Here is a 72,089-nt window from a genome sequence, read left to right on the forward strand (position 1 = left end):
TTTAAACGTTCTCTTCTGAAAATGCCTTTTTTTTCCCTTTTGTTCATAAATGCCTATTTCCGTCTAATTTAAAATTTTTCTGCAAAGCTTTTTGTACTTTTGACCGAGCATAAATTTTGAAGTACAGAAATGGTTGACTGTCATCTGACGTATTGTAATGCATTTATAGAGATTAGGACTTCATTCCTTTTGGGACAACTCCCTCCCTCTGAGGCAGTGGTCACCCCTCGCATTGTACAATGGCTATTCATCTGAGCTGATAGGGTACTATTGCTTGAGTGAGCAAGGTAGGTGAAAGACATTTTTCTGTCCATGGGATTGACAGTGTTGTTTGAATAGAGAATAGAATACAGAATACACTTAAAGCTGGAAAATGCCTTAAAAGTTCTATTTCCTAAAATGATCCACCTAACGTGCCTTGCTCATGCATTGCACAGGATAGCAGAGGAAGTAAGAGATCTCTATCCTGAGGTAGACCCGCTTATTTCTAGTGTGAAATAAGTATTTGTGAGAGCCCCTTCAAGAGTTCAAGTGTTCAAAGAAATTGCACCAGACATTCAATTACCTCCTAAACCGATCCTTACGAGATGGGGAACATGGATTTCAGCAGTCTCATACTACTGCACAAATTTTGAGGAAGTTACTCGAGTCCTTACCAGCTTTTCGGATGAAGAGGCAATATCCATAAGAAAAAGTAAAAATCTGCTTAGCAGTTCTAAAATAAAAAATGAACTGACTTTTATTTCAACTTATTTTGGGAAGCTCCCTGGAGCTATTGAACACATGGAAAAAAGAAATATGTCTTTGTCCGAGTCACTAAAGATTTTCGACAATACTATTGAAGAACTAATGTCTGTGCCTGGACCATCTGGTGACATAATAAGGAAGAAATGTGAAAACGTCATCTCTGCAAATACAGACTTTGAATGCATCAAGGACATTGCAAAAGTACTTTCTGGTGATACTACAGTTGAACTTACCATATCTCCTACCATGGCAAGTTGTTTTAGGTACGCGCCCATAACTTCTGTCGAAGTAGAAAGATCCTTCTCTTTGTTTAAAACTATATTGACTGACAGGAGACAAAATTTCTCTTTCGAAAATTTGAAAAAGCATCTAGTTGTGATGTGCAACAACAACCAATCATCAGAATAAATTTGCATACAATATCATTGTAAGTATGAGTTTTCAATTTTTATTTCACACTTACGCAGTTGAGGTTTTTTTTGTGCAATTATGTCCACTTCTTTTGTACTATTGCTACGACAATCGAGTAAAATGAATATGTAGGTATACCGGATACTTCTAGCAAATTTTTTTATACCTTGGATACCTATGTGGGCTTTTAGGCATTACCAACTAAAATTTTGTTCCAATTTTAAGTGCCATTTTTAGGTGCCTATTTCAAGCTATTTAAATGCCTTTTTGCCTGCCTATTTTTGCATTTTTTATTGCCTGAAATTCCGGGCTTTAGTGATACTGTTCCAAGAAGCACTAAACATATCTTTTTTCTTCTTGTTCTATTGTTTTTATATGCTTATCTTTTGTTGTATGCACTGAAATTTGTTTAATTTTAAATGGAGTACATAAAGTATTATTATCGGTAAGGTAAGTTGATGCTCAGATTCCTAGTATAATAACGTAATATATTTAAAAATAGTAAACTTATTTTTTTTGTTTATTTTTTTAATTTATAGTAACCAAGAACCACTTTGGGTGATTTCTTTAAGATTATTGTGCTGATGGATGATGATGAAAATATTCAGAGCTGTGAAGACAAAAATATTGTAGTTAAAAATTGTTATGGTGCAACATTGTGAAGGAAACAGGTTAAGAAAAAAATATAGTAATTAAACAGCCAATTAAGTAATTAAACAATTGAAACGATAATGAAGCATCCTGAGCTATAATAATGTGAGGCAGCATAATGCATAATGTGAGCTTGTGGATTGTAATAATGATGCATAATGTGAGGCATGTTGTATCTCAGCAAACTGTACCCAAATAGGATGCATTCAAATATTGATGAGGGTAGAAAGATGTCAGTTCCTACTAAGTTTAAATATGGGTACAATATTACATAGGGTAATAATAATAGAATTTACAATAATATACAGTTCATTGTTACTGTCAAAAACAGAATACCATTCATTTTCCTTTTCACAGAAAACGAACCAATAGATGGCGCCACGAGACTTAGAACTATCTAAGAACAATAATTTTTAGTTAGTTTGATTTTGTTACTGTCGTTGGAGACATCATGTTGTTTTTGTAGTGTTTACTGCTGTTAATATACATATGTTAACCATTCGAAGGAGTCTCTTATTGAGTTTGTGGTCACTCATTTGATTTTATACAGGTACTTACCGACCCGGGTAGAAGAACAAGGTAAGAATCTTATTATTTGATACCTGTTCTATTGAAGTAGATAAAGAAAATTGTTATCTTTTTTAACAGTTACAATGTTTTTTTTTTGGTTTTTTTTCTTCATCTTTTTGTCTGCAAGAAAACATTGTGAAAACATTAATATGCTTTAAATTTAAACTGTTTGAAATAAAATCTTGTTTGCATATTCGTTAACAAGAAATTTAATTATGCGCTAAAATAAAGTGTTTTAATAAATTTTAAGGGGGCAAATTGAATGACACAAAGCCACTTTACCTAATGTTGTGACTTAGAGCAACAGAAAATATTTTTTTTTGATTTTCTACAATATTTTAAATGAATTTTGTCTTGCCACGTAAGCTAAGAGTTGTGCAGGTGAAATTTGCTATATGACCATATGCTACGAAACCATATACGTACTATGTACTTTTAAAAAAAAACGTGTTGGCAGAAATTCCCTGTAACAAAATACAACAGAAAGTATTTGCAGGCACCAGTTTTCGTAGGTCGGGATGTATAAAAATTCGACATGAAGATAGCTGTATACCCTCTGGCTTGTATAATAAAACAGATTTTAAAATTTTTAAAATTTTTTTTGTTGACTTTTGTGTGATTTTTACGATTTTTGAGATATGGAAAACATTCAGCTTGAAAGGAACATCGCAGAATTTTTATTTTCTTCCATCGTTACGTTCTGAAATCCCGAAGCGAGATTCGAATCCGTGAACTTCCTGGTATGAGGGCAACTCCTAGAACACCATAGAGATGTATCATTTTATTTGTTGTCGCTTTGGTTAACTAAGTGCATCATATTCGAAACTGAAAAATAATGCACCCAACAGATAGAATCGGCATCAATGGTTACAGATTTAATTTGTTAAGAGGAAAAATGCCTCTTCTGACGGATTACGATGTAGCATAATTGTAAATTTCTGTAATTTTGGAGAATATGAATTTTCTGTAAAAGAATTACAGAATCATTATATTTTTTAATATGAAGTTTCAACAGTGTAGTCTTAAGGAGAAAAAACAGAAGACCGTTTATTACAAACGCACGGTTGGAACTAAACTTCACATATTTCATTCCCTCTGAAGCACTCTGGTAACATATTGAGGCAATTACTTTTAACACCATGTTATTTCACACTTAAATTACGTAATGCGTCTATAATGTTTGCTTTTAAAATTGTAACATTTTTATTTGGTATTATGATTCAATTTAAAGAGTACTAATATATTTAATAGCACACATTCATGCAATTCTTAGTTCTGCCTAATACTAAATTACAGATTATAACTTTATAATCTATAAGAAAACTGTAACGTGGTGAATCTAATCAAGAAAGAACATAATATTAAGAAAAATATTTAACAAACTAATCAATTAAATAAACCTAAGGCTCAACTGGGAAATCGGAAAATCAGGTGCAATCTGAAGAATATAATCTCATGAGGATTAAGACCAATTTCTTTATTCGTTCGTTTTCAGTATCGTACAAAGGTTAAAAAAATAATTTTTGAGCTGTCCATTTCCAACTTTCATACTCATTTAGTTTATGAAAATTTAGTCCCAATCTAGCTGATTACATTCAAAAAATTCATTTTTTTTAAAAGAAAAAACGTTACACTAATCTATTTCACTAAAGATGGAATTTATTTCTACGTTTTCAATTCAATAAACACATTTTGAGATCTATCTTTCAATGAAAATTATGCTTTCATTAAAATTATCTTCATTATTTAGCTTATTAAAACAAACATAAAAATTTAGTCCAAATCTAGCTGATTACATTCACAAAACTCATTCTTTTTAAAAGAAAAAAATGCTACACTAATCTATTTTACAAAAGATGGAATTTATTTCTATGTTTTCAATTCAATAAACACATTTTGAGATCTATCTTTCAATGAAAAATATGCTTTCATTAAAATTATCTTCATTATTTAGCTAATTAAAACAATAAGATCAAACTAGCTCATAGCATTAAAAAGTACTCTTAAATTGAAACATCAACTCATAAATAAATATTAAATCGTAAAAAAATTTTATGCTGTGATTTTAAAACCTGTATTATTAATGTTCGTAAATTTTGCGCACATACATATAGATTTGTTATGGTATTTTATCTTTTACAAGCATTATTTTAATTTGAAAGTAAATTATTATTATTATAATTATGTAAAATTCTCTGGTTCTATTTCGAACTCGTAATATTTTAAGCAATAATTCTTCATTTTATGTTAGTGTAGTATCCTTTCAAAAACTGGAAACTGAACATGTTTTTCGTCCTTATTGGTTTAAAACAATTTTTAAAGCACTATATTTTAGTATGTGTAAAAGTTGATCGATATCCTGCGCGTGCAACTTTGTCTGTCCTAACTGGTGTAATTAAATTTTATATCACTACAAAAACAAATCGAATTATAAGGCTTCCTACATTCTAATTCTTCATAAATCTATCAATTCTTATTTCCCTCTCTCTTTACCATAGGCGGTCTTCATATCGTTCGAGCTCTCCTGTAGCGTCCACTATCAACCAAAAATGATTTCTTACTAATTTTGTGATGTTACATTTCATTGATCGAATAGGTCTTCAAGCCTTTGTAAGATCAATATGTTTATTTAAAAAAAAAAAAAAAAAAAAACGATGGCAAGAGGATTTTTCTAACAATGAAATAGAGAGTTTTCCAAACAATATTTTCGATTTTTTTTAAAAGAAAATATTGATTACGACTTGTTTTATTCCGAACAATCTGACACCAAGTATAAGGTAATACTAAAAAACTACAGGCATTCACTCACTGAAAACATAGTATGACGCGCCCATTTTCTAAATTGGAATTCTCTGCAAACTGGAGTTTTTTTTTTTTTTTTAAATTCTTTTTGTCTTAGAATTTGTTCTTATTTCAATTTTTTTCAGCTGGCGCAAGATTACTCGACTTTTAAAAAACCATTAAAGTTAAAACTTGGTAATTGCTATGAGCATAACACGATGCGTAAATCCATGCTAGCACTTGAATATTGGTAAATATTTCATATATATTTTTTTGGAAAAAAATTTTAAATATCAACCCCCAATTTTTTTTCTTTTTTTAGTCTTATAAAAGCTTTTTATTTTTTCAAAAATTTTCTTGAGTCAATATGTCATTATTTAAAAAAAGACTTATTTGACTGCCTTTTAAAAGTTGCTTCAAGTCATACCTGATTTTTATGCCTTTTATTGCATTTCTGCCCAACCTTTTTATCTCCCTGAAGCAGTAAATGTTAAATAATTTTTCCGCGGCCCTGGGAGGGAGGGGTGGACGTTGATTGTTCAGATTTAAAATGATTTTGATTTAAAAATTTTAATGCAAATGTATTTAAACCTGCCTTCAAAACAAAATACAGTTACATTCCCGTTATTTTTACTGCTTTAGGTGACGTTTCTCAGCTCCCAGTTTTCCTCTCGTCCTTAGAAGATTGTACTAACTCGAAATAAATACATAACAATAAATAAAATAAAAATAATTTAATGTTTCTTGGGTGGCTCGGTACCATTTGATTTGTAGACCGGTACCGGTCCACTCCTCGGGTTCGTTTTATCGTACTCGCAAAAAATCATAGTATCTCGTTTTTTCCCCTCAAATTTTAGCTTTGAAGAAAATTAAATTATGAAAGTTCTTTTCAATATTTCACAAAAAAAAAAAAAAAAAAAAAAAAAAAAAAAAAAAAAAAAAAAAAAAAGAAAACGAAATCTAAAAGGAAAAGATTTTACATTTAAATAATGTCTGTATTCTTGTGCTAAACTCTTGTAAAAAATTTGGAAACCTAAGTTTAATTTTAGAATAAATTATAGAAAGTCAAAGACGTTGTAAAGTAATGAATTCATGATGAAATCAAAACCACACCGTTCCCTCAAATAATTATTTGTTATTGGTTGATGGACTTTATTAAAGTAATAAATACTATAGAATCAAGTTTGCGATTCATATAGATGGAAGCAAATTAGGATAATCTCTCCCGTGTGCGAGTTTTCAATCCAGCGGTTTTTAACAACTCGCAGCCTTGTTAAGCATTTTTAAATAAATAAAAAAAACTTGATTTTCGAAATTTCTTTTAGTTTAGGTAAAAATTTTTGAAAGGAATAAAGGCTTCTATTACAATTGGAGCCAACTTCAGTTAAGAAGAAAATGTCGAAATAAGAGGACGAGTCGTTAAACGCTGCTGAATCGTAAATTAGCCTCCCGATCAAGAGAAGCAAAATTTCTTTAATATCGCAGTTTCAAATTTATACGGAAAGTTTCTTGTTAAAAAATACGAGTATGATTTAAGAATAAGCTTTCTTATGCATGACTTCAATGGCTTCATATCTTTCCATTTAGCCGTCAGACTTAATCGTATTTGCTACATTAACTATGAAGCTTTGGACTTCAGATAACTTCCGCTGCTTCTGTGTCCTATTGCTCCCCTTTTCCAGAAATAATCATTGATTATAAGTTTAATATTTAATCTTCTGATGGTATGATCTAAAGGATTCTAAATCAGAGTCGAGAATTCAAATAGCATTATTTCAAATGGTTTCATTAAATATTGAAATTTAATGTGCCCTGTTACATTTGCTTAATTATAGATTCGAGTCCTCTCAAGAGTCCATAAGCTTCAGTTAAATGCATTATACAAAAGCACAGCAGTGAATTCGGTTATTATCAGAGTTTTAGTTGGATGTCGAACAATAACCAGCGTGATTCGCCAGTCTCGAATTAATTAGAGACACGTGTCTCTGAAAAGGGAAATCTCTGGAAAATGTTATCTTCAGATTATATCAATATTTGTGAAGAGTTTGTGAGAATTGTTTAGGAAGATTTGATTTGATCTTTCTTAAAAGATATTTCAATAATATTGAGTAAAAAATTTCAATTTGGAAATTAGGTGATTCAATAAAGCAAAGTAAAAAGTGTCCTCTACAAATTATTTTAAAGCTTTATACATCTAATTAAATTAGTTATTTATTTTATTTACTTATTTATGTATTGATTTATTTTTTTCATTGAAAACTAATGACATGTAACAAAATTTCTAGTATCTCCAATGATTGTATACTAAACAAAAATATTGATCATTGAACTATCACTGAACATTTAAGGCGAAATTTCTCCCTCTGTTAGACGCATGTGGTATAATTATAATAAAGTGGGTTCTTCATGAATCTATTGAGTTAAGCGTATCTCAAATGATCAGAAGATGAAACTTGATAATATTAAAAAAGTTTCTCCATATTAAAAATAAATTCACCGCTTCTTCTGTTTCGGATTTTTTTTTTTAGAGAGAGCGTTTCTCACTTTTGTACTTCTAAATCTAAAAATGAAACAATATCATATTTTGCACAGTTTTGAGAAACGTTGAAGGCATATTGTGATACCGAAATGTCATTAATGCGGGCGTCAACTTTCGAGTTATTATTTGTCAAAGTTGAAAATTTCTTCTTCTACTGTACGAAATTCATTTAAACGAAATTTTTTTGCAAAAGAATTGTAATTTTTTTGCTGCAACGTAAAATGTTTGAAAATGAGCATGTCTCACTTTGTTTAAATTTTAAATTTGTTAAATAGTTGGGAATAATAAAAAGTGTATATTGACAGGTTTTCGGTATATTTTAGAATTTTTCAAAGTAAAGGAAAAACTTGTCGCTGTAAAATTATAATATTTTGCATCCACGCATTATAGTTAAAAATAAAAAATAGGATTTTTTTTTAAACAAAATTTTGACTTATTTTTGGAGTAATTAAATTTCTATTATTCTTTCACTGCCCCAACGAGCAACTATAACTTAAATTCATTGTTGCTAACAACATTATGTTAGGTATGGAGATAATGTCTTTCCTTTCAAATTAATTGTCTTTTCTGTCTTTTCTTCTTTTCAGAAAAAAAAAGAAAAAAAAAGAAGAAGAAGAAGAAAAAAAAAGAAGAAAAAGAAAAGAAAAGAAAACTTCGAATGAGTATCTGAATTTTGCATTTTGTGATAAGATGAGATTTAGATGTATGTTTCATACGTTAGTTTCCATAGCATCATTACATTGCAGGTTTCTTTCTTTTTCTTTATTAAATTAAAGTAAACCGGTAAAAATTGAAGGTTAAAGATTGAGCAAGTAAATTTAAATTTTCATATTTTTTTAATTTGAATTTTAGTTTTTATGTGTTATTTTATTTTCTGAGACAACTGAAATAATGCCACTTTTTAAAGGAAGCTAATTACACTGGGGGAAAATGCAAATTAGCAGAGAAGAAAGTTAAGGTTAAAGTTAAAATTTCTAAAAACTATTTGTAGTAGTTAAAAGTATTATTTTTGTAGTGTGTAAAGCTCTGGGGAAAAATGCAATGTGTTGAAGAAGCTAGTATATATCACGTAACAACTTGAAAAGAATTGTAAAATGCAAAGAAAAATGATCCATTAATAATATTTTCTTATTAAATGATATTTTCTTAACTTCATAATGTACTTAAAGAAGACATTTTGGGGTGACAAGCAAAATCTTTGATTTAGACCTAACTGTTTTTATTAAAATAAATAAATAAGTTAAAAACGCATGGTTTCAAACATTTTAAAAATCATTCATCTGAGTGCAACTTATTGATTAATTCATTGCTTGTTTACTAAAAAAGGGATAATAAATTTTCCAACAACTTTATTAAATTTATATATTTCATATTAATTAAATCCTTATCATCAACTCCTTTATCATCAACGTTTCGAAGTATCGACGCACAAAATAATCCTTGTAATACACTTTGACTCTTAGTATGATCTTTTATACATTTTATAAAATTTCATGTAATATTTTAATAGTTTAGATATTTACAGAGGAAAATTCTTCTTTCTTCTTACTTAGTTCAATGGTAAGAACAATTTACTTCCCATATCAAAATGCTTAGAAGCATCATTATTTAGGGATATAGGCGCATAAGCTTGAAAACGTTTGAATTTTTTCGACATTAATTATTCCTTAGAAATGAAATTAATTTTCATCTCCTTTTATTTATTTTAGCTTCTTAAGAATTAATATAGTAGTTCAAATATAAAGCTAACTTTATCTCGCATATTTTATTAAAAATAATTTTATGAGTAAAATAATAAAAGTGCCTCTTTTTTCCCATAGACGGCAGCACTCTATATTTAAAAAAAAAAAGAAAGAAAAAGGAAAAAAGAAAAAAGAAGACATTTTTGCGCACTAATATGTTTACAAAAATACAAAAATTCAACAGATTATTGATTAAAAATAATTTCGATCTTCAGTTCTTAGCTTGGAAGCTTTCTGTACTCATTTTTAAATTTGTCTAAGTGGTTTTTAATAAACACGACCTTCTATTTTCCCAAAGGAAAGATATAAAATGAAATATAAAAATATAAAAAAATAAATTAATAAAAATCATCTTATGTTTTGATGTTTTCTATATAATATTATTTTTTACTATTTATGCAGGATCAAATTGATGCTTTGTTGTTTATGGCATGCATTCGAATAAACAGTGTTGGATCTGGGCACGTTTAAAGTGTATTATTTTGGAAATAACTAATAATGTATCTAAGAGATGGCAGCACCAATTCTTAAAAATTTAATGCGTGTCATTAATAGCAATATTTATTTTTTAAAGTCATAGGAATTTCTTCAAGAGTTCGGCCAATAAAAGTCTATATTCTATTTAATGCTCTCATATTTGTTGATTTTCTTTTAATTAACTTTTCTCTTTTTTGTATGAAGTAGTATGAAAATATTAACAGAATTCTATTTATTTTTAATGAATTTTATACCATTAAAACAAGCAAATAAAATAAAATTATGAAGCTTTTTTTTCACTTCTTTTTATCTCTAAGTTTTGAATAAAATAAATACATCATTTTGAAACAAATAAAGGTATGCAGTGGTTATCTTCTACGGCATCCTGTGCACGAAAAAAGAAGCATAGGCTTCCAACAACCAGATCATGGAGTGCCTCAATAGACTATTAAAGACAAACTAAATGTATTATTATTACATAACTTATGAAATCACATTTTAAGCAATAAGATAACTTGCCCAAGGAAATATTTTACAGATAACAAAATGTGTTTTAGAACAATTGTAGCAATTAAGTCTATGGTCATTGAAATCTAAATATTTCTTACATTTAATTAAAAAATTTTGAAAATATTGTGGAACTAATACATTTTATACGACAGAATTATTTTCAAATAATTTATACGAAAAATTGAATTCAAAATGTGAGTTTAATCTATTTTGATCAAATTTTTGTTATTAACTTTCTTGTCATTTTTTCAAGCCCCGGGCATATACACACCTTTGTTCGTCACACGAGCATAGACATAGACAAAAAAATCATGTTTTAACGAAAACTACTTTACTATTTATTTATTTTCACTATTTAATTACTATAATTAGTTCTTTCTTTATTATTATTACTTATTTATATCCATAACACACTGTTAATACATTATTAAAAAAGCAAATATTTCTTACTAGTACTTGCTTTCTTCTATTCAAATCCATCCAGCAGCACACAAGCGTTACTCTAACTCATTTCTTCCTCAGCAACACACTATGTAATTTGCTCAAAAATTATGTATGTTGTTTGTATTTTAAATACTGGGGTTTTCAATTTCAACTATATTTGTTCCATTTTTTTTTGGCACATTTTCACTTAATTTTGAGAAATATTTTTTTTACAGTGTGGCTGCAGTATTGCGATGTATGTAGTGATTGTCGATTTTAGTTCAGTTAACTGTTATTCTTTAGAAATAAATAATGACTACATATAACAGCAGCAATAAATTCCGTTATTGTATAAAACACAGGTAAAGTAATAAAATAAAAAATATCGCTTTACTTTTATTCAGCATTGAAAAACGAACGTTGCGTGCCTGATTCTCATGCAAATTTTCGAAAGGTCTGAGAATTTAAATAAATATTTTTATATTTAATTATACTTTTAGTTAATTTTATTATACTTAATTGTTATAAATAAAACTAATCAAGCTAAAATAGTTTCAAATAAAGCAGTCTAAGAAATATTTTTAGGACTATATTTTTAACCTTTTTGGACAAGTTTCGATGAAAAGCATCTTTTTTTATGACACCCTGAACGTTATCTATACATAAATAACTTGAAAATTCAGTTTTGTTGCACTTTTATTATTGCAGGGTACATTTAAAAGGTGTTGTTCATTTCTACAACGGAATAAATCCTAACGTAAAATTATGCTCTGATAAGGCATACTAAAGGAATATAAAGGTTGCATTTTTAATTACCTTAACCACATATGACTGAGACCTGTTTCAAAAAACGTGAGCAAGTTGCTCATTCACATTTCGCAGGTGACAACACAACTTAGATGTATTATACGAAGTCAATTCAAACCGATCTTTCATGTGATATCACCACTGACATATCAAGACAAAATTATTGTCTCAATTTTTTAAAGGAAACTTTTCTCAAGGTTTCAACAAAAACAAATCATTTTTTTAAAGCTACGTTTAAGAAGAAATGTCAAAATTTTCCTGAAAGTTAATTTTCGGTGAATATTTTGTGTGAGTTAGTTGGCCGTTCGTTAGCAAAAGGTGGCGGAGAAATTATGTATTTAAGGAACGCATTATGTTTACTTTTAGTAGCTGTGATATCTATCGGTAACTGTTCTTTATCAGATAATGTAACGGTTATTGTTAATTCTGAGAATATTACTTTAGGTTATGATGAAGGGATTGTTGAAGAGACAACAGAAATTCCAGAACAGACTTTCCAAGAAGCTGAGAAGGAAATTTTGGATTTTGTTAATAGCCTTCTCAAACAGTTATTGCCAAAAGTAGTCGGTGGATCTGGAGCAGCTGAACTCTCACCAAAATGCATTGCAGGAATGATGAAAATATTCGGAAATGTTCGTCGTTTGAAAGGATGGACTATAAAAAGTAAGTATTAGTTTCAAAATTTCTTTTTGATACTTATAGTAAATTTGTAATGAAGTAAATTTAATTTATATTTGTGCTTAATTTAATTTAAATTTGTGATTAATTTAATTTAATTTATATTTGCTTTTAATTTAATTTATACTATATTTAGTTTATATTTATGCATAATGTTAATTTCTTAGCTCCCTTTATGAGGATACACCTTGGCAGTAATAATCTAGATTTTTTTTTCTAGATTTTTCTTTATTTGCTTCAAGTTATAGTATTAATGCGTTTTCCTTGTTTAATTTGATTATATAAAATTAGGTGCTTCGATATTTTCATGCAAGTACCTTTTGGGTGTGATAAATAAAAAATTATTATTACTATTATTATAATTTGAAAAAAATATATTCTAAACTGTGACGTATTTTAGTTTACTGAGTAAATGAATTTGGATGCAATCTTAATTAGTAAAATATCTTTCAATATTCTTTTGTGTTATTCATATGTACTATTATATTTTAAGAAAAAAAGTTCGAAAAAATAATTTATGTAAATTAAGTAGCAAACAGACAAATTACTGAAATCTCGATGTATTTTCTTTAGCATAAAAATAATGCAATGAAAAGATCATTAATACATAGCAAACGAAAGAAAGACAACAAGTTAACCGTAAATATTACTAAAAATATGAACGAAAATTAAGAAAGTAAAATTTATTGTTTATATAAATGCTTCCATCATTATAATGTAATTAAATCTTACATTAAGAAACAAAATAGAAAATAAGAATAAGACTTTAGCAAAATTATTGCAAAAGAACTTCACGACCTGTGACAGAAATAGCCATAGGTTCGAAATACGAGCCCACTGAATTTTGATGCTTTTTTAAAAGTAAGCGAAGTAATCTCTTTTTTGTAGAACCAAAAATGACAGTCTAAAATAAATAAAACAACAATAAAACTTTTTACCATTATAACAGTTAACTAATATAGTTAAAAAATGTGTAATAAAAGAAAAGGAAGTAAAAAGAAAATAATAATCTAACTTTAAAGTGATTAAAAATGCCTACAAAGACATTATATACAAAATATTCTTCTCATTTTAAGCAATACAATCATATTTTTCATATTTTTTAAGAATATTACAGGCCGGGATAGCCTGGTTAGTTGGCGTTGAGACCATGTTCAAGAGGTTTGTGAGTTCGATCTCTGCCCGCCGAAGACACCCAATGTAGTAAATGATTACTGGTGCGCGTTAAATGTGTCGTGTCACAATGTCTTCCCTGTTCCCATAACAAATCATACCGCTGGGGGGACTAGATTGGAGATTGATTGTTCTCTGGTTCAAGCCAAAATCATGATGTGTGGATGTAGGAATGGATCCACCCTATAAACAGGTTGTGAAGTGTCTGGCTGAAGTCGTATTCTTCGTCAAAGATGGCGCCACTGAAGAACAAGAAACGCACCCTCTGCCTTAAATTCACTTGGTTTCACCAAACAGGCTTGCTTGAATTGGCAACTTGCATTAAAAGCACAAAGAAGAATAACGACGGCATTAAAAGTGAAATTCGAACGAAATAATAGAGAAAAGGACTGAACATAATTCAAAATTCAGTCTAAAATTTATCATCAAGATAAAATATTTTAAAGAGTACAACTCATAAAAGTCTCGATTATCGGCGAGTTCCGAGAAGAGATTAGAATTTATATCGCACTTGATCGATAATTGTATATTTTTATTAAAGTTTAGTGAACACTTTTATGTATGAACTTTTATGAACTTTTTATGTAGTATGCATAGATTTTTTTAAACTATTCGTTGTTTTAGTGATTAAGACGTAGAACGAAGATTTCAATTGCATGTGCATTCCGAAATTCTTTTTAGTATTTACACCTTACTTCATTTTATTTGACCATCAATGAAACGTTAATTTTTGTTATCTGCTGTGCCCTTTCTAGCTAATTCCATGTATAATCAAGGTTCAACTAAATATAAAAGAATTATAGACTCCCAGACAGCAGAAGAGAAAAACTGAGATTCGCGCAGTTCGTATTCTAAAGTCGATAAATAACATAGGTTCACTTACGAATACCAAAGCCATCGCTTTCTATAGTAAAACCAGAATATAAAAGAAATTGAATTGTAATTGAATTTTAACTCAAAGCTTTACACTAAAAATTTATAAGTTACGTCTTATTTCTATGTCTTACGAAACGTAATAAAAATTAACGATGAAGTCTTCGAATAACAAATTTAAATAGTTATTTTATATGCATTAATGTAATTGCATATTCTGACCGGTAACATATTTATCATATAACATGCATTTCTTAATGTAACTGTAATAATTGCAAAACGCTAATTAAAAATAAAATGTTAACTGCACATTAATTACAAAAGGTTGCGTTATAGGATAATATCGTAGGGTTATTTCATACTGTAATAATGCAGCACTACCTTTAATTTTTATTGAGCAAATAAAAAACGCAATTAATTGATCAAAAGTTAAAATGCTCTATCAAAAATCGATGATAAGTAAATATTACAGGAAAATACCATCCAGAACGTGAGAAATAAAATAATTATACTTCAATAGGATTAAATAAAAAAACAAATGAATAATTTGCTAGTAAATACTCATTATCTAAGAAATAAATGAATAATTTAGATGCATATACATTTATAACTTTTATTGATTTTTTGCTGATTGCAAAGATATTAATATCTTCTTTCTTTATAAATGGCCATATTATGCGATTTTCGAATCAGTTGAGAATACAAGAAATGGTAAGGCAGCAATTATCGTTTTATATTTTGTAGAGCTATAATTTTTTTTAAATGTAATATTTCAATGTTGGCATCAAATTTTATAATTTTATTGTTTTCTTTTAGCTAAAATGACTGAAAATCATATTGAAAAATATATTTTATTCAAAAAAATATATCAGTATTCTCTTTTATCTATTACAATTAGTCAAAATATAGTTATTTTTCTATTGGTACATGACAGTTTTTCTTTTTTTCAGTACATTTCATTACGTTTAAAAATTTAAAAAAATAAATTAAAAACTGAGTTGGAGTTATCAACTGTGAAACACACGAATTCAATGAATTAAAAGTGGGCTTATACCGGGTAGCGCAAATAAAAGTGGCTCAGAGGAAAGGATATATAATTGAACGCCAACGTATACCTGTTACCACGCCATGTGTATTTAGACTACGCAATCGATTCAGGTCTTAGTACTGGCTGTGTCAGTGTGACTTGATCAGTACACAGGCGAAGATCATACTCACAGAGTGCAGCAGAGGGTGTTCGTTCTGAAAAGTTACGTTAAAACAAATTCGTGGAAAGTGCGTGGTTAGTTGTTTGCTCATGAATTTAATGGTGTCAAAGTGTCGGTAAAAAGTACCATGCAATAATTAGTCACAAAATGGCGCCAGACAGAATCTGTTTTGAACAAGATAGAAAACTTTCCCGAACGTGTTTGAATTCCAGAAATTGTGGATGCACTTAACCAGATGCTCCAGAGTTCTTACAAATCAACCAGACCAGACACTTGTCGCAAGAGACCGGCATATCACATTGATTCTGCCAATGAACTCTCAAATCTAAAGTATATCGCCAACAATCCTCATTCAAGGACTGCAGCAGAGCAGTTTTGATCGGATTGAAGTTATTCCCGAACCACAGCTTCCTCCGCAACTGGCTGACAAGGATCCAAAAGTGTCAAGAGATGAATAATGGTCATTTTAAGCATCTGCTGTAAGCAGATTAGCGAAATATTTCCTTTGTTACTTTGTATCTGAAACTCTGTTCTCCCGGCCACTTTTATTTGCTCCACCCAGTATTTTCATAATTTATTTTCTAACAGATATTTATTGAAAAATTTGCATAAATGTTCTTTTTTCCATTTTTTATGAGGGAAACAATCATGATCTTTGGTTAGAGCGATAATTCTCATTATGATTGTCATTGTTATAGTAACACAATTCCTCAACTAAGATCCACAAACAAAGAAAATTCTGCATAATTAATATTATTTGAATATTCATCCTTGAATTTTGAAAACAATTAATGAAAACATTCTCCTCATAACGTTTCCTTCTCTATTTGTTTTTAACCTAAACTAGTGATCGACAGTTTGGGGAAAACTACTCCTGGAATATTGATGGGGACATCGTATACGATGGGGAATTATGACGAATGCTTGGACCTGTCAATCTCGAGTAAAGGGGAAGAAACTTCGGACCCATCACAAGAAATGTTTCGAGGAAAATATTGCCGAATAAAAATTCAACTACGGAAAACTGTGGTTGAGACAGCAGAGGAATATCAACACGGATTAAAAAACGCCTCTGACCTTCGAAAACTAAAGGAAGTAAATAATTGTTTTTATTATACAATAACATTTCTTTGATAATAACTGCATTTACAATCGAGAGAAAGTTGGAGATTTCTTTTTTATATTTAAGGTATTTGATTTAGATATTTTCAATTCATACAATTGGGTCTTTGTTTTAAAACAATAAGATTCTTAGTTTTAAAAAAATCGGACTTTTTAAAGCATTACGGCAAGCTTTATTTTGAAGCTTAAGAATAGAGTTTAAAATAAGATGAATTTTTTTTTTGTAAAAAAAACACCCAGAAAAAAAGGAAGAGTATTTTTTGTTAAAAAGTATATAACTGATTTCTCAAAATGATTGCAAATTGAATGTCTTGGAACTCTGACCATAAAATGTTTATAACTTCATTATAATAACTTCATTCGTTCTTCGGCATATATACCTTCGAAAAGGATCAGGGTACGGCAATTTCAAAAAATTAGGAATTTCTTTTTTCATTTGATAAAATTTCGTTATTTTTTTTTAGCAATAGTAAAAAAATGACTGCTTTTCAATTAGAATGCACATGAAAATGTTAAGTTTATTTTTTTCCATTGAACTTTATTTTAATTTAAGTTCAAGAAATGGAAAAATTTGAAAAAAAAGGTATGAAAAATAAATAGAAGTATAGATATTTGATGCAAATTGAAAATTAATTAATTAATTGAATAATAATAAATCCAATATTAAAGTCTAGGGCGTAGGAAAAAATTACAGCATAACGTTTTAGTTGTTTTTTTTTTAAATTGTAGAATACTTTTAAAATGATCCTCAGAAGATTTGTAAGTAAATTATGTATTTTTTTAATAAAACTTCAAATTCAATTCAAAAGAATGCACGCAAATTTAAAACGGGTTCGAAATGAGTCAATCTATAGTTAGAAAACTACTTTCTGCTAAAAGAATGTAATGATCACTTTTAATGCACAGTTATAATATTTTCATTGATACTAAAATAAGTAGGTTTCTACAATGCTATAATGTAGGGTTAAATTGCATTATCTAATCCAATTTTCAGTTAAAAGTCAGTATTTTGAAATATAAAAATATGCATGTTTATGTAAAAAAAAGTCTTCTTAATATATAAGAAATTGGGATTAAAATTATTAGTTAGATAAAGTGAAAATGGGCAAAGTGTTTTGCATCCTGATTATAAAGTGATAATATTTTTAGTTTCACACAGCGAGTAATTAAGTTTTAATTCTCATAGTCCTGTTTTAGCGGTATAACATTTGTTAAATTTTGATTTTAATTTATTTATTTTTTGAAAATTTAATCTAATGATTAAAGGCGTAATTTTATAGGTTTTTGTAAATTCTACGAGATTGAGTATCCAATTATTTAAAACAGCAAAGTTTAAAACATATGTTTCAGAATATATTCTTTCAATTTCCAAAAAGGTTAAAATTAGACTGATATATATTCTTACAAACAAAATTGCATAAAATGAATAACAGATGCATAAAATGAAGTTTTAATATATTTTTGTAATTATTAGAATTAATCAATTGAGACTAAGATTTATTTTTTTTTTTTAAAATAAGTTTTCCTATTTCCTCTTTTATTCATAAAATGAAGTAGTAATTGAATTAATTATAAAAATACTTATTTCTAGTTACTTCGCGAATAAAAGGGTATCTTATTCTTTCTTCATTTAATCTATCTAGTTCTTTCAAATATGTACTTTTAAATTTTTATTATGCTTGTGTACTGAGAAAAAAAAATTATGATCAAAATTACCAATTAAAAAATGTTATAATTCTTGTCTAGGTAATACAATTTGTTCCTTACATTCGCATAGACCTACCTTATTTGACACATTTTACTGGCTTATGTTTTCCTTCTACATGTTCGAACCACGATATCAATTTCTTAGCTGGACTTGGTAAGTAATGTTTCATGAAAACTATTAGTCAACTTTTACTAGAAAAGACAATGCCTCAAAAGAAGGGGATTCCATTTTCTCTTCTCTTTGATAGTTGTACCAAATAAATAGTTCTCTTACAATACCGCAAGCATAATCAAAAGCAACATTCTTTATAAAAAATACATATTTAAAAAGAAAATTCTACAAATCCCTCTCTCCTATACACAAGTTATTAAATAATGCAATACGTACAGAAACACAAGCAATTTTTTAAAATGTAAGACTACAATACTAGATGATAATTAAAGAAATTTTAAATTAAGTAAAAATTGTAAGTTTAAAAAAAATTTAGCTAAACAAAAGTGAAGCGTAATAAATTGCTTTTCGCAATTTCATCTGTGTATTACAATATAGTTGTTATAGTCTTTAATTCAAACAATACACACAAATTAGCTAACAAACAAGTACCAGCAAGTTTTAACAAAGTACTTTTTCGATGTATTTTAGGCACTTTTGTCAGTTTAACGGACGTTTAGAATACAATTAACGATTACCGATACTATAAACCTTTGTTTTCCTTTTCCTCATCATTTTAAGAATGTAGCTGATACGAAAATACTTCAAATAATTAAATATATATGTTTCTGTTTTTTGAGAAACCGCAATCAGCAAAATGTACTTCTTTTAGGATAAAAAGATTAATTAACTTCTATTTATTTTTTTCCAAACTAAACGTATTTCGTTAACTTTATTAGGAGGGGAAGATTCTTAGCAAATTTTTTAAAAAGGAAAATACTCATTTTTTAAAATTTTTTTAAAACTTGTTTATGAACAGGAGATTCTTTGTTAACGTCTGAGCTAAACGATGGGAAAAAAGCAAAATTTCTACGATTCTTACAAATATGATGGTTTTTTGATGCGTAAAAAGTTGCAAAAAATCTCACAAAAATGGATAAATTAAACATTTAATCCAAATTTTATATTTTTTTATTTCTATAATATTTTATTTCTATATAAGCTACTATGCAGCTACCCTGATGCCAAATTTCTCAGTCATACCAGACCTATAGAAAATATTCGGTGCGTAGTGATGTTTTTTTATAGTCTTTTGTTACAGGAAATTTCTGTCAACGTGTTTTTTTCCGTACCATACGGAAAATTTCTCGCAACTTTCATACCAAAAATTTTCTGCAATACAACAATTTTTTTTTTACAGTGTAATCATTAAATTTGAGGAAGTATTTTATATTATCAAATATATCTCGCCATCATATTATTTTTCATGTTATTCATATACCATAGACATTCATTTTATTTTTTAATTTGTAAAAGCAAATGTTGTTACTGTATTGAAATCTTGGGGGTAAATTATCTTTGATGAATATTTTGCAAGGCATGCTAGTGTCAAACGTGCAAGTGACAATATGCTAATGTCAACATGCTTATGACAACAAGCTAGTGTCGAATAAATTTCTCTTTTAATTTTCTTAGTTAAAACAATGTTATGTGTACCAGTGAAAAAAATTAAATTTAATTATAAATTTAACTTGTGATATGTGCCGATAATTTAAAGTAAGTCTTAATTTAAAAAATATACCGTAGTAAATTAAATGATTAAGATATATTACATACAGAGAATGGGTTGTAAAATTTGATAGATGTATCCAGTCGATAAAGTTTAAGATAATTAAAGAAAAATGAAAGATTAATTAAATAACAAATTTTGATGATAAATTTGGAGCATNGAGTGAAATCGCAATACCTTTCTTTTTAAAATGGGTTTCTATAATTTTGTGGCTCCATCGAAGTTCTAAAAATGCTTGTACTTGACCAATTAGCTTTTTGTCAAATTTCTTCAAAGGCATTTTTGTGATTTTATGAAATAGTATTGCAATTGAAAGTCTAATAGCAGAGCTTTAGATCAGTAAGCTATATATGAAAAAAGGTTTTAAAACTTTAGTGGTAGATAGCCACAAAAGTGATCCCTACACTTTTTTGTTACCATGTATCTGTGTATTACAATATAGTTGCTATAGTCTTTAATTTAAACAATACACACAAATTAGCTAACAAACAAGTAGCAGCAAGTTTTTACAAAGTGCTTTTTCCATGTATTTTAGACACTCTTGTAAGTTTAACGGACGTTTAGAATCCAATTAAAGATTAGCGATACTATAAACCTTTATTTTTATTTTTCTCATCATTTTAAGAATGTAGCTGATACGAAACTACTTCAAATAATTAAATATATATGTTTCCGTTTTTGAGAAACCATAATTAGCAAAATGCACATCTTTTAGGATAAAAAGATTAATTAACTTCTGTCTAATTTTTTTCCAAACGAAACGTATTTCGTTAACTTCATTAGGAGTGGAAGATTCTTTGCAAATTTTTTAAAAAGGAAAATACTCATTTTTTTAAAACTTGTTTAGGAACAGGAGATTCTTTGTTAACGTCTGAACTAAACGATGGGAAAAAAATAAAATTTCTACGATTCTTACAAATATGATGGTTTTTGATGCTTAAAAAGTTGCATAAAATCTCGCAAAAATGGATAAATTAAACATTTAATCAAAATTTTCGAAATATGCTTTACTATACAAACTACAATACAGCTACCTTGATGCCAAATTTCTCAGGCATACCCAGACCTATATAAAATATCCGGTGCGTAGTGACATTTTTTTATAGTCTTTTGTTACAGGAAATTTCTGCCAACGTGTTTTTTCCGTAGCATACGGTTAATTTCTCGCAACCTTCATACCAAAAATTTTCTGCAATACAAATTTTTTTTTACAGTGAAATTATTGAATTTGAGGAAGTATTTTATATTATCAAATATATCTCGCCATCATAATATTATTCATATTATTCATATACCATAGATATTTATTCATTTTATATTTCAATTTGTAAAAGCAAATGTTGTTACTGTATTGAAATCTTGGGGGTAAATTATCTTTGCTGAATATTTTGCAAGGCATGCTAGTGTCAAACGTGAAAGTGACAATATGCTAATGACAACATGCTAGAGACAACAAGCTAGTGTCGAATAATTTTCTCTTTTAATATTCATGGTTAAAACAATCTTATACGTACAATAAAACCTTACAACATGAAGGCAAATAGAAGAGAAGAAAAATATTCGCTTTGCAATAACATTTTAATGGAAGTGAATTTTAATTAATTATGAAGTATGTGTATAATTATTAATTTTTTTTCTTTCTCATAATAGCGTAATGTATTTTTATTAAAAAAAACCGTTTCTTTATTTAACGTTATGTAACTGTAGCTTTCAATACTTCAAAATACCGGGAATTTACCACTATAAGACTTGTCTTAAATTCCAAAAGAATTTAAGACCGAACGTTTTTGTCATGAACTTCATATTAATTTATTATGTGGTTTGGAAATCGTTTCATATTATTGCTAATGGTTATTTAATTGAACTAGTATTCATTTAATTTTGCATCAATGTACTTATCTTTTTAAAAACGAGAAGCGAAAATTTTTAATGCCTAATTTTAAAAATTCTTGATTGAACTTAATGATTGAAACATTTTGTTTTAGTTCCTTTTCCTGGATCAGCCTCTTTGGACAGATGCGATGTCAAAACCGAAGTGGAAGTCGAAAACTATCAACTACTAATCATGTAATAATTTCTGATTTTATAATTATCTTAATGTATTCAGGTATATTATAATCTTACATCCAAGTCATAAACAATTATCGTTATTAAATTATTTATTTAAAAAAAGAGCAGTGTTCCTTGTTTTAGAGAATTCTATAACAGCTTATAATAAATGAATAACAGATTTTCAATTAAATAAATATTAATATTTGTTGCCAAGTTTTTAAAAGAAAATGTATGACTCTTTCTATAAAAATACAGTTGTAATCGTTCATTGATTTTTTTTCTTCCCCTTTGCACTTAAATAGGATACTTTTTGATTTCATGAAATTTAATACGACATTCGCAATGTGACAACTGTTTTATAAGAAAAAGTTTCTAATTAGGGAAAGTAGATAGTTAGCATAAGCAGTAGTAGATAGCAGAAAGTAGATAGTTGCAGATAGAAGTGGCTTGATACGATGGTATTTATTGTATTCCAATCAGTTTGTGTATTTTCATCAACAAGTATTTAAAATGCGTTTAAATTCCACACATTAAATAATTGAACTGTCATCATTTATATTATTCTTGTACAAAAATTCATCTTTATATTATCATGTATCAAAAATTAAAAAAAAAAAAATTATTTCAATTTTGGCTATTATTGCACAATAACTATGATTCATTAAAGCTGTATATAACTTTAGGAAATGCTACATTTTTTGTTAACCTTTTCAGCTGTATCTTTTTGTTTCTGGTTCTTCTAGCATCTTTAAGCACATCTTTAGATTGGTGGTCACATTCAGGAAACAATAAACCAACAGATGAAGACCATGATAGTAAGTTTACAGTAAATTATTTCCCTGAATTCTAAATTTCCTATCAATAAGGTCTCGATTAAAATTTTAATTTGTTAAAAATTTCGCCCTTGTATTTAATAGCCAGTATGCATATCTTATAGCCGGTATTGCCTGTTGATTTAAATGTAACTGGAGTTCAAAATCTGTCAATTTTGATTCTAAATAATTCAAATTCTAATGAAATTAGATTCAAATGTAACTGGATTCAAATATGTTGCGAGAATGATACATGTGAGAGTAATGTTTGCAAGAGTGATACATGCGTTGCGAGAGTGATACACGCGAGAGTAATGTCTACAAGAGTAAAGCATGTGTTGCAAGAATGATACACGCGAGAATAATGTTCGCGAGAGTGGTGAATGTGTTGCGAGAGTGATACAGGCGAGAGTAATGTTTGCAAGTGTGATACATGCGAGAATACTGTTTGCAAGATTGATGCAGTTGTTGCGAGAGTGATAGATGTTTACAAACATATTACTTGTGCAAAACGTCGCAAAACATTTTTAATCAAAGAATTAACAGAGCCAAAAGGAACAAAAGTTAATTTAACTTTATGCATGATGATAAGCAAATAAATAATTAAACTGATGATATTTCTTAAATGATAATAATTGTTGTTGTTGTTACTAATTCTTCATGACCTAGCAACAGCTATATCTGGTCCATGAGTCCATGTATTCTAGCAAAGTCAATGACAAGAAGTGGAGATGTTTTTAGGTCTTCCAAACCCAGACCCAGGCAGTCCAGGATATGCTCCAGAGAGGCTGGCTCTGAATGACACTTATTGCAGGTTGGAAAAATTTTGCAACCGCAGCTAAAAGTCATTCTTTTAAGATGGCCACTATTTAGTCTTGAAACCGCTGTCATATCTGGCCGATCCCCCTCGAGCCCAAGAATGCAGCCGGGGCGCTTTCTACAAGAATATAATAGTAATTTTGAGTATATATAAAAATAAATAAGAATGATAATATAGTAATAAATATGAATGACAATAATAATTTTGTGCTATGGTATTTATTTCGATGCAAATTGGTTTTTATCGCATTTCAAGGATTAGTTTGCTATGCAAATTTATTTAATTTTTACTTTAATCGATTGGTCAGCTTGGTAATAATCACTCATTGCTATAATACCTCATTGCTTATTAAAATGTTTTTTTTCAACATTCTAAAATAAAACTATTCTTTATTTCAAGTGAGATAAATTAATTCATTTTACAGAAAGGTGTGTCTCTGTGTCATTGTGTTTTTCAATTTGCAATAATAGTAAACGGCTGATGAAAAATATTGAAGAAGATACTGATGGATTACTTTCTGGAAAGTGCGTAAGAGGTATTTGTGTTGTAGCTGTTGTTTGGGTCATTGTCGGCACCACCTATTTCTTCCCTTCTAAAGCATTCTACATGCAAACAGGTAAGAATGTTATTTAATATAATGATGGAAGATAGATGTAGTATTTATCTCTGAAGAACGTTTCTTTATGGAGTTGTAATATTGTCTTGTCGGAATATTTTAATATATTTATGTTGTTTACTAGTGCGTTAATTCAATTTATATGTCACCATTTGCATTTCAAATTCAAATGTTTTAATCAGGAATGCACTTAAAATCAGCCACTAATCAGGGAAGTCTTAATGCAGTCTACAACCTTTTAACCAAAAAAGGTAGTTTTTATTTTAATTTAAAGAGCACTTAATATCTTTAATTCATCATATCTATATCGAATTTTACAGATGTAATTAGATAAATTTACAAGGCTTTGCAATAAAAATGTTTATTAATTAAGTTAAGTCAAGAAACTAACACAATAGAACCTCGATAGATCGTTTCTCTATTGACCATTGATCACAAACTATAGATACCGGAAAACGACAAATGCAGGTCCACATAAAATATCAAATAATAATTAGAAAATGTACGAAAATTAATAAATTTACAATGAGAGTAAAATAATTTTAATTGAAAAAAATTTAAAAAAAAGTAATTTCTGCAAAAAATTTACGATGCAAAATAAGGATAAGTAAATATATTTATTTATTTAAATCATTTAAAAATCTTGGTTCCCTTTTTTTTCTCAGCCAAGCAATAAAATGTCGACATTTGTTACAGATTGTTGCTCATTTTCTGAAAGTGCGAATATAAGAAGTACTCAATATTTTACAGGCTTTGAGACCTTTCACAAATGTTTGTTCTAATTGGTATATTTAAGTTCGGTCTATATCGGTATCACTTTGCACTTCGTCAGTTTCTGCAACCATTTTTTGGACAGATAACAACACAAGTTGCAATATTTCGATCATCTAATGCATAAACATCAAACCTCTTGTTTATGGGCTTTGTGATGTAACAAGCAAAGTTAAGCAAAACAGTACAGATCAATTTAAAAATTGTCTCGAGTATTAGTTCGAGATTGTTCGTTTTTCAATTGAGAAAGAAGTTGTGTGCTAGTTTTGAAATAAATTTGTGAAATTCACGTCTTATTTTCTATGTGACACTACAACGTTTTACCCAAACAGTAACAAATCCACGTTTTCTTCATTATTAGCATCAGAATTTACTGCTTTTCTACTTAAAACAAATAAATTTCATTTTTTTCTTCAAATGTCGGTAGAATTTCTGAACGATAGCAACGGGGATCTGCCAGTTTCAAAAATGATCTGAACGGGCATTATTACCATTATATGAATAGTATTAGAGACTGGATCGTTAAAACAAGACGATACATACGGAAAAACGAAAGATGCGGCTACGATGGATTGAAATTCTACCGTATTAAACTAAGCATTTCATTATCCTATCTATATTTAGTGTTATATTAAGACATGACGTTTGAAATTGGTGGAAAAAAAGGGCAATGTAGTTAAAAACAAACGAAGTTATAAGGAATTATTTCATTCATCAAAATATGACAGCCATTCTGAATGAAAAAATATTTTTATCTAAATTAAAATAGATTTAATTGTAAATTTGACCACACAGTCGTAAATTAAAGCTTCATATATGCGGTAAATGTGTACCAATTTCGATGCTTCTATCATTAAAGACGTGACTGTTTCACCTATCTGTAATATTAATAGTCTTATCAATTTCAATTCGATCTCATTCGATTCAGAGTAAAGAAAAGAAAAGAAATATAAAACACTTATCAGCATAATACGTAACTTCTCAGATAAGAGTTTCGAGCGCGCAAATAGGTAGAGGCATAATAAGTGGGTATAGAAAGATATAAGCACAAAATTGTATTTTTTGCGCATTATACTTAGTTAATCTTTTATTATTTCTGAACTATTGTCCTATCAAACCGGATTTTTGTTCATTCCATTTAGGTTGAAAAACTTAGATGGTGCTTAAGATTTTTTTTGGAACCCTTTTTATAGTCACAAAAACAAAATGGAAGCTGAAACTCACCTTGAGAGAAAGACTCTCAATTTCAGCGTTTCTGAATCACAAAAATGGAGCAACTCTTTAACACCGAGTAGTGTGAAAGAGCATTCGTGATGTTTCACTACACCAGGAACTATCCTTATTTCTTGGTGTAGTGAAACAACTAGATTGAACAGTTACATATAGTGTTACACTTCACCACTTTGATGAAAAGTATTTAGTTGCAAAAATTTTTGGCGTAGAAATACACAAATTTTTTTTTCAATGCAACACATACGTAAAATATGCATTTTTTCTTAATACAGCAATTTCTACCAAAATAGATATAGCACAAGTATTTCTAACACTACTGCGTGATAAAATTTATGATTAAATCTGTTTTCATTTAGATAAAAATATATTTTCATTTCCTGGTTTACATTTTTAATCTAAAAGACTATACTTAAATGGGAAAAAAAAATTAAACATTGAATTAAGACTAAGTCATTTTTAATGACAAAAATGAAGCGTAACGTTTTCTAATTTTGTATGATAATTGGATAATTTAAAAGAATTTATAAGATGCAGCTTAGTTTCAAACATATTCTGTAACTCAAATTAATTTTAAAGTGAACGAGCTTTCTTTTTTCTCGACATTAGTAAACATTGCAACATTTCCTGGGGCATATTGTCGAAATAAGCATCAGATTCCAGGAAGTCGTTGCATATAAAAAAATAAATGCCAAAGTTAGTGGTATTACGTTCATTAAATAAGTTGGAAAATCGTTACTTCTTTCTTAATGGACCTTTATTTCTTAGATTATTGGGAGAATTTTTGATTTAAATATTTGCCAGACTTATGAAAGTAGCTTAGGGCTTATTTTCATAGAAAGAACTTAATTCCGGATAGTTATTTAAATTACAATTTTTTGAATAATTCGGAAGTGTCAGAATTTTTGATGACATAATTTTCTTAAAGTAAATTATTAAAATGTTATACATTTATTACAAATAGTTAAGCAGATGAATCACATATTTTTCTTCAAATTCATCATAACACTTTCAACGTGTTCCGATGCAATCTCCATATTCTTTGCATCATGTCTAAGTGGTTAAAAAGAAACTTAGATATTGCTATGAGAATTAAACTGGGGATTTTTTGGGTTGTTCAGAACGACAATATTTTAATAGTGAATAAATATTTTATGAAATTATATGTTGTACATATTGATCCAATATATTTTGCCATCTTTCTGGATCCACGCTCATGGAATTTTTATTCTTTTCTGGCAACAAACAAATCCAGATGAATTTCTCCTCCTTGTTTGACGTAAGTGTTTTACTACTTAAACTTTTTATAGAGACCAAAGCATTGTCGGTCGTATACAACCCAGTTTTTGCCCCCAGTGATGAGTCATCAAAAATGGATCATTTTATTACGCTTTAACAGAAAATCATAGACGTTATTGCGGATGCACAAAATTCCATTTAAAAAAACAGGAGGAAGCTATATGTCTAGTTTTAAGATTCAAATTGAAATTTGAGATGTCATATTATTATGAAAGGAGGAATTCGATAAATGTATGTTTTAGTGATCTCACGAATTATTATTCACCGCTTGCGTCAATTAATACGTTCATTATGTCTTCATTAGCCAAAATGGTCTTTCTAGATCATGGTGCATCTTCCACATCAAAATTACTGGATCGAAATTTCGCAAACCATTTTTGGCATTGACATACTGTCAGTGGCACTGTCTATACACTGAGTGTGACATTAAAACCATCTTTTCATGCATATAGCATAACTTTGTTCCTTGCTCGGACAACATATTTACATTTTGATTCCAAAAGTAAATGTAACATGACGAAAATCTGCTTTCTACTTTCATGTTTGAAAAGACATCAACCAAAAACTACAGCGCAGAAACAATTGAACTTTTTTAGAAGCAAGCATTGCTATAAAAGCTGTAAAAATGTCTAATGATTATGTGACTATACGGTATTAAATTTCCTTTGTAAATTAAAGAATCATCTCTTCTGCAGTGTATTTAAGTATTATAAGCTTGACTCAGCCTCTTTACAAATAAATAATTGTAGCCTCATAAAATTTATGTATGTAATACTTTATGTATGTTACTCGGATTCCCTTTTTTAGATAATGGATGTGTATAATTTTAAAATATGTTCCTCATATACAGATATATCTCTGTTTAGACCAGTTATGTTTNTCAAGGTTCGAAATTCGTTTATAATTATACTTATTTTGCCTCATGTTGAATGTCGCATTTTCCTAAGGTGTACAAACACAATTCAGTGCGCAGACATCCACACATACACAGATCATTTGTTTTATTATATATATATATATATATATATATAATAAAACAAATGATCTGTGTATGTGTGGATGTCTGCGCACTGAATTGTGTTTGTACACCTTAGGAAAATGCGACATTCAACATGAGGCAAAATAAGTATAATTATAAACGAATTTCGAACCTTGATTTTCGTTTTTAATTTAAGTTTTAACTATGAATTTTTAGGTACATTTCTGGTGCATTATTTTGTGATGTTTACGTTATTTCTACACTTTGAAGCCCATCGTATTGATATAAAACGTCCTAGAATTTTGATTTTTTTTATCGTCAAGTTCAGATCTTTTCTTTCAAAATGAACTATCTTATTTTTTCCTAGGGCGATTGTTTTTATTTAAAAAAAATAATTTGAGAAGCCCATTTTCGTCAGCTTATTTTTTCTCAAATTTTTAATTGTAATATCCGTTCTTTATTTGATTAACACAAGGATTAAAAATTTTTAATTGTGTAATCCTTGTGTTAATCAAATAAAGAAATTAGATAAACATATTCAGGGATCTTTCTTCTCGTTTAAATTTAAAACCTGAAAGAAAAAAGCAAAAAAAAAAAGAAAAAAAAAATCATGCAATTTTTAAATAATCTGATTCCCTGGGAAACCATTAAAACAATATTATTTTATCTATTTTGGACGACGCATGCGCATTGGATGAAGTAAGGGAGAGATCACTAATTCTCGGTGATATCGTAAATATTATACTATCGCAATATTTGTTGGAAAACGATATTTTCTGAAGTCATGACGTCTGACGATATTTTGTGACATCAGAAGGTATAATGCTATATTTGTCATAGTAACTAATATTATTTATTTTTCATATTTTATAATTTTTTCATTTCCCAAATGAAGAAAAAATTATTAATCGTAATTTTATAAATAACTGAGTATTTATGAAAAATTTACTTTTTATTAACTAAGAAACAGAAAAGACTATATAATTTTTTGTGTGTACTTAAATAATGAAAGTTTTTTCGAGTTAATTTTTGTTGCTGATCTAAATAAAATAAAAGAGAAAAACGAATGCTACATATTTGAAAAAATGTATAATGTTAAATAATGATATTTTAGTGACATGAGGTTTTATTTTTTATCTGCTGGTAATCCAAAATATTGCCAAATGTTACTTTTAACGCAAGAAACTGTTACTAACTGGTGGCATAGTGGACTGTTTTCGATACCTCATTTTAAAATATTTATACGAAAACGACAATTGTTTTTGTTGTGGTCGATATATTTTGGAATAGATATATCCGCTAATACAATTTTAGGAGGAAATAACTAATATAAAATTTGAAAAAAAAAAGATATTTGAAAGACAATTTTTCGCAACTTTTAATAAAAATGAACAAATCTGTCTTCAATAACTTTTTTTCGACTTTCTCCTTGTCAATTTTAGTATCAATTAAAATCTTAAGAAAGTTGCCTAAAATGAGAAGTATACAAAGGAAAAACTCAAAAAAAAAAGAAAAAAATTAAGCAATTATGATAAATGGAAACAAGAATTTGACATTTTACCTAGAGCGTTGAATACAAAAACTGGGGCATTTTTACTTATGGTTTGATTTGAGATTATTCTCTGAATTTGTCTCGATATTGCATACATAAAGAGAATTAAATATATATGTCTAATACTAAATTTAAAAAATTGTTAGTTATTGAGTATGTTTCCCTTGATTAGTTTCAAATGAATATGTCTGCATTTGTTTGATTATTTTGTTACATTAAAGGAATAATTTTTTTTACAACTCCTGATTTTATTTTTCAGCAAACCTTCGAAATCTACACACTTACTGGAATGAAGCATATTTTACAATCATTCAAGCTTATCCCTTAGCTTTCGATGTATTACTTGTCTGCTAGTAAGTTTTCTCTAAATAATTTTATTAATTTAACAAGAAAAATCTAGACACTTTTTTTTTAATAATTTAAATTAATTTTGCAAAACACTTGACATAATACATGTTTTTTACACGTATGTCTCTCAGTGTTTCAATATCCTTTCAAAAGAATTTAGAAGCAATGGTTAGTTAAAGCATAAAATTACATTTTCACTTAAATGGGGGAGCAATTTATATAGTCAGGACTTTTAAGAACCATTTATCAATTATCAGGAAATAGCTATTCGTTTTAGTTCCTAGCTAACTGAATTACTAATGCGTTAATTAAAAATGTGATTTATTGCATTTGTAAATCAGAATGAAATTCCATTCTACAAAACCAAAAAACCAGTCTCGTTCTTTTTAAAAATAAATGGAATAAATAAACAAAATTTACACACACCGTGTTTGATTTTTTGGTGTAGGTTATCCTGTTTTCTTCATTATTTATCTTTCTTTTGCCCGCCACTCCAAATCTTATTCTTAAAAGTCCAGATAAACATAATAGGATACCTGCAAGAGACGTAGTGAGTGTATCTCAATCGTGATTGGTTCTTGAAACGTGGTACTTGATTACGTTAGCAACTGTTCTTCCCATTCTATTTCAAATAAGCCAAACCCGTCAAGCATCAATTCTCTTAATTGACACATTTTGTATTCTTTCAAGATTCTTTTGCAAAGATTTCAATGTGTTTTCTATATATTTCTTACTTAACACATAGACAGGCAGGAAACCATGTAGAACATAAACAAACTCCACTAAGTTGCCAGATAACCAAAACAAAAATATATCACAGTTACAATAAAATATATAAACAAATAATAAATTTAACATAACTAAAAGTCGTAGACGAGAAAATATCATATTTCAGCAAATTCGATGATCGATACAACGCTGTATTTAACTAATTTCACGTTAAATAACATTCTAATTTAGAAACTTAGCCATTTTGTTTACCGTGATCAGCTGACGCTGACGTTATATGTCACATGTGCGGGTATCTGTGATCTTCTTCTTCTTCTTGTAAGTACCCAATTATTTTAACTCAATTGTTTAAGCAAGTAAGAACAGTATTTATTATTATATAGCTTGAATAAGAAATTGAAGTGATAACTTGTTATGAACCGCAGAAAGAAATCGAGATTATAGTTATTAATTAAAATATTTGGAAAAGTTGAAATAATAATTGTTTTTTCATTATTATAGTTTTTAATTATTATTTAATTAAATTACATATTATATTGTTTTCCGCTTTTAGAATTATTGTCAAATCAGTTAAAAATTAAAAATAACAATTAAAAAAAAATATACTAAATTGAATTTAAGTTTATATTAATCAGGAAATCAGGACACTAAGCGAAGCGTTTCGATTAAGTTTTATTCGTAAAAATATATGATCCAATTTCAAATAATGTGCTGAATCACACACATTAGTAAAATAATGATAAATTCATGTATATATTTTATTGAAATAAATAAATTAAAATTAAGTATAAAAAAGCGAGTTAGAATGAAAAGTTCGTATTGAAATTACTTATTATATTAACTAAAAATGTAGTAAAATATTAAGAATTACTCATAAAAGAGAATATTTTATAACACAGAGAAAAATTCTAGCAAAAGTCCCGTATTGTATAGTATTAACATTTCTCGCGAAACAAAAAACACAATTCTGGTTATTAAAACTGAAAGATACAGTGCATAAGTCATTCATTTGGTAATTTTTCCATTCATATGGTAGCGCTTTACCAGGAATTCTGGTTTTATTACCACACAAATAGTAAAACCTACAAAGTAAATTTTACCGAATAGACAGTTTTTATGCCATTATCTAAGGCAGTGATTCTCAACCTTTTTTTTGTGGCGGCACACTTTTAACGATTTCGAAATTTGACGGCACACAATGAAAAAAATACGATTAAAAGTTGTTTAATTACCTATTTTACACTGTGTTAAATAGTTTGTGATAATAATTTTGAATGTGAAATAAAATAATATGTACTACAAAAGCACATTCATTAAGGGATTATTTTCTTTCGTCCAATTTTTTATTAGTTACAGTTAGTAACAGTTATTTATTTTTTTACTAGTTATTAATTGTTAGCTTGTTTTCTATAGTTATTAACTGTTATTTTTTTGTGCTTTCTTGTTAACTAGTTTTTTGCTAATTATTAATTGTTCGCTTAATTTTTGTTAGTTATCCTTTGTTAATTTGTTTTTTATATATTTGTTTTTTTAGTTATCCTTTATTAATTTGTTTATTAATTGCATAGCTTACTTTAATGATTAGCTCTTACAACATTTTTTAAAATTGTGCGTCATATACAATTTAAACACTTCCATCTTATTCTCAATATTCCATCTTATTCTCAATATCTATGTGCGTTATTGGTCCTCGTTAAACTGTGCTACCGTAAAGTGCTCGACTTCGCGCGCAGGTCGTCGGGCTACCGAAGAGGGGGTGCCATCCCCTCCGCGGAGGATCAAAATTGTGATGGCATGTCTTCGGATCATCCTCCGGGATGTTTCCCAGACAGTCGCCAATAGCCCATTGTGCAGCTCTAGTGCGACGTAAATTAACAACAACAACAACATATTTTATTTTATTAAGTGATAGACAAAATTTATACTTTTTCGCTTTTATTTTTAAATCTATAAATTTAATTTTAAAGGTTTTTGACCGCCACTACAAAGAAATAGATTAAAGATTTTCAGATAATCCTGAAAATAATCCAGGAAAATCTCTCAAATTCTGATTGTTCTTTCTTAATTAGCAGCTGACATAATATCTTGTTCAAAACCAGAGCTTCAACTTTATTATGAAGATTATCCTGTACTATTATTGTTGCAAGGTTATATGTTGTTGTTTTTTTCCCTCTCTGTCACTTTTTANCTGAAAAAAAAAAAAAAAAACATAAAACAAAATGTATCAATTTTTTGACTTACAATATAAAAATGTCAAATATATAAAAAATCTCATTTTTAAATTTTTTCTCACTTCGTTGATTTTTCAATTGCATTACAGAATTAACATGTCTTTAAACATTAACACTCTTCGACTGCTTTTTTTGTGGGGGGGGAGGATTTTAAAGTACCCAAATACCTTCAAAGGCAAAATTTTAAATTTAGAATGAAGGGGAGAACAATGGGTATAAAAAGACTAAAAGTCACCTTTTTGCAAAATCACGTTTTATTGTTGATAATTATTACTTTTTAATTATCCTTGTGTGATAATACTTATGAAACGATATTTCAAACCATATTCTTATATTGCGATATTGATAACGATATACTTATTTTACGAAATTCCAGTAAAAACGTGTCATAAGAGATTACTTTATTTACGTTTCTGTCTTCATATTTTGTAATCTGGAAATCGTATTTCAAAAATACTTTAAATCATTCTTGAATGGCACGCGTAAGTTAATTTGAATTCGCTCCTCGCCCTATAGATTCCATTTCGCGTTATGTTATTTATTTCCTTTACTCATTATGTTCTTCTTTTTGCTTGATTTGTTCTATTTCATATATTGTTTTTAATTAATGTGTTCTATTTTCGTTTCATAAAAAAAAAGATTTGAGTGCTCCTCACTCTATTCTATTGATATATGTTGCTTCGGCTATATTAATACAATATTAGAAAGCACTCCTTTATGTTGAAATAACCGTGTGAGCTGATGAAGAGGTTATATCTTTTCTTCTCTATTTTGTTTTCTGGAATTTTAATACTTTTTCTCTCTTTTTTTGTCTTAAGATGCATAAAAAAATTTTAAATATTTTTTCAAAAATATTTTTATTTTTGTAATTTTTCTTCTTATTTTTCAATTAATCTTCATTATTTTCCAAGTTTTCTCAATATTTAAACTTATTTTATGAGTTCTATATTCTTGCAATTTATGTGCTCAGTAAATATAATTTATTAATTCTTTTCGTTTTTCTCGCATTTTTTATCCTTTTCGTGTAAATATATATATATACTCAAAAGTTTTCTTTCATTTTAAAATAATTTAACTATGATGATCACTTATACCCATTTGTAATAATAAGTTAACTATAAAACATAATCACACTTGTATTTCTCAGTTTCATTATTTTATTATTTTTCAGTGTCTTCCTCATTTATGGTTTGTCTCATGCTTGTCTCAACTAACAATAATGGGGATTGTTTTAAGCTGGATTCTTTCAAAGTTTGTTTTATTTCTCTTATTTTAATCATTTTAGCATCAATTTTTTTATTCATTTCGCCACTCAAATACTTTTTTTTTTGTTTTCTGTTATTAGATCAATCAGTCTTTTATCCCCAATTTTCACGTTTCTATTTTAAAGTTATAAAAGTACAATTGAACAGTATTATAGTTCAAAACTTTATGATACATAACGCAGCTAATTTTTAAAACACCATGAAAGCATAACGTAAGGATGCTTAGGTAATATTTTATTCAGTTTCTTTAAATCCAGGGTTTACTCCCACTAATCAAAACTAATAGACCACTGACAACCACCACTATCGCTCGTAAAAACCTGGAAAAGCTTTTGAATCACTTCGTTACACGTGATCGCTTTATTTCTCACTAGATAGAAAATCATACACAGTAAAAAATTCTGGCTCCAATAAGAGTTAAAAGTGTTTTTACCGTAAAGTATTACTGAGCAAAATCTCGGATATACCTTAATTTTTACAGTAATATTTATTGTAAAATCACTGAATTATTGTAATTAAATTAATTTTATTGTAAACAAAATCACAATACATTATGCTACGGTAAAAATGAATATTACGATAAAATGGATTTTACGGAACATACAAGGTCCATGACGCATGCTTTTTGCCGTAATTTCATCCAAACTTTTTTGCAGCGCAGCAGTTGTAGTATTTTTGTCCAAGTTATATACTTGTACATAGGCCTAGACTGCCAGGTATTTTGACAGGATTCAGATTTCAAGCGTACATGTCCTAAATTGTTAAAAGAACTAAACACAAAATTTCAAATAAAAATGTATACTCATTAAATATCTGCCTAACTAATGATGTTAAAATGATCCTAATTGTGTATGATAAAAAAAATTTGAATATATATATTTGAATATCAAATTACAAATTATCTCACTTACAAACATAATCATGTTAATATTTGGCAGTGGCTCAAGATAAATATCAAAGTTTAAAATTATCAGATACTTGCATACTTGTTGGCCAATAAATGAATACAAATTTTTAACAATGCCTATTATATCTTTCGTGTTAATTCCGGCCTTTAATGTGCCCTGGTGAAAAAAAAACTAAATTCAAAGTTCGTAATAAAAATATTTGAAAAAAGTGCTATCTGGGTTCAAAAAAAATATGAATCAACGTAATTGGATAAAAAAAAAATTCGGCTTCGGTTCCTTTTGATTCTAGAAATTTTAGCAGTTTTTATTAGCACACCAACGGCGTGTATTAATACACCAAAGGCGTAATAATCCAAAGGGCTATTTTTGATTCTTGCTATAATGACAAAAGAAAAAGTGCGGACAAAACTGCCGAAATATGGTAAGATTTGCAGTGTTTTCGGCTCAATGGGAAAACCAAAAGGCTAGGTAATTTTTTGAACTTTTATGAAAGCAACAATAAAATGTAGATTTGTAGTATTTGATAAAAATTTGTAAATGTGATAAAATTTTGTAACTTTATCACAATACCTTAGAACCTTGCCTAAAAATCATTTATTCGGTTTAATTTACTTTTCACCTTTGTAATATTTACTAAATGTAGGTTAATAAGAACTATAGTCTTGAAAACCAAAATTTCCGGTTAACTGTCACCATATGAACGAAAAAAAAACCAAATATATGTCTTAAACACCGCATAGTTTTGTTTTATTAATCAAAATTATTATTATTAATTATTTTTACTCGAAATTTCATTATCATACAATACTGTAATTTTACCTGAATTGTTGTTTTTCTCTGTGTATTAGGCATCGTTTTAGCTCAAAATGTACATTGTACGGAAATTTGAATTATGCTTTAAAACGTATGAAAATTTTTATTAAATAGTGAATCTCTCAGAAAAATGAATATTTTTCAAACAAATTTCATGGAAAAGGCAAACCGAGTTTTAAACCTTCCTTGCAATAATTCCTTCCCTCGGCAAATAATTTTATAAACACAAATACCACTCTTTTTTAAAAGGATCTTTAAAATGTGTTGACATGTGAAATTTTACATGGGACATATATTTTTGTCACATGAAATTTTTAATGTCATGCTACTTAAAATTACTCTGCCTCTGCAGAATTTTAATAATAAGTTAATATTTTTATTTTTACTTTAACTTAATTTTTCTTAGATATAAATTTTATTATTTACAAGCTGACTATTATTTCCAACTCAATGAATAAAGCTAAAATAATTCTAATATTTTTTTTATTAATATTTTTTGCCTTAGCTGATATCCTTATTTTTATTAGAATAAGCAAAGCACGTTTTTAGTTGCTCATCCCATCAAAATGAACATTAAATGTAATCAATATCATTTTGCATCATGCTGTTGCTTGTGGCTAACTATTGATACATAAAATTTACCCCAATAAGGCGATTTTCTCTAACACACATCTTATTCGAAGGCACGTAAAAGACCTTTTTCCGCAGATTCTCTATAAAAATTAGTATTAAAACTGCACAAATACCACAATACCAGTAGTACCTATTATTTAAATTAATTTAGCAATATTGTCGTCAATAATAGTAGGTTGATTTTCAAATTTTCTCTTAAAAGAATTGAAACCATAATGCTATTGGTCGAAGTCATCTCCTGATAGACAAAAACTGTCATAATCATCAACTTTCTCCAACACATATAGTTTTTAGTGGATCATAAAATCTTAGTTCTACCTAAGTATTTTGGCACCAATTTTTTTTCTATATTTAGTACTTATTAAAAAACACACCCATTGATCAGTTGTGTATACTAAAAGAGTTTAAACATCATTGGCTTTAATAATAGTATGGTGTTTTTTTAATTTTTCTCTTAAACGAATTGGAGTCATTATCAAGATAATTTTGCTTTTCAGTATATAACTTATAGTTTTGTTTCAATAATTGTCTTATACCAGAATTGATAATGCATCATTGGTATCAAAAAGAGTAAAACAAAACTTTTCCTTCCTCCAAAACGAAACGAATTGGTATCATCTTTCAGCTATTTTGCTTTTTAGTACCTAGCTTATTCTTTTTTTTACACTTAGAAAATATTACCAAAAATAATTAGCCATCTTTGATGTTAATAAAGCTATAGAGATTTTATATGCTTCACCTAAATGAATTAGTATCGATTCTCCATGAATTTTGCTTTTTAGTTCATAGCTTTTTTTTTTCCTTTTTCAATTAGTGCATATTACTCAAATTAAATATGCATCATTAGCGTCAATACGATAGCAAGTTGTTTACCTTTCTTATAAACGAACTATTTTTACTTAATTAATCTTGCTTATTAGTATTTTTTCATTCAATTAGCAATGTTATTTAGCTTTAAAGAAATCCGTTTAAAAAGCACAATTATCTATAACTAAATTTCTTATAGAGTTAGTATGTGTATCCGGTCCTACCCCAAGAGTGGGGAAAGACCGAGTGATTTGACTTCTACTACTTACCAATGAATAACAATGAACAACAATGAATATTAAATCTGACAGTTACTAGTTCAAACAGTTCAGTTTTTACAGGGCCTTTGAATCTCAGCTACCCAGTTTTGTCCAACTTTCCCCTTAGTTTCTAAGAACAGAAAGAACTATATTTTTGTATGTGTGTCTTGAAAAAGTCAACTTTTAATATTTTTGTCTGATGAGTTGAATAAACATACGCCTTGTCAAAATCACTGGTATTGAATGGTTAAAATGATGTATAATGGTACTTTTTTGAAACATAGAAATAATGTATAATAATTACGTTATGCTGATTACTTAAGTTTGTTTTACATTACTAATAAAAAATATTAAAATATGAAAAAAATGAAATAAACTACTTCTTTTCATTAATTAGAGCTATAAGCTCACGAACATCACTGATATTAGACTTAAAATATTTGATAAAACAGAATCATCTGCAGTTTAATTTGTATTGATTTCGAGTCCTCAACTAATGAGAAAATTCTCTTTTTTCTAACGTCTCTCTCAAACGATCTAATTGAAATTTTTGAACGATATTCGTCGATGAGGCAGTGGGGGGGGGGNGGCAGTGGGGGGGGGGGGAGCTAAAATTTTTCATTCACCCCTTGTCCAAATTTTAAGACGCCAGTACAAATGATTCTGACACAGAAAGTCACACAAGCACACTCTTCATTTTATTTTATTATACATATCTAAAATTTCCTGTAATTTAAATATTTCTCTTTGTATAACAACCTTGTTTAACCATGCATTAAGATGTATTGATTTTCTTACGTCTTATGGAAAAACACACATAACAATTATCTATTTTTGATGAAAATATGAATTATTTTTAAACATGAAACGCTTTCTGTAATTTTATTGCAAACTGAAAGACGAGATATCACTACAATTATAGATGTTTCTAAACACCTGAAACTTTTCTTACGAGTAGCAACGGAAATTAAGGTCCCCTAGCTATCCGTATCATGAACTGAGATTAAATAATATTAATATTTATACTTAATATTAATATTTATACTTAATATTAATACTTATACATTATTAATACTTATTTATTTTGTAAGCAATAATAAAAGTATACCTTTTGTACGTTATTTAGTGCAACTAAATTGGCGTAATTAACAACAGTTTTATTTAACGACCCTCGTGATATTATAGATTCATATAGCTCATGATTTTATATTTTTTTCTGACAAATGTGCTATAAACTAAAGCTACTGTATTAATTTTATTTCATAAATCAAAACAACTGAATCTTGTTACTCGCTGATGCTTATTGATTAAATACCATTTTTTTTACAGGAGAATGAAACTTGGGATATTAATTATTTTTCTTTTATGCGTTGGTTGTAATGCAACTGTTGGAGTTTTAACTTACACTCATGATCTGCCTCCTTCGTTTGTGCCATATTTTGCTAACGGGTAAGAATAAAGATCAATCATTTTTTTAATAATAAACAAATTAAAATTATGTAAAATATACTTAAGAGTGTATTTAAATGCATTTGATAAAGGTGTTTAACCTGGAAAACTTACGAATTCAAATTTCATTAGTAAATAATTTCCTCCCTTCTCATGTGTTTAGTTACAATATCTCATCCCTTCAATATCAATATCCCTTCTCATGTATTTAGTTACAATAAGAGCGTTTTCTTAAACATTTTCATTCCAATGTAATGAACTTTCTCAGTATGATATTAAATAGTGGTAATATTTATACGAATTTGTCTATTTATGATCAAAACTTACCAATTTGCTAGATAAATATTTCAAAACCTTTGAAAAGCAACAAATTAAATATTTTGGAAGTATAGTTGCTTAAATTGAAATATTCATTCGAATTTAAAAGTGAGAATAATGGGAATTACCAAATTTCTTTTTTTTTTATTTCATTTTATTACCGTCATTGAACAGCCGACCCAATATTGAACTTACGACTATACTAATGTTCAACTCCATACCCTTGTAATTTTCAACTCAATCCAGAAACAAATGAACTCCTAGAAGATTTGGGAGAAATTTGCCATGGTGTAGGACTTCTTAATGAAACTAACCCAAATTTGTGTTACATGGAGGGGAAAACTACGAAATCTTTCCACGGTCAGCCTGAAGGCAAGGATACTGAAATCCATGATCCGTTGACCAATAAGGATATTTCACGTCGACACTTCGGTCAATGGGAGTCGGGTCTGGAATTCGTACCGACCCCCTATCGCTGGGATTAGAACCAGGATCATCTCATTGGGAGGGGAGAATGCTCTCCATGAGCCATGAAAATCAAGGAGCCTCTATTTTATTACAATCAGTCAAATTAATTTGAAAATAAAAGAGGAAAAAAAGTGTGTAGCCCATTTACAGCAAAAGAAAATTTAAATATGGAGCTAAGAGATAAAATATTTATGTTTATTATCAATTTAAAAACGTTGTTAGATCCATATTGTAAAATTTAATACCTTAACCCATTGACGCAGAATTTTAATTAAACATATTTTTCAGATTTTCGTAATTTTGTGTTACTTTAGGTTTAAAAGAGTAAGAAATATTATATTTAGCATTTTAATAATTTATGGCTATGAAATATAACATGAATCATTTTCCCGTATTAAAAAGGTAAAAATCTTCCAAACACGGCATACTTCCAAATAATATTAATAATTTGTGCTCAATTGCAGTTATTTAGATCTAAGAGAAAGAGTTATTTTTCATTAAAATTTACAAAGCAATTTCTCATAAATAAAATCAGCATAAAAACCTGCTTAGAATCAATTGTGCATCAAATAAAATTTTGTCCGGGGGGAAACTTACATTAAATATTAATTCACATTAAAATAAGGTGTCGCAAGAGAGTAATGCAAAATTAGTTTCATTGTAATATGGTGTAAATGCAAACAATACATTCTTGTTTTTTTTTGGAGAGTGCTATTAGAACAATTAGAGTTTCTTTTGTTATATTCGCCTTGCAATTATCGTGTACAAATTTGTAAATGACTAAGAATTTTTTTTTTATTAAAGATTTTCCCTCGAATAAGGACATATTTCATGCATATTAGTATATTTAATATTTACTCATTATCCTGTAATTTATCTTTAATTATTCATGAATTTTTTTTCAGGTCCCCAAGTTTCTTTTTTACAATAAATATTGCTTGGCCTTTAAGTCATTTTGGACCATTTGCTTTGGGAATGCTAAGTGGAATACTAATAGCTAGGCGTGAACAGCATAGAAGCAGAATGGTAATAAAAAATTAAAATTCATAATTTAGAAAGAAAAAAAATGAAAACGAATGAAATGAAAATGAATGAAGTAAGTTATAAAAGTAAAGAAATTTTTTCATTCTTTAATGAAAAAAATTCCTTTCTTTTATAACTTACTTCACTGAATTTTAATTCTGTATAAATATATATTTCAATTTATTACTTTTATTTTATATAGATGTTTAATTTATAAAAATTATTGCGCTAATCTTCTAATAATCGGGCTTTTTAAATAAGTTTCATATTCTATGAGAAATAAATTTGTTTCGAGTCTTTTGTTAATTTATGAAAAATACTTCTGCTGTTAACTGTGGACAACGCAATATAAAAATTAGATGATGATGCTATAGATGATAATTATTTGTATGATAAACATTGCAAACGTTTTGAATGTAATTTTACTAAAATATCTAATTAGAGTCATAATTTTATCTTTCAAACTAATAAAATACCCGTTATTTTACGAAGTCAATAATTATTAATAACTTTTACTTTGTTTAAAGTATTTTTGAAAAAAAAAGTCTTAAAAACTCATCTAATAAAAATAAAATTTAGGTCTAAATCAAAAATTAATCAGAAATATTAATATAAAAAAAAAATAGTTTTTCTTGAGGCACTTTCTTGATCGCATTAAATCTCTAGTAACATCAGTTTTATTATTTCTAGCTTTTAAAGCCTCTTAAAATTTTTTCTGTAAAATCATTAACTGTAATACATTGAAATTTTTTAAAAAAAATATGTTATTATGGTTTTTTATTATAAATTGGTAATTTTTAACATAACTATTCGCATTGACCTAATAAAATGGAATCAATGAAAAAGGTGAAAATTTAATTTACTACAAACTTTAAAAGATTAAATAACTACTAATTTACTTAAGGACGTTGAATATTACGAAAACTTACGTGGAAAAAAAATTGCTCTTAGCAATATATGTCACAAAAATGGTCCTTACTTGGTTGTGACTCCATCTATCGACTCGCTGGGAAACAATATTGTCAAACTACATTCGTTTTTATAATAAATAGAATATCGTAAAACGGCAGAATATTTTTTTAATGCAGCTGTTCTTTTAAAATAGTAGCGATTATTGAGTAGTCTTTTAACTTTCTTTAGCAAGATTCTAAGAAATTTAGCAAAAGAATTTTTAAAAGAGAGTTTGAGGAAAAAATATTATATGTTTTTAATCGTGTAAGTTCGTGTTTATAATATTATGAAAGTTGAATCAGAATTTAACTCGAATTTTTTTAATTAAAAAAATTAAATGTTTATTAATTAAAATTTGTAAACTGAAAATATCTTAACTAAAAATATTAAATATCTTAAAAATATTATTTATCTGCATATTTTAAATGTCTGAATTAAAGATATTATATTTCGGTAAATTAATAGTATCAGCGATATTAAGAATAAAATAAAAAAAAGTGATTTTTTTAAAAAATGTTATTGCTATTCATTTACTAAGAGAAAAAAAACTACGAACTCTTTAAATCAATATTATGTGATTTGAATAATATATTAATAATAATTTCTTTAATTAATAAAATTAAATACTTCTTAAATAAAATTTTTAAATTGAAAAGGTCTTGCTGTGATTAGGCTATTTTCAATGCATTTTAAATTTGGTACTAAAATCAAAATATTTTCACACATAAAAATTTGTAGATTCATTGGCCCAAGAATAATGGCTGGGCAGAAATGTCTTATTTCTGTGTTTTAAAAATTTGCAATATATTAAGTAACGTAATTGGAATTGATTGAACGGTTTCTGAGACTTTGGAAGTCCAAATTATGAATTTTTGAACCTTTTTTAATTTTCAAAATAAATATTTCAAACATTTTAAATTTTAAACACAAAACATAATTAAGCTAAACGATTTGAAAAAAAAAAAGCAAGAAGAATGCCAAAAATAGACATACTGCTGCTTCAGTTCTAATAGAAAAAATATTCTTCTGCGTCCAAACTAAGAATGAAAGATACAGAAAAAAATATTACAAGCCACCATATAAAAGCATGGGTTTACGAAAGTGGAAAGTGGAAACAAGCTTGAACAAGATAGCCAAACAAAAGAAGAAGTAAGAAGCAAGTGTGGATGGGGTAGAAGAATAAAACCCTAGGTTTTGCAAGATATATAAATTAAGAGGAAATGGATTTAGTGAAATTCGAAAAGTATGAAACAAGAAATGATACCCGTAAATCTAAGTCAGTAGCGGATAACCATAAACCATCCGAAATGCCAGCCAACCATTGAAGTATTCGTCAGTTTTCCCGTCATGGATTTCTTGCATACATTGGGCAAAGAAATGTATTCTAAAACATTGCCTTACGGAACCAGCGTATGTTTACTCAACTCACCAGATAAAAAACAATTAAAATAAAATTTTTCAAGACGCACAGACAAAAATTTAGCTCTTTCTGTTTTTTAGAAACTAAGGGGACAGTTGGGCAAAACCAGGTAGCTAAGATTCGAAGGCCCTGTTGGAACTGAATTGTTCGATCTAGTAACTGTTAGATTTAATAAAGATATTCATTGTTAAGTTGTGAAAGTCAAATCATCTGGGTCTGCTCCGCTACCCGGGGAAAGACTGGGACACATACTAACTCTATAGAAAATTTAGATATACTGGAATAAGTGAATAAGTAGCACACATTTCTATTTCATATGACTATACATAAGTTATATATCTGACACAGGCGATTTACATGTAATGTAGAGAGAGGAGCGTGAGGCACTAATGCTCCTGGGACCTGGGATTTTTGAGGGCTTGTACAAATTATCTTACGAAAAATATAGGATTCAAAATTCGAATGTTGAAATAAGCATAAAATTAAATAGATATTCTCTAGATCTAATGCATTTTTTAAAAAAAAATTTTAATCATGTATTTTTTCAAACTTTATTTTCATTTATTTGAAATATTTATTTTAGTTATCCATTAAGTTTATTAGGTATGTTCTAATTATTTATTGCGTAGTTAATGTTTATGTTTAGTTACAAATTTATTAATACTTTTTAAATTCATGAATAAATACAAGTTTTAGGGTTTTCTATTGTAATATAAAAAATTATAAGAATTTGTAAAAGTCAAATATTTCTCTTCTCATATTTTTTCAGTGCATCGGAGCAATTGGTTGGATAGCTTTTATAGGGTTACTATTTTGCATATTTTCTGTTCTTTATTCTTCTCGAGATAATTCATTGGGTGCTTATTGGTCAGCTGTATACGCCGGTGCTCACAGAACTGTTTTTGGTGCTTGTGTGGCGTGGATAATAGTTGCTGGTGGATTTGGTGTTGGTGGTAGGTTAAGTTAAAAATATAAATATTTATTTCCATGCATAATAATATATAGCTCAGCCTGATTTTCTCATAATAATACCTACGACAAATTAAATACAAAATAATGAAACGAGTAATAGAGATATAAATGACTAACAAAATGAATAAATAAAAGAAGCATTATATTCTTACTACGTGCCTTACAGAATTTATTTCGAATCTTAGATATTCAATATAGTTTTGTTTTTTAAACTGCTTATTCTAAAGATTTTATTAATTACCTAGGTTCTATCATTAACATAAATACAAAATAATAGATACACACTTATTTTGAAGTGATTTGGGAGGTACATTTTGAAATTGACCTGCCACCTCGCTGTTTAGCTCCGTTAAGAATTGAAAATATTAATTTTGTACTACAGTTAACCATGATTAGGAACCAGTTCTTCTTGTCACTAAATATTTTTTCTGAAACTGAATAGGAGTCATAAGATAACTTTTTAAAGCAAATCTAGTAACACTAGCATTTTCTTAAAATCATCATTTATAAACCACTTTCAACATAAGATTTCTACAAAAAAATATCCGGATCAAATTAAGGTTTAAAGTACCGGCACTTTGGGTGCATCATATTACACTGTAATTTTTGCAATAATTTTATATAGCTGTATTTTGAGATTTTAAGGTAATTATTAATGTAAAAAATACGTTAATTGTTGTTGAAAAAATTACGGTACATCAGATTGTTCCGTAACATGTCCCGGTAAAACTGTATTATACAGCCGGCATTTTTTGCCGAAATTTGAACTGGAATTTATTAAAGTGTACTCACATTATTATTTACTTTGTTGCATTTTTTCAGGATTTGTAAATAGAATTTTATCATGGAGGATTTTTGACCCATTGTATAAGCTGAGCTTTTATGCCTTTATTATTCATTTCCTCGTAGTTAGTTACTGTATTGGAACAAGTAGAACTCAGATGCCTTATTCTCATGTTGAACTGGTAAGAGCAAATTTTTGACTATACGCATTTTTTTAAATTGCAAATATTTTTTTGCTTATATTTTTCGGAGTTAATTATTTTTGTATTGAATAAATAAAAGAAAACTTCTCTTGTTTATAATTAAACACAATTTTATGAGGTATGTTAATTAAATTCAAGGGATAATATCACAATTAAATGATCATGGTTTCCTCAATCAATATTGAAATAAATTGAAGAAATATAAAAAAGAATTTTAATCTCGAAAAAGGTTTTATGCCTTGAAATGAATAATTAAATTTATTAACCAAAATTATGTTTTTATATATTCATTTATATTATTTGAAATGACCTACAGCATGATAATTGTATACTTTTCTCCGTTCAGCACAGTTATAACTATTTTTGTTTTAAATAAATATTTACAGTATTTTCTTTTTTTTTCTTGAGAATTAATTTTTTTTTGGTTCCAATTAGCACACATAGCTTTATCTTTTAAAGATGAGCAACTTTTTAAAAGAAAAGTATTTATTTCTGTTTAAACACAAATTAAGCTAGCGATGAACATATTGAGCATGGAATATTGAATTCTGTTAATTAATTGAAAAATTGAAATATCCAAACCAGTTTGAAGTTCAATCCACACTAAAACATGAAAAATATGCTAATAGATTTATTTTATGAAGACTCATATATTGCAGCTGCATGGAAATATTAACTCCTAACTGAAGATCCATATTAACTATTTTCCTAGTCTGAAATCAAAGAATTGTTTGATCATTTTAAAAACGTATTTAAAAATAACAAAATATTCCTAAACTCCCTTTTATTTATTTTGGAAATCAGGCTGACTGATTGCATCATTTTTTTTGGATAAGTATGCTTGCTTTTTAGCGGGATAAGAAACGTGATTTCCTATCGCCGACTTTATGCGACTTAACTTCTAAAATATTTTCAACAATAATGCAAGTCAATTATCTAGTCAAGATTCTTTAATCTTTCGGTTGACTTAAATCACTCCTTTTGTGGATAATGTACAGTGCGCAAAATTAAAAACGAACCAACTTAAATAATTTTTGATCAAATGATTGGATCTAAAAATACGGTTTCTTTAAAACTTGATTTCTCAAGAACTATTAGACCAATTTCGCTCAAATTTTGCATTTTGCCATATAAAGTTGCATTCTTTAAAAAGACGTAAAAGTTTGTACACCCTACAACTCAAAATATTTTTGACCATCATTAAATAAAACAACAATAAAAATAGATAATAAAAGTTTAATTTTTTAATTTTTCTTGGATTTAGTTTTGGATTTATATAATTGTGGGCGAAATTTCATATATATTATATGTTACGGTGAAACACCGAATTTTGGAGAATGTCGACATTCACCGGTGAATGTCAACATTCACCAGTCGCTTGGTGTATGTCCGAAATATTCGCTAAATACCCTTATTTCTGACTCTCACCTGTGAATATCAACAATCACATAGTCGCTTTGGTGAATGTCCGAAATATTTGTTATATCCAATTTTATATTAATTTATTCGTTAATATTATTGTATTTATTTGATATATTTATATTTATTCTATATTTTAATACTTACTGACGATAGATTAGAAGAAACATCAGTGTTTGGAGTATCGNAAAGCTAGAATTGATCGAGTTAAAAATCTACGTTTAAACACATACACAAAGTTTCTCATTTGTAGGAACACAAGTATGTTCTAATTATGCAGACAAATTTCCTTCCAACTGCTATTTAAAGGCCAAAATCATTCTCTCCTTGCCAATTAGTATTGCTATGCGAATTCCAGAAGAAACATTTATCACTTCATGGAGCATCTCGTTTAAATTCTTTCATTTGGTTGGTGATTTATTTAAGGCTTTATCCATTTTCACAAAGATTAGATTCTCTTTTCGGCCCTAGATCAAAGTATTCACTTTCAACACTTTCTTGTTTCATTTCTAACTATATCAATGAATATAAGATGAGTCAAAATCAAAAATTAAAATATATTTCATTTGCAAATAGAAATATTTCCAAGTGTTTACAGTAAAAGAATAATTATTTTTTTATATAAAGGCAAAGAAATTGATTAAAATATTTTAGCTCCGCTTTATATATATATATATATATATATATACAACAAGTTGAACATAGAGTTGGTATTTCTTCAGTATGGTAGAAATAAATACGTAAATTTCGTATTTGATGGTAACTTCTTTATGCTCTTTTACTATTTCAAGCTGTGGGGACATTATTAATTGATAGGAATGACGCAAGTATATGAATACTTCAATCAAACAATAGCCCTTTTGGTAATTATAAATTTAACAAATTTTATTATGCCTTACAATTAATTTTGTTTTTATTTCAGGTCAGTCGAATCACATTTTACACAGCTGTTTCATACGTTTCTGCGTATTTTCTCTTTATGCTGCTAGAAATGCCTTTGGGTTCCTTGAGATCAGTTTTGTGCCCAAGAAAGACTCAACAGATAGATGTGACCCCTCTTAACAATTTCAAAATTCCATCGGTAGATATAATCTCTAAAAACACAATAGAAGGATCCGGCAAAGTTTGGTCCATCTCTGAAACGTATTATGGAAAGTTAAAAATATAAACTAAACATGAGGATATTTCATCTTAGAATATTAAAAAAAAACATTTTTAAACACTCTAGTTACAATGGAAAGCGATAATATGAGACGAAATTTCAGAGCTTCGATTAAATAAAGCACTTATTTTTGGCTCATTCACATCTGTTAATTTTCTCTTATGTTCAATTTTTTTTCTGGCTTTATGAATTGCTGTTTCTTCGGTTGAAACGTTTTGCCTTTTTAAACACTAAAATGGAAAATATATTTCAAGCTATAGTTATTAAAAATGCGGGATTAAAAAATTAAAAAAAATATTCTTAATTCTAGTTTAATTTTATAATGAATCGAACCCTTTTAATGCTGGTTGTAGAAAAAATTATTAGCTGTCTTCTTTTATATACTGAAAAATGCAAGAAAAAATTCTCCAAACACGCTAAGTAAACAGATGTTTAAGTATAGTTTTTGTTTCAAAAAACAAACATAAAGTTATAGGTCCTATTAAATAATGATTTTAAGCCCTTACTAAATACCAGTTACTTGAAACCAAATAAAGTGCATTTTTGAGTTTTAAAGTGTTTTTTAATTTAAGTTAAGTACGTTTTATGCAAATGATTTAGAAAAAAGAGCTACGTTTGAAATTATGAACAAATTGCAAACTATTTTCATAATCCATTCATAAGCCATAAACATATTCATATTTATAATTTAAGTATGTCTTTGAGTTAAAATATTTCACTCAATTACAGAATTGTATGTATTTTTATAAATGCATGTATGTTTATATCTTTATTTATTTGAAATTTTGTGTTGTTTTTTAATAAAAAGCTCAAATTGCATGCAATAATTGACGGAAATTCATTATTAGGAAAATAGGTGACGTATTTCAGTTCTGCACATTCTACGTTCTGTATAGCTTACTACGTATTCAACGCCTTTAATATGCATTTCTAGAATTGAAGCAAAAAATTGTGTTCAAAAATATACTCAATAAGTAATGAAAATTAATATTTAAACGAAGAGGAAGAAATATCATTCATTAAATACTGATACAATTTTAATAAAAAAATAATATAAGCAACAAAACATGTTTGATTTTCTCAGGAATTTGACTGAAATTAAAACGAGTTTTTTGAAAAACCTTCTAGTTTCATAGTGCAATCAAACTGATTTTAATATTTTCTTTATCTAAATATCTTCAACAATGGTTTGACAGATTTAAATAATGGTTTTGTTTTCCCTCTCTTAAATATTTTTCATGATCTCAATATGCCTATTTTTATCATTTTTCTTTTTACAAGAAATTTAGAAACATTAGTTAAGCGCAGTGATTTTTAAACATCCTGCATTTAAAAGTCATATTGCTGTAAAAGTGCTAAAATGCAATAAAAGATAGCATACTCAGGGAGTTTACTTCATTTCTGGAATAGATGAAACCGATCATAATTTTCTTGATGAAATAAAAAGAAATGCAACAAATGAAACAATGCTGCACCATTTTAGCAACTTCTTTAATTGGCTGATGCTGTATTTATGTGATTCAATAAACTATTTGAATTAAAGCAAAACCCAGTTTGTTCATCACTATTACTCTTTAATTCACTTTCTGTCGCTTTATTACAAAGTTAAAAAATTTTATGGTATAAAAATAGACCAATTTTATATGAAAATCCTATCTTACTGGTTCTTTAAGAATTTAGGTATTATTTATCTCTTCCCCCCCCAAAAAAAAAATCTACGTATTTATACTAGATTTTATCTCCCTTTAAATTGTTTCTTTCCAAAAACATAAAAGCTATTATGCAAGAAAATTTTTTTATTCAAATTGCATTGCACTGTTGCTGTTGTTGTCTTCCGCCATTGAGGCAGAAATGTGTCTTTTTTACTCTTTTTCAGTAGTGCCATCTTTGGCCAAGAATTCGACTTTTGACACACAGATACGTCACGCTCGTTTATAGGGCGGAAACATTCATTCGTCCACAAATCGTAATTTTGACCTGAACCAGAGAACTATCAATTTCCTATTAAGTATCCTCAAAGGTATTAATTTGATATGGGAACATGGAGGACTTTGTGCCCCGCCAGCTTTAACGTGTACTGGACACCATTTACTACATGGGGAGTCTTCGGCCGGCTGGATTTGCAATGATAATCTTCTTTTATAATAAACCAAAGTCAAGATAACACTTAAAAAGCGGTTTTATAAAAGACAAACGTTGATAAAAATTCTTGGGCAACTGATCCCTCAAAAATTGCCGTTTGCTCTTTAGAATACATTCTACTTATGTTTATAGTTTAAAATAAAGTTCCCCTTTCATTAAGAAGTGTGGCATAGTTCAAAATAGTTTTACCAAATGTTGACTTTTAAATTTAAGTTAATTTACAACTGTTTTTAAGAATTATAGAGGAAATTCCGATAACATTGAATAAGGGGAAAGTATCGAAAATTTTATAATGATGTGGATTTTGCTTTCGAAACAATTTTAATAAATATAAACTTAATGAGTACAATTTTATTTAATTACAAGCTTTGATTATGAAGTCCATTTAAGTTAAATTAAAATCTTTTCATAATACCTACTGATTCCTAGAAACAATTTAAATGCCAATTTTGAACAGATTACAAATTAACATTTGTTAAAATGCTTATACCAGTATAAAGCATAGTCAGAGAGATACATTTTTCTAAGTTTGCAATAAATAAAACTTCAGATTAATGAAGGACCTCGAACACCCTGAGACACACTTATTTTCGGACATTTATTTCAGAACATTTATTAAGAGTAAGGAAAGTTTTTTTTGCTGGTAAAGTTTTGATCGAGTTAATATTAGTTGATTTTTTTCATTTGTAAGAGATTTAGAAGTTTCGCTATGACGAATTAAGGACAATACCAATTTTAATCTAGTACAAAGTTATCATAAGAGTGGAACTTAAATTGAAACTCAAACACCAAGGTAACCAAAATTTATTAAATGGTTTCTTTTTTCTTTTTTTTTTTAAATTTCAGGAAACTTTTTGTTTCTGGTAAGGTTTTTGATCGGTTAATATTTGTTAACTTTTATCGTTTGTGGGAGATTTTGTAGATTTCTATGAGTAATTAAAACTGGCAACAATCTCAAATCGGAAATTATTATTAGTGTGGAACTGAAATCGAAACAAACACCGTGGTCACTAATATTTAAGGGCTTTTTGAGTTCAAAAAAGACTTTTTGGCTTCTTTTAAGGTTAAAATTATTAACATTTTCTGTTTGTGGGAGATTTGAGAGTTTTCTACGAGTTATTAAAACGGTCAACAATCTCTAACCAGAAATTATTATTAGAGTGGAACTTAAATCGAAAGCAAGCACCAAGTTAACCAACCATATATTATTAAGGGTATTTAAATTTCTGAAAGCATTTTTGTTACTGATACGATTAATATTTGTTAATTTTTTCTTTATTTGTGGGAAATTTGGAAGTCTTCTTATGGGAAATTACGACGGGCACTAATCTCAAACCGTGAAATTATTAAAGTGGTGGAACTTTAAATCGAAAGCGAACACCGAAGTAACCGACACTTATTTTATTGTTTTTTGTTTCTTGTAAAGCTTTCATCAGGTTAATATTTGGTAACGTTTGTAATGTGGAATTAAGACTGGCACTAACAACAAACCACGAAATTTTTAGAGTATTGGAATTTAAATCCAAAGTAAAGACCAAGGTTACCAATATTTATTAAGCGTTTCTTAATTTCAGAAACTCATTTTCTCCCTACAAGATATCATTCTCTATCGCGCAAGATTATTGCATTATTCAGGATATTAATAGGTTGTCAAAATAAGTTGTCTTGAATGTTTAGAAATTATTGCGGAGGAATCTAAAATAATTTAAACTTATTGCGCAGAAAATTAGGAATATTAAATTTACATTAATTTTCTGAACGCGAAAATAAATTTAAAAAAAACTGTACGAGCTTGTGCAAATTATAGTTCGACAAAGTTTTAAAATAGATTTAAAATACTGGAGAATTCTGTTTAATGGTAATTTTAAATCCAAAATATTTACATAAAAATTATTTATTTTTCAAGGATCCAATTAATGAAAATAAATCTCAGCATCAACTTAAACAGAAATCTTCTTTTTTGTTGAAGAATTTTATTTTTCCTCTCATTTTATATGATAAAAAATACATTTCCGTCAAATTTATTTACGTAAACATTCACCTGAAATCTATAAAATTTAATTGGTATAGAAAACCTTCAAGAAAATTCAATTTATGGGCTGTAAAAATGTGAAGGCCTTTAATTTAATTTCATGCATTTGATGATAAAAAATAAAGCATTTACGAAAAAGAAATAAGTAGTATGTTATATTAAATTCCAAAGAAGGAGGTAAAAACAGATCATGTAGTGTTTTACTAAAATCTAGAGGAGATTTTTTGAAAAACATTATTTTATGAATAAAAAAATATATTCATAAATATTAATTCTACTTTAAATGCATTTTACACGATAAAGTTCCTAAACAACTACGCATAATGAGGGTGACGCAACATAATTCTGATTAATAATAAAAAATAAACCGTAATGAAACCCTTCATTTGCTAATTTTTCCTTTCCATTTGGTAACGGCTAACCAGAAATTCAGGTTTTCTAAATTATAGTTCGTATTATCACACATTTATTAAAAAATTGAAAACTAAAAAGTAAATTTCACCAAATAAATTGATTTATGCCTGTTTTAATGAATCATGATAAAATAACCAAATTCCACTAGATTAGCCAAATTATATCTCATATTATGAAACCATATTTTATTGGTAATGTTACCAAAATTATTACCAAAGTTTCGGTAAAATTATCGACTTCTTTGATGCTCCGTTAGAACCAGAAACACGGTTGATTTTTCCATATTTTGGTAGCTTCAAGTAAACTATTTTTCTTAGTATTAATCCGATGATTAAGTACTACAAAAATACTTAATTTTGGTACATAACAATGTTGATTTTTCTAATTCATATAAATCTGAATGAAAAAAAGTTTTTTGTTTCAGTTTTTCGTTATTTAGCTTGAAATTTTTCACTTTATAGAATTTAAATTAGATAATTTTTCAGAAATTGAATTTTAAAGCTAAATAATTAATTTCCTTCTATTCGTATTTTATTTTTAAATATTTCTTAAATACTGGTTTAATTAATTGCTGCTTCTAGATTAGTAAAATCATGCTAATTACTATTTGTTTATACTGAGTGAAAAAATACATTTTGATCAAGAAATCATGATGCTTATTATTACTTTAATAAACTTGATCAAGATGTTACTTGATTTTAGAAAAGATTTGTAACAGCAATCTACTTTAGAAGCAAAGTTTAAGGCAAGAAATAAATAAACGAGTTTTTAAAATTGTTTAAACTTTAAAAACTTTACTAACTGGAGAAATATCTTTTCTGCTTTTCATGAATGATTTATTTCTAAAATTCTGCAAAAACTGGTTTGATATTTTATTCGTTTAAGATGACGTCTAACTTACGTCAGTTCCCAGCGTCTTCAAACTTTTATTTCTACGAGTTGGGTGTACGTCGTATTTCTCGAAAGAAATTTATTGAGGAAAGAGTTAATTTAAAAATGAATAAATAAATAAATAAAAACGATTTATCAATGTTACTATTTACCTAATTTATCAAAGTTTCTAAATATTTTCAATTCGGTTAAGAATGCAATAAAGAAATAAATAAAAAGTCATTTCACCCCACTGGTGAAATATTGCTTGTAACTGAATGTGATTTTTCGAAAATCATTTTTTTCCATCATAATATTATGAGAGTAATTCCTTGAGATAAATATGCATTGCGATAAAATGCATTAAAAACAACGTTCAAATTCATAAATGGTAATTATAATTAAAACCAATACGCGTTTCAGAGTCACAATGATACAGCTTCATAAGTAGGATTAAATACAGGAATGGTTTAATCCTATCGAAGTTACGTCATACTGAAGCGATAAATACGCAGCTAGGAGATGGAATGAATGAAAATTAGAAATAAGCAAAATTAAAAATAAATAAAGAATAAATAAAACTTTAAAATATTAGGAAAGATGAAAGTATAAAAATGATAAAAAGAAAAGCAGAAAACATTAACAATAAAAAGTGAAATAAAAAAAATAATTTTTTAAATTTTTTTAATATTGTTATACCACATTTGTCAAATAGATTGGAAATCGTTACTTAAATTTTTTTTGTCGTCTGACATTTAATCTTTTAACAGTATATTTACCTCTTTAGTACGACGTAATCTCTGTCAGATAAAATCAAATCTGTTTTAACCATTGTAATACTGAAACGCATGTATGATTTAATAAATCTTTTACCATTCATGATTTTAAACGTTGTTTTAATATTAAAATTGCTTAATTATTTAAAACATAATAGTTTATAGAAATAAATCCTTTACCTAAGACTAAGCAAAGAAGTTACAGATGTTTTTGAAGAGTCTGTCATCAGATAACTTAACACTTTCTAACGAATAAATGTATTTTTGTAACTGTTGTGAGTTTTAATTCATGACTGTGCGGCTCTGTTTTTTAAATATTGAATTGAAGCCTTCTGTTGAAAGGGCGCAAAATGTCTAAATGAAAAATGTTAAAAAAAATTTTTTGATCTAATTTTTATTATTTTAAGAGTTACTCAAAAGTTGCCTTGTTTAAACTCATGAATATATCCAAAATATCCATTATTCCTTTATTTGAATGTTTTTTTAAGTTGAAAAATCGCCCTGAATTACGATTTGTTTTAAAAAAAAAATATCTATTTTTTAAATATTTAAGCTATTTGTCTGTGTTAAAAACTTATTAATTTTTTTAAACATGATATTCGATATTTATGGTTCTAAATTGAAGCTTTTTCTCGAGTTTAAGGCTATTTGTTGAGGAAAGAGCTGAGAAGAAAATTCTTAAAAGTAAAAGTTTTACTGAAAATATTGATAAAATTTGATTCCACGAATGCGCATTCCTATTATATTTACGAGCATATATTGTCGAGAAAAGAAATAACTTAGCAACAATGTTTAAAATGCCGCTCTATGTCTGGTTTTGCAAAGTTTCCTTGAAACAGTACCAATACCTTAACATTAAATAAATTAATTTCATGTTCTTGTAAATGCTAAGGTAAATTACTATTTCTAGAATATTTTAATAATTTATCAGTTTTATGTCATTATTGTTGTAGTAAACAGTGATAGCGTGCCAACGATGACAAGTAAGTTATCATTAAAAATACTATGTTTTTTATGGTAAAAACTAATTTTATATGCGTGTTAAACTTCACTTAAAAACACTTCAGTGTAGGGATTGTTTCCTCCACTATATCTATTCGCATATTTCCTTGTTCCTTATAAATCGTCGAAACGTTTCTCATATACTGGAATTATTTTTTGTTTTTGTTTTCCGATTCTAAAGCATTTAAATTTACTACCATTATAATAATTATTAAATAAGTGAAAAAATATAGTTGCTTCAAAAACATCGTGACTCGATGACAAAGAAACATAATAATTTAATAAAAAAAAATCTCGTGGGTTAATTAGAAAGAAAATTCCTTGAATAAGATAGGCTCCAGTCTTGATGATCAGGATGCATCCAATTTTCGTGATGGCTGAAGTATTTGTTTTATTTTAAATATGATAAATTATTAAGAGTTGAAAGATTTAAAAAAGGGGTGCATTTTTTATCGAATTTATAAGACGACATTCAAATCACAAATCCGTGTCTATTCAGTATAATAATGTATTTTACGTCGATTCGGTATATTTAAATAATGCGTTCTATGTTAATTTGATAGTTTTTTTTCTATAACCGTCGTTAAACAGCCAACCCAGTTTTTGGATTTACGACTACTAATGTTCATATGCTTTGTAATGCCTTGTAATTTTGAACCTTATCTAGAAGACAACAAAACGTCTGGTTCAAGTATTGGGAGAAATTTGACTTCGTGAAGGACTTTTTGATGGAACTAACTCGCATTTGCGTTTCATGGTTTTGCCTGACTGCAAGGGAACTCTAACCTATGATCCATCTACCACTGAGGATATTTCATGTTACCACATTGGAGGGCAAGTGCTCTACCTCCTGTGCCATTGCTGCTAATTCGCTAGGCTTAAATAAGGCTTTGTATGTTGATTCGGAAGTGATAAATAACGCGTTCTGTTCCGTTTCTGAAGTTTCAGAAAAAGCTTTCTGCTCCCATTTGTTGATCACGACTATTAATAGTGATATTGCAGGCATGAAATAAATTCAGGTTCACAAAGATTTGATGCGAGTTCTGTACAAGAAACACGTGTTGATTCAGTAGTTATAATTAAAAGGTTCTGCGCCACTTTGGATGTCATGGGTAATACGTTCTACGTCTATTTGTTCATCATTAAAATGAATTAAAATTAATGACGTCATTTAAATTCAGGTTCAAAAGAATTTAATGAAAGCTCTATACAAGAAAGTAGTATACAAGTTCTAGACAAGAGTCGATTCAGTAGTTAAAATTTAGGTGCTCTGCGCAGCTTCGGAAGTCATAGGCAATTCATTTTGGGTTCATTTGTTAACCACTAAGATGAGTAGCGAATTTAGAGACGACATGTAAATTCAGGTTCAAGGTGATTTAATTATAGTTCCATACAAGAAACACGTGACACGAAAAAATAAATTCAAAATTAAATCAGTGTCACATTCATAACTCAAAATATCGTCGAGCGAAATAGTAATGCACAAGAAACTTATTAGTCATCATTTCCAATTATTCGATCAATATTTAAAATCGTGACAAGTAAGAGTACTTGAAAATGACCAATTTACATTTGCCTTTATAGCTTAATTAATATAACACTTAGAGTAACAATGTAAAGTTACTAATAATGTAAATAAAATAATTTGATAATATTCAGGTTGAAAGGGGATTGGGGACAGATTTTGAAAGTAAGAGACACATTTGAAAAATGAAAAGAAAATGGTAGCGTCGAATCCATAGGTAGATGATATTTGATTATGATTTTTTTAAACGAGGTTATATTCATTTTCGATGATACGAGATTCTTTTAAACGAGGTTATATTCATTTTCAATGATACGAGATTCTTTTAAACGAGGTTATATTCATTTTCAATAATACGAGATTCTTTTAAACGAGGTTATATTCATTTTCAATGATACGAGATTCTTTTAAACGTGGTTATATTCATTTTCGATGATACGAGTATCTTTTAACTCCTTTCAGTAATTTCAAGAATTTTTTTTAAAGCCATATACCGATTGCTTTAAGATGGTACACACTGTAAGAATTTACGGTACAAAGTACTGGTACACAGGTGTGGGTACATTAAATTCATTTGTATCATAAACTTTTTCGGAACAAAAAATCTGTTATACAGCAATTTTTCCTGAAATATTTATTGTAAAATCGCTAATTACATAAATATTACTGGTAAAATTATAGTACAGAATTTTACAATAAAAATGGGTTTCTCGGTCGAATGAATAGAAACACGAGAATGAATCTTTCGAATGATGTACTCAGGGTACCAGTACATTTCCCGTAATTTGATCCGGAATTTTCTACAGAATTGTTGCCTAGAAAATTATTTCTTTTATTTGTTGTTTATTGTGCATACGCAGCAATTAAATAGATTTTTTTGCTTACTATGCCTGTGCTGCAGTAAAGCATATTTGCTATTTTTTTTTCATTGAGCACCTGTGCTAGTAAAATTAATTTACCTTTTTTATTTTTTTGCGCTTGTGGGTTAATTAAGCAGATTTTCTTTTTTTACTACGCGTGTGCAGCAATTATTTTTATTTAATCATTTTTTATTATTTATACAAATTTATATGTAAATTAAAAATAACGAAACATTATAGTTAATCATATCGAGCTTGCATTCTGTTTTTTTAACATATTTTATCAAATTAGCAATTGAGGAGACACGTTTCACTCCTCTAATTTGTAGGACAAAGATTGAGGATTTTTTTTTAAAGATTCTTCTTATCAATTTCACTTATACCCTTCACCTAAATTTTCCTTTTAACTGGTCAAGTGCATTCATTGCTTCTTCTCTTTTTCATCATTCGAAACTCTATACTTTCTTCCTATGCGTATCTTGACCTTTCTTTTGTGACAAGGTTACGTACACACTCTATAAGCATTTCGATCTTTAAAATGTTTCAAAACTTCGCCAATATGTTACTGTAGATGTTACATTTTATCTAAAACTTGAATAAAATTTTAAAACTACATTTAAACAAATTATTAAAAAATTTTGTTTTTAAGTATACATTACACGGTAATGTAAACAGTTCTAGTAAACTGTAAAAATTCTTTGGATGAACCATTCGTAAAATCCATTTTACCATAAAACTCATTTTTAGCGTAAAATATTATACAGTGATTTTTACAGTAATACTTTTTAAATTCGAGTGATTCGGTGATTTGATGGTAATTATCACAGAAAAATTTCGGTATAATTCGGTAAAAAAATTTCAAAATGGTTCAGCAACATGTTTCGGTAAAAATGGATTTTATGATAAAAAATACCAGCACCACGAGTGCAAGCTCTTTTCATCGTAATTTAATTCGGAATTTTGTATAGTGTACGAAGAAAATGTGCTAAGTTATTTCTAATAAATTTGTCTAGGAGTTAAACTTCTGAGGAAGAAACAAAACTGGCGAAATTTAATGCAATCATATTTCTATTTTAATTAGATTTTAACTTTGTACAAAACTATTTAAGTAATTCACCTTTTCATAAAATATTAAGCCTATTGTTACCACAGTTTCAGAAGGAAAGTTGAAGAATTATTCAATTTTTTAACAAATCGTCGTTTATGCTACTTAGGACTCTATAAAAAGTTTGCTTCTTCATCCACAGGGAAGACAAGCTGCAAATGGTTGAATCATTGATAAATTACCTATTATTTAACTATTGTTGGCAGTAGGATAAGAACTTAAAGAAAATACTTAATTTTTTGAAAGTTTCTTTTCGTAGAATATTCATAATTTCGCACACATCCGTCACTATGGCAAAATCGAAATCAAAATATATGTAATGAGCCAAAATCGAAATATAATATGTGATCTTCTTCGTAGAAGCCCTATATGAGCCGCGATTCCTCAGGGGATAGAGCGCTCACCTTCCAATGAGGTGAACCGTGTTCGAGTCCCAGTCGATACGAATCCGCATCTGGCCTGCGCCGACCACATTGCTGACTTGAAATATCCTCAGTGGCAGACGGATCATGGGTTAGAGTCCCTTTATCGTCAGGCTAACCGTGGGAGGTTCTCCTGGTCTTCCTCTTCATGTAGCGCAAATGCAGGTTAGTTCCATCAAAAAGTCTTCCCCGAGAGCAAATTTCTTCCAATACTTGATCCAGGAGTTTCCTTGTCCTCAGAATTGGGCTCAAAGTTACAAGGATACGGAGTTGGAGATTAGAAGCCTTGAACCCAAAAATCGGGTCGGATGTTCAATTAAGGTTATAAAATAATGTTGTTAAGACGTAATGACTCTTAAAATTATAAAATTAAATCAAATCCGGGTAACTTCAAAATAGGCTTAGGTTGAATTTTTCTTTTTAGAATTTCCTTCTTCTTATCGAGAAACAGTTTATCCAAGATAATAACCACATTCCTTGCCAGCAGTGCACCTTTTTCTATATCGGACAAACTAGACGAGGTCTAAAAATTAATTTTAATGAACCCGATACGATATATATGTACGTAATCAATTATATGAGAAATCATCAATTTCTCCACATTTTTGGAATCTTGAGCATAAATTCAAATTCAACCTTACCAGAATTATTCCCACTGCAGTCACATCAGCTCATCTTGATGCCTTGGTCTCTTGTTTTATTATTATGAATGCTGGTTCCTTTGTTAATGATGTTAGTTCTTCGCAAACTCTCCATAGCACGTGGAAATGCACCGTATCCTGATTTGCTCCTCTCAACCAATGTGGCTATTTTTTGTTTTGTTTCTTATATCTTTTCTATGTCGGCTACTTTGGTTTTTCTAGCTTTGTTTCTTGCCTTTATTTATCCAGTTTTTGCTGGCAACTTTTCGTTTAAATTTTAAATCCCTTTTGTTTCTTCTCATTCACAACTTGCAAGTCTTCAAAATCGGTGTCTGCTTTTGAGCCCTTGAAGCAGGTCGCCTGCCATTTCCTATATATAAATTTTTTGAGCGAATGAAGTTTTTTATCAGGTAATACCTTACAGCTTTGGTGTTTTGGGATTATTTAAAATACAAATTTATCAGCATTGCTTTAGCATTGCATTTTAAGTAAATATTTTATTTTTAGAATATAAAAATGATCGTTATTTTGTGTCCATTCATTCAGATTAATGAGAAATCTTTTTACCAGTTTTTTTTTTAATTTTATAAAGGATAATATGATTCTGGATTGTGATCTAGAATAGATTGTCTGGAGAAAATAATATAAATAAAAGCTTTTACATTTATTTGAATATTTGACTTTATATTATTATTAATTATAAATATTCGTATTAAACGATACTTTAGATAATTTATATACATTTTACAAGTTTATTTAATGTATTATTTTCACCCATTTTTTCTCATAAATATCTGGTATAAACAAAAATTAATCACTAGAAAATCAAAAATAATCAACTAAATCTATGTTTCTTATTTCACAGTTTATTATTAAAAAACTGTATTTGACGTATGTACAAAGTAAACGCAAATTTATAAAACAACGCAATTACCTTGAATCTTAAATCTTACATATACAGAGGCATATGGTAAAATGTAATTAAATTGCAGTTGGCTATACTTTAAATGCAATGTAGGCTATAGTTCGAAATACTTAGGAACGCATAACGTACAGTCAAATTTAGAATGAAAGAAATTTAAACTTTATTAACTAGCGATTGTATACTATTCAAGCTAAAGGGAAATTATTTTTTCCGTTGATAAATTTGATTTGCATATAAATTACAAAATGAATAAATTGAGTTTTTATTTAATCATTGGAGTTATAATGAAATCAAGCAAGTATTTACCAAGACTTGATTGATAATGACAGATGAAATGTCAGGTCAAAGAGAAGATTGCAAACGCTATTCATATCATACATCCTTTATCCAGGCATTTGAAAGCAAAGAAACGTGATATGAGCTTAAACTAACGAATAAAGTTTCAACATTACGCAAAGAAACACGAAAAAAGCATATAATTTTGTATTTTTATGCAATATTTGAATTCATTAATATTTATATCACATCGCAAGAAATGCTTTTTTATCCATTTGCCTTTAGGGTTGATATGTTTACCTGTCTGATTTAGAGGGATAAAATTGTTCTAAAATAATCTGTGATTTAGTCTTCTAGAAAGTATAATCATGTGAGTAATCTTTGTACACAAAGGAAAAAAAAATCATAGGAATGATGTTACAGGACACTTAAATGAACCCATCGTCTTATCCAGGGGTTTGTGATCATTCCTGGTTAAATGTACCGATGAATTGACAATTTCTAAAATATTTCACGTAAATGAAAAGGGAAAGCATTTTAATGAGCATAAATTTAGTATAGTATTAGTGTACTGTGTCCATTCATGGTCCTGATATATTCTGAAAATTGCTACAAATAATGACAACAGTTAATTGACAATTGCCAAAATATTTTATGGAGTGCATAATAGGGTGAAAACAAGACAAGTGTGAATAATTGTAGTACAATATTAGAGTTCCATGTCTATTTGTGAGGTCCTTTTTTGGCAATAAGTATTTTCTAGCTTTTATAATTGCTTTAATTTCATAAATTCCATACCAATCCACATTTCATAAAAATCGAATGTAACTATTTTGTTCTCTTCTTAGCAATCAATGTAACGGCTAACTTTCTAATTCAATACAAGCGTATAACTTATTAATTTACTAACGTAACTATTCAAATATCAAAATCTATTAACTCTATTTTCATTAAACTGCTTAATTTCTCCGGCCATAAAAATCTTTCAGTTATAGGTTCATATTAGATTCTTGCGGCCTTTTTAATGATTGAACTGTCAACAGATTATTTAAAATTTAATATTAGTAAGGTTGAGTTACCCTTGTTTTTGGCTATATTATCGATTGATAACTGGCGAACTTAGTATATCTTCCCATGCTAAGTGCCCGTTACTAACTATTCATTCACTGGTAATTTAAAATTCTTGGCGTAAGGACTGGTGGTATTTGGGTGCCCGATAGCCTTTCAGTACAACCGCTCAGTCCGATCACTACAATAGTTTTGATTGCCTGGATTTTACTATGGGAGAGGTTCTTGAGAGACTTCTCCTTTTCCTCAATTTTTTGAAGACTCACTTCCTCATGGATCTGATATAGCTCCGCTATCCCATCTGGGATTAGAAACAACAACAACAACACCTACAATAGTTAGAATATTCACATAAAAATGAATCTCTTCGTCCCTATAAAGGGGGAATAATATACATAAGGCAAATTAATAAGAAAGCATAAATAAAGCAAATTAATATTTGATATATCTGTGGACTTATCCCAAAAGAAAATTTCACTATTGTAATTACGCTTCCTGTTAGAAATCCTTCTTCCATAAAATTGGACAAACGCTTTCCCACTGTTTTACAAATTCTGACACTGTAAAAATTAATCTGCAGCACTACTAGAAAATATCTATAAAACTGATAGGTTCTTCAGCATTACCTTTCTCATCATCATAAACTTTTCTACTAATTTTACTGCATTAAATTTAGTAAAAATATAATATTTACTAAATTTAATGCAGTTTAAGGAATCCCCTAGTTGTCCCATTCATGGAATCCATCCAATTTCCTATATAATTTTTAGTAATACTTCAAAGTTTGTTTGAAGTGTGTAGAAGAGCTGAATAATTTAACGAATTTTAAGTTAAATTCTATAATGAGATAATCAGGTATTTTGTACTAATTTTTGCTGATTGCAAAGAGAAATAGAAATAGTATAGAAATATATTTTGAATAGAAAAATACTTTGAAAAAAGTCGTCAACTTTTTGAGCAAGTTAAGATCGAAGTCAGATGCGCAAATAGATAGAAATATAAAACCGTACTTTTCATGCACAAAACTTTGATTACTTCAAAACCGTTAATTCTATCAACTTGAATTTTATTTCATTCAGTTTAGCGCAAAATATAAGCTGGAAACGATGCATCTTTTTTCCATGAAGTAAAGTTTGTGATAAAAAATGAAAATACAAAAATGGATATTATATTTTAAATCAGCTCATCAGACAATATAAAATCAGGCATAACATTATAATAACTATTTCACAAGTAAAATACTGCAAGCCAGCACCATAGGTTTTCAATATTTGAATAACTAATTCAAATTAACCATTCAGTACCTGGCGCCAGCATTAGGAAGCCATAATTTAAATTTGCAGAAATTCTTTGTTATTTTAGTCAAGTCAATCCTTTTGTAGTGATCAACGATTGAAAAAAAATATTCATTTATTCTGGTTTATTTTTTTATTTGATTTAGAGTCGAAACAACGATTTTATTATAAAAATAATTTTAGAATTCGAATAACTGGTTAAAAAATCATTCAATACTTGATTAATTAATAAATAACCGACGAACAAATTCTGCAACTAGAGTCACGTGAGTTATCCATTATTCTAACAAACAGAAGAAAACAGCAATTAAAAAAAAATCACTTACTCACTTTTTTACGACGGCTTTTTGCGTCATTCGATTTAGCGTCGAAACAAAGGCTTCAATTTAAAAAAGAAAAATATTTAAAAAATCAAATGATTAACTCAAATAAACCATTCAGTAATCAAATTCAATATTAAAATACGACGCGAAAATTCCAAAATTAAAATCACATTAATTCGATGTTACTTCAGTCATATCTAACTTATTTAGAAGAAAACAACAACTAAAAAAAATATTGATACATTTCCCCCTCGGTGTCTTTTTTATTCAATTCTGCAAAACTGCGGTCAAAATTAAGGAACATATTCAATACTGAAAAGATTATTTTAAAATAATGATTAAGTATTTAACTCGGTAAAAAATAGTTGATGGCTAAAATTTCCACAATCAAAGTCGCATTAATTTTATATTGTTACACGGAGAAATAATATCTAGTTCCTCACTGTTACAAATTTCCTCACTGTATGGTCATGACATTTCTGGAACAAAAAAAAAATGGTTGTTGTCTAATTTTTTTTGGAAAAGAAACTTTATTGTGTTTTCTTCTGGGACATCTTTAACTGTTATTCCTGAACTGCTCGGTACACAATTTCGCAGGCATATTTAAATGCAGCTCAGGCACATTCTGGGTAAATTCTTTCAATGAATAGAGAATGAACATCCAATCGGGATCAATATTAACATTTTCGGATCGTTTCAATGGTATTTGATGGAGATTGTAAGCTGCATCATACACCCGTTTCAGATTCACAAGTTCATACATGAAATATGATTTAAAAGCTAGGCTTTTTTTCAATTTTACATGAATAGTGAATGAATCATTTATATTGCGTAGAAGACAGTCTACTGTCTTGTGCAAGTTATTGGGTACGTTGACAATGAATCCTTTTATCCCTAACTGACGATCAACATCCAGTTCTCGTATTTGCGTGAAAGGGGTTCGGAGAGTCACCATTCGCTCTTCGGTAGGATTCAATTCTCTCAACCANTTGGACATCTTTAGGTGTTAATCCTGAACTGCTCGGTACATAATTTCGTATACATATTTAAGTGCAGCTCATACACATTCTGTGTAAATTCTTTTGATGACTGAATAGACAGTGAACAGCCAATCGAGATCAATATTAACGTTTTCGGATTGGTACAATGTGTTTGATGGAGACCGTAAGCTGCATCATACACCCGTTTCAGATTCACAAGTTCATGCATGAAATATGATTTGAAAGCTAGGCTTTTTTTCAATTTTACATGAATAGTGAATGAATCATTTATATTGCGTGGAAGTCAGTCTACGGTCTTGTGCAAGTTATTGGGTACGTTGACAGTGAATCCTTTTATCTCTAACTGACGATCAACATTCAGTTCTCGTATTTGCGTAAAAGGGGTTCGAAGAGTCACCATTCGCTCTTCGGTAGGGTTCAATTCTCTCAACCATTTTGGTACTTTTGTGACGGATGGGCTTCATGCTTGCGTTTGTGAACAGAATCCTTTCGTTTTTCCGTTTGTGTGTAACGCTTAAGGTGTTCTCGTCTACGTTCTTTGGCATTTTGAGCCTCGGTAAGTTTAGGTCTTGGCATCGTTTTTTTCTTGCTTCAACTCTAACTTTTGGGACCGTGTCAATCAGTTTGGGACCCTCTTTATTTGTGATATTCACCTGAATTAGTATTGAAAACGATCCAGTTTGAAGTGTAGGTTAGAATATCTGATTCTTAATTAAAACAATAAAAGCAAAAATATCGTTCAAATGATGAAATTCTCTTTTATTCACAGCTCAAGAATGATTTATGGCATCTCTCTGTTCCCATATCTCAAAAATAAACTCACCAACTTAATGCATAACAAAATTGAAAGTGAAACAAACAGCTGTCGCCATAGCAACGCATGCGCACTGTTTACTATTACTCTTGATAATTGTAGTTAAAAAGTGAGGACTCCATGAAATCTCAACCAAGACACATTTTGCTAATGGGTGAAGACAAGGAACTTTGGCAAAACTACATTCATGATATTTTTAAATCATTTATTTGTTAATTTTTTCCTTAAAATGCTAGCGGTTTACTGGAAATGCTGACTCTTAAAATTATAGTTCTTATTTTCAAACTTTATTTAAAAAATACAAAACTTAAAAGTTAATTTAACCAATTAAATTATTTATTTGCTATGCTCTAAGAAACCATGATAAAACTATCAAAAGAGCGTCATAAAATTGCAACATTTGGTAAATTTTTTCGCATATTACAGCACCATATTTTATGGTTAATTTAACCAAAATTATAACATAAGTACTTCAGTAAAAATTATCGAGGGATCAGAGCCAGCAACACGGTTAATTTAACTATATTTTGGTAGTTTTGACTTTACTTTTTTTTTGGTGGGTGATCATGCCTTACCGGTTTCGAGATAAGTCATAAAAGTATTCTATTTATTTTAACGATATATGTATTTTTTATTGAATCAGCTTCAAAACAGAGAACTGAATCAAAGAATCACTTCATCAATTTGATTGAATTAATTAAATTGCTGACTTTCAATTCAAGTCTCGTATGACTCTCAGGCGAAAATACCATAATCTGAGACACATCATTTTTCATTATATCAGACGTGTCTAACCGGTCAAGAGAATTAACAATTAAAGAACAACTTTGATAAGAAAGTCTCTTATGGAAATAGGAAGTAACCTATTTCACGAAATATTATAAAAAATGACCTGACCTTGACCGTAAGGCAATGGAAATTACTTTTCCCGAGTTTATCTTTACGATTTTCATTGATGTTCGATAATTAACGAGAACATAGCTTTTTTAAAGTATGTCCACTAAATAATTTTACCCTAAAGAATAATTGTACCTTTTTTTCTCGACGAACTTCAACTTGAGTTGCTAAGAAGTTGTGAAACACTTTCACCTAAACAACGGTGTGGAAAAAAAGGAACAAATAAAAACTTTTCAGTAAGGAGGTTAATGCCCTCTTTCGGAATAGCAAAGAAGATTCCGAGGCGCGAATTCATTTTTTAAGCAAGTCGTTCAATGACGTCAAAATTCCGTTTTAAAACAATTTTCCATAACTTGTTTGCTTTTAACCATGTCTTTTTTTTTACTTTTCTTATAAATGGCGTTGAATAGCATATTTATATGACACTGAGAAAAATACTTTGGTTTAAACTACCAAAACGTGGCAAAATTTACCGTGTTTCTGGCTCTATTGGAACATTAAAAAGATCGGCAATTTCTATCAAAGAGCTACTTCAATTTGTATTAAAATTAACAATGAAATATGGTTTTATAATATGTGATAAAATTTGGCAATTTTACCATGATACCTAAGAGCAGGCTATGCAAGCCATTTATTTGATAAAATTTAATTTTGAGTTTTGTATTTTTTTCTAAATGTGAGGAAGACTGAGATAGCCTTTGATAGGTCGTTGGACCCATGCCCGAGAGGTCGTGAGTTTGATCCCCGTCTGTCGTTGAGTCCTCGTGTACGAAATGATGACTGGTGATCGCGAAATATGTCGGGATCACAAAGTCTTCCAGTCCTTAAATAAATCAAAACTTCTGAGGGTACTGAATCGGAAATTGATCGTGCTCTGGTTTCAGGTTTAGTTCTACGTAAATAAAAGTACCAGTACTTGTAAAAAATACGTGTTAATACGAACTATAATTTTGAAGACCAGAATTTCCGGTAAACCGTTGCCATATGAACGGAAAAATTTACAAGATAAATGGTTCTTTGTGTTGTGTTGAACTCAACCCTGCAGACAAGAATATTTTTAAATCAAGCATTGTCAGAAATTCGGCTTCACAGAATTTTTTTTTTGAATGAAATTAAACCGCAATTGTGTTACATGGAAAGAAAAATGTCCGAAATTAGTTCGAAGCAATGTAGCCGTAATACACTGTCTTCCCCCCATTGGCCAATTTTTTATTCGATACAGTGCAAAGCAAGGCTGCAATGAGCCATCGGTGGGGTTTGAACTTGGGTCAGAAGTGAGCACTTACGTGATATCCAGACAAATTTGCAGCTATTACCGGTCTGTTTTAAATGGGTTATTGATTTTATTACAACTAATAGCGGAATTCATTATGAATTCTTACATTACTCCATAAATACATTATATCAGGTAGCCAGAAAAGTAATTGTAGTTTTTTATATTTTAAAAAAGTTATACATGCAAATAGCCACGGCGAGCAAACTACATACATTTTGTTCGAAAATTTTACTCCATAGTTAGAGGGGCTGCAGATTTTCGAGAACCTCATTTACAGAAGGTCCATCACATGGGACACAAATGGGCAAGGTATTGATTTGCTTTTCTATCTAAATGAATGGCATATTTGGAGTGACGTGTATAGCGACATACTTTAACAAAAAGGGAAGAAAAGTTATTAGCAACCTTCGAAAGGAAGGTCCTACGAACCATCTTTGGCCCTATACTCGATAACGACAACTGGAGGAAAAGATATAATTTTGAAATATATATGATCTTTGATGGCGATGATATCATTAAATCTATTAAATTAAGTAGAATGAAATGGGCCGGGCATGTAGTGAGAATGAGCCCAGAACGAACAGCATTGAGAGTCTCTAATGCAACCCCCTCCAATAAAAGGCCAAGAGGAAGGCCCAAAAAGAGATGGAAGGACTGTGTAGATGAGGATTTTGCCATCCTAAAAGTAAAGAACTGGAAAACAATTGCTGGGAGAAGGGCAGAATGGGAAAAGCTTCTGAGGAAGGCCCAGGCTCACAAAGGGCTGTCGTGCTAATGCTGATGATGATGATGTATAGCGACATCAATGGAAGTCTGAAGGGCAAAGTTTGACAAGTATAAAGGGAAAGACAATATACCCCGTCTCAACTCTTGTAATCTTTCACAGAAATCAAAGTTGAGTTCAATCATACGTTATTAGGCTGAAATACAAGCACTTGAGGACTAAAGAATGTTTTTGGACCGGGGTAGGATAAATTATTAGGCTTATTAAGGGACAAGAATAACATTGAAGTGATTTATTTTAATATCCTTTTTTCACTGAGAGAAAAAGCATGATCAAAACTACCCGAATAGGATAAAAAAATTTCCGTGCTTTTAGCTTTATGGAAGCACCCAAATGCTCGGTAATTTTTAGCGATGAAATTTGGCAAAATAAACAATAGTTTTACAATGCATAATAAAAGTAGGTACATGCCATACAATTTAGTAATTTTATCATGATATCTCAGAGTATAGCATAAAAGATATTTAATCGCTTACATTTACTTTTCAGTTCCGTAGTTTTCACTAAATGTGAAGTAATAAGAATTATAAAAGCGAATACTAGAATTTCCGATGAATAGCTACCATATTAATGGAAAATTACCAAATGACTGCCTTGAATATCGAATATTTTGACTGTATTAAACAGAATTATATATGTTTTTTGTCCAGAAATGCCATTACCAGACAGTGCGGTAATTTTAAAAGAAATATTTTTCCATGTATGAACGAATGCTGTCTGTTTTAAAGGATTTTCTCACAATTTTTCCGACCATTCAGTATTATTACACGTATTATTATTTAGTTGCTTTTGAAAGTTATAATATTATAACAAATATAGCTTAATAATATTATAACATATAGATGTAATAAAATTATATAAAAAAAACTACAAATATAAATGTATTGAACAAACAATATCTTGGAATTTCCATCAACACCAATTACATAACCAATTTATGTACAAAATCCGGGATATAAGTGTCTTCATGAATAACCTTGTCATACAACAATGAGCCGGTTAATTATATCTGTAATGATCAGTTTTACTAAAAGCATTCGATAATTATGCAAGTAAAATTAAGTATTTTGTGCTTTAGTGCAAAGACAAACAACTGTATTTTATGAACAAAAATGTTTCAGGAAGGAAGGCTGCATGATGTATTTGTTAGTAGTTAAGTAATTTCCATTTAAGTGTATTATATTTTTAAATCATTCAAAAAATTTTTATGTCATTCAGTGTCAAAATTTCGTAACAGTAAATGACAAAAAGCTGGAATAATTTGCATTAATAATACTATATTATTTTTATTTCGAAGTCAAAACTTTCTTCAAAACAGGTTTTTAAAAAGGAAGGTTATACCATCGATAGAAATATAAATAACAAATTTTTTCGTTATGAGCAATTCAATAACAAATGCATGCTAATTCATAACACTTTTCTATTTATATTGCATGTCAGTTGTACCTCCTATAAATTGTTTATAGTCGTACAGTAAATGGTATTTAGTTATAAAGCGTAATTGAATGGTAAGAATTTTAAATATGCTTCCCATAGAGATGCAATTATCACATTTTTTTTATTCTTTAATAAGTGATGAGAGAGACAGAGAGAAAATGAGTTTTAACGTAAATGACGTTTTACTTTCACAAAGAAAATGTTTGCATTACCAAATTAACCATGAAGATAAAGGTTACTTAATTTTCAAAATAAGTAAGTATACAATGCTAGGTATACTGATTAACAAAAAGTATGATCAAGGTAAGAAAAGTACCTTGTTTCCGGCTTTATGTCAGGCTGTATGGTCTATGGGAACAACAAAATTACGGTAATTCTTAAAGAAGCTCTTTAATAACTTTTGGCACTATTAAAAAAAAAAAAACAAGCACTTTAATAATTTTAGGTAATGCCTTTTGGCAATAGTAAAAATATGGTTTCTTATTAAACTTTGTTTGGGTGTAAATATGGTAAAATTTGGTACATTTATCATGGTACCTGAAATGCTATTACCATAAAAGTCCAGTTAGTTTGCCAGAATATTTTCTCCCTAGCAATTCATTTTGGTTAAATTTTTTAATTTTTTTTTAATGTTCTTAATTCTAATTGTAAACATTGTTTGACCTGAACTTAGGAAGGATTCAAAATTTCAGAAATTTTTTTATTAGAATTGTCCTTGTACCGGTACATTTATCACGAACATTTTCATTTTTACTGCAATGATAAAATTTAAATAGCTATATATATATATATATATATATACAATACCGTTTTTTTATCAAATATATTAAATATAGCATCAGTGTTGTTTTCTAGCTTATAGCTCTCATTCTCATTAAAAAATAATTTATAGAATGTTTCGTAATATTAATTTTTTTTTCATTCGTTATGTCAAATTAACTCAATGATCAAGGTGAACTAGGTAGGTTAAGGAGACTACGGCTCTAAATTAGTATTCCTTACATCATACAAAATTAAAATGACAAAATTTAATATTGAGCGAAATGGTTTGTATAGTTCTTGATTTTATTTATCTTTTCGGCTTCTATGGCTCATGATGGATGGAGCCAGGGGCACTTATTTAAGCCACTCAATCTCTATATCTTTCAGATTGCAATTAGTTTCATTGGTTTGAGTTGCACGAAAGTACGAACATGAGCATAAAATAAAATAAGTCTGGTTTTTCTAGAATAAAAGTGTTAGCAACGCATTCAAAGTATAGCTAGAATAATGATAAAAGACAATCATAAAAACAGTACCATAAGTTCGAAAAGGTCATCCCGGAAATGCAAGTTTGAAGGACAAGTGATTATGCAAAAATATTGGCGATTGAAATAATGTCCGGATTATCATCATTAGTCATCTCGATAACTGGTCAATTGCAAACTAGAATCTTCCAGAACTCTTACTCATTCGATTAGCAAAACAGTTTTTCCATGCATTTTATATTACCGAAAAAATCAGATTATTTTAATTCAAGGCACAATTGTTATGACTAATTTAATCTTCTCACATGATTCTCATGCGAGGCGACAAAATATGATAAAAGCAAAAATAATTTTTTTCTCTCTTTTCACACTCACACACATATCGATATCAATCATTAAATATCAATTATGAGTTATATAAGGAATTCTTCAATATATATATATATATATATATATATAATTTTGAAAAATTCTTTGCGCAACTCTTAATTGATATTTAATTTGATATCAATATATTATAGTTG

The 72,089-nt window shown here is 28.6% G+C and overlaps 1 protein-coding gene across 1 annotated transcript; it reads left to right on the top strand.

Annotated features, from left to right (window-relative positions):
• The first annotated feature begins 11,873 nt into the window (after window positions 1-11,873).
• Window positions 11,874-48,571, top strand: LOC122270688 (nose resistant to fluoxetine protein 6-like). The gene is made up of 13 exons (XM_043049096.2): window positions 11,874-12,321; window positions 16,438-16,685; window positions 18,459-18,573; window positions 22,126-22,207; window positions 22,907-23,007; window positions 24,249-24,440; window positions 30,531-30,624; window positions 34,669-34,830; window positions 39,595-39,714; window positions 41,406-41,526; window positions 44,664-44,847; window positions 45,689-45,831; window positions 48,194-48,571. Exons 1-13 carry the CDS (start codon window positions 11,991-11,993, stop codon window positions 48,437-48,439), a joined length of 2,139 nt encoding a protein of 712 aa, XP_042905030.2. The 5' UTR covers window positions 11,874-11,990; the 3' UTR covers window positions 48,440-48,571.
• The last annotated feature ends 23,518 nt before the right edge of the window (window positions 48,572-72,089 follow it).

Source organism: Parasteatoda tepidariorum, chromosome 4 (genome assembly GCF_043381705.1).
Source record: "Parasteatoda tepidariorum isolate YZ-2023 chromosome 4, CAS_Ptep_4.0, whole genome shotgun sequence".
Classification (NCBI taxonomy): domain Eukaryota; kingdom Metazoa; phylum Arthropoda; class Arachnida; order Araneae; family Theridiidae; genus Parasteatoda; species Parasteatoda tepidariorum.

Excerpts from the sequence above, each read along its gene's own strand:
- LOC122270688 (XM_043049096.2), top strand. The coding sequence starts at position 11,991 with ATGTATTTAAGGAACGCATTATGTTTACTTTTAGTAGCTGTGATATCT. Across the intron at positions 30,625-34,668 it reads GATGTATTACTTGTCTGCTA|TATACCCATTTGTAATAATA; the intron begins GTAAGTTTTCTC and ends ATGATGATCACT. Across the intron at positions 44,848-45,688 it reads TGGTGGATTTGGTGTTGGTG|GATTTGTAAATAGAATTTTA; the intron begins GTAGGTTAAGTT and ends GCATTTTTTCAG.